General features: G+C 40.6%; 1 protein-coding gene and 1 non-coding gene across 2 annotated transcripts; one reads left to right on the top strand and one right to left on the bottom strand.

Moving 5' to 3' along the window:
• Window positions 1-14,295: 14,295 nt before the first annotated feature.
• On the top strand, window positions 14,296-14,403 carry LOC130948330 (small nucleolar RNA R71). The gene has a single exon (XR_009073014.1). It is a non-coding gene; the product is annotated as a small nucleolar RNA R71 (small nucleolar RNA).
• A 19,397-nt stretch (window positions 14,404-33,800) lies between these two features.
• LOC130980762 (uncharacterized) lies at window positions 33,801-35,069 on the bottom strand. The gene has a single exon (XM_057904413.1). The coding sequence runs from the start codon at window positions 35,067-35,069 to the stop codon at window positions 33,801-33,803; it is 1,269 nt and encodes a 422-aa protein (XP_057760396.1).
• Between the last annotated feature and the right edge of the window lie 37,020 nt (window positions 35,070-72,089).

Here is a 72,089-nt window from a genome sequence, read left to right as displayed (position 1 = left end):
TACGCGCGCGCGCCACCGAGGCGTCTTGTAATGCGCGCGGAGGCGTGATGTACGCGTGCACGCCCATGAAGATCATGGCTTAGCTGCTACTCAAGCCGACTCGTGGCTTGGCTCTTAGCTTCGGCTTCAAGTTGGTCTATCCACGTGGACGCGCCAAGTGCGCGCACGCGCCCATGCCAAGATTTCCAAGGCTTAATTCTCTTGCTCCCTTTCTTTGCTCCCATCCTCCTTCTCTCTTCCGGTCCATCCCTGCCCTATATTCTGGAACCACTTAACACACAAGTCACGGCATCGAATGGCATCAAGAGAAGATTAGAAATGTATCTATTTTAGTGCAAAATAAGCATGTTTTCATTTATGGGGCAAAACTAGGGAAGGAATGCAAAATCTTGTATTTTCATATAGAAAGTGTGTGGAATCATTGATAAAACCCCTGAAATCAGCACAAGATAAACCCTCAAAATGGGGTTTGTCAACCTCCCCACACTTAGATTCTAGCATGTCCTCATGCTTAGAGAATTGCAAAAGAAACACAGAAGACCGAGGGATTACAAAAGTATAAGACTCATGGAGTGCAACCTACTTATATGAATGCAACTATGACTTAGTGCTATCTCCTACTTGGTTAGGAACAAATCAACCTTCTCATGACATTTGCGAGCATACGGGGCACAATGGTGGTCAAGGTTTGGGACTTGCCAATTTTTTTAAGCATCAAACGCGGTGTATGCAACCTTGCATGAGGAATGCTCGTGAGAGCCGGGAATCAATGAATTGAGCATCGAACCCTCACCGGAAGTGTTTACACTCTAACCGCTCGGTGTTTGGGGTTGATTCACTCAGTTCTCCCCTAATCATGCTTTCCAAGATTTGTTTTCTTCTAACAATCAACAATTATTCAATGCATGCATACATATATCATGAGGTCTTTTCATAGGTTGTAATGGGGTTAGGGTTAAGGTAGGATGCATATTTGGTCAAGTGAGCTTAAAATTTGAATCTTTGATTAGCTTAAGCTTTCCCACCTAGCCTATGACATCCTATACAATTGAGTTCTAACCTAACTACCCATTTTTCACTTTTTCACATACTCATGCATTTTTCTTTCATTTCACAATGCTTATACATTGATTTTATTGAGTTATACTTTGCTTTGGGGCATTTTGTCCCCTTTTTTTTTTCTTCTTTTTTTTTCTTTTTTTTTCTTCTATATTTTTTTTTCTTTCTTTTCCATACTGTTTTTCTTTTTTTTTCTTTTTGTTTTTCTCATTTTTTTTATATACCAGAGCATCAATGCATAAGGTTTACAATTGATCAATACATGAGCATGTACCCATTTCCCAATATTTTAAATAAAAATACAAAAATGCCATTTTATTCCCCCAATGTCCCAAGGTTCCCACACTTGAATGATTCTCACACACTCTAGCCTAAGCCAATCAAAGATCCAAATAAAGGACATCCATTGTTTTTCGCTTTAAGGCTTGTAATGTGCTAAAATATGAATAAGTGGGTTAAGCGTAGGCTCAAATTGGCTAACAATGGAAGATAAAAGGTAAGGCTATTTGGGTAAGTGAGCTAATGAAATGATGGCCTCAATCATATAAATGCATGAATACACAAAATAGCGGACATAAAGAATCAAACAAATCAAGGATTACAATCATAGAAAGAGAATAATGCACACAAGAAGGGGAATAGGTGGTTATAAGATGTAACCACGCAATTAGGCTCAAAACTTACTAGCATGTGTTCTTAACTCAAAATCCATGTTCCAAAATATAATTCTTCATGCAAATTTGGCATCAAACTATTTAAAATTGGCAATGCCACGGTTGCCCCAAAGTATTGGTTTACTAAGAAAGAGTTTCATTGTTCCAACCAAGTGACTTATTATGCGAACGGTGCCAACTAAAACCTAATCATGCAGCCTATCCTAATTATAATGGGATGCAAGAAACAAGAATTTATTCGGGTGTTACCTACGGAGATCGGTCGGCCGACCTCCCCACACTTAAGACTTAGCACGGTCCTCCGTGCTATAGGTTAGGCGCAATGGGTGGTCGAGTCCCGAGTGTCCCTCATCTCCCATATCATCGGTATCCCCGCCTGAAGTTGCGGTGGATGTGGAGATATCTGGTTCCTCCATAGGTGGTGTGACTATGCTTAGAAGTCTCTTCATATGAGCATATCGGCGTTGGTTACGCCGCTCATAACGGTCCAATTTCTTGTGAAGGTCTTCAAGGCGTTGGGTGGCTGATTTTTGTGGTGTAGATGTTGTGGTAGTGTTGCGAGATGGTGTGGGTAGACCAATGTCCTTGGTGAATTCCGGAGGTTTGAGGCATCTCTTGGTCAAAATAACATCACCATCGACCGGAATTGAGGTTCTCCTATCTTTAGCCTCTCGGTTGACACCGGCTTTTGCAACTAATTCGGTCACCAAAGCGGGGAATGGTAGATTTCCTTTGGCATGAATGCGCCCCATGGATTGGCGGATGGCATGCGAAATGTCGACCGGTTTCTCGGTTAAGATGCACCATATCAATAGGGCAAGCTCGGCGGTAATGGATGACCCATGGGTGCTTGGGAGCACGTAGTGGGCTAGGATTTGGGCCCATGCCGTGGCTTCTTGAGTGAGGTGATGGACATCCAAACCCTTTGGTCTTTGCTTTATGGTTCCTCGAATCCAATATGCGTCGGGTAAAGCAATGACGCGGAGGATCGCGCCCCAATCGAATACACGGTCATCGCATGTAGCTAAGACCTCTTGGTAGGCGTCATATCCATCCGACGATTGCCCAATCCCAAGGACTTCCCTGATGGTTTCCACTGTGACTGACACTTGCTTTCGGCGCACAAATATTGATGTGAGAAGGGGTGAGTGGTAGTTGGAGTAGAATTCCACCACCCATGAGAGATTGGCATCCTTTGGTTGCCTCAAGAGGAACCTCCATTGCCTCCGGTCAATGTGTGGCATCATAATCGGATTAAGGTGAGCCGGGAGGACTAGAAGGGGCTCCGGGTGATAATTCCTTTCAATCATTCGTGAGTAAACAAGTTCGCAGTAGCGGTTGGGGAACTTGTTTGAATCCTTTGGAGGGTTGTCCTTCTCTAGAACATCAACGGGGCCCTTAGTCTTCTTCAAGAGTGGCCTAGCCGTTAAGTCTTGGTGCACTTTATTGGAAGTTGGCTTCTTGGGGGCTTTCCCTTTGTTCTTTTTGATGACCATCCTATGAGAACAAAGAAAGGGAAAACATCAAACCCAAATAAGTGGAAGTAAATGCGATTATGCAATGAAAGGTTATATGCCATAGAATATGGGTATCATTGTCACATGACAGCTGCAACATGTAACTAAGATAACATGAGAAGAGCAAGGCAAATCATTTTCATATGGTGCAAGGGTAATTTAAGCATGCAAGTAAGAAGCATGAGAAGCATATACCCTTAAGGACCACAAATGGAAAGCAAGTTAAGAAAATGTGAGTGAATGGATTGGAGAAAATGGGGATGTGCCCAAAAGTGATAAGTTGAGAGTCAATTTAGTCAAAGTGGGCTCAAAACTCAAGTATGCCTTTCGTCGAACACTTGGCGTGCATCCTTGTGTAGTGTGTGATTAGAAGATGGTGAAAGCAATGTAGCAATCCACAATCCAATATTAATGATTACAGTGCACAGTGATTGTAAGAAAAGCAGGCAACACAACTCATCTACTACTGCAAGTGAAGTTGAGACCCAAATGCCCATGAAGGGTTAAATGGAATCAGAGAAAAAAAACAAAAACATCCTAAAGAAGTAACTAAAATAAAAGAAGAAAGAAGGAAAGAAGCTAACTAAAAGAAGGTGAAACTAAATGAATAAGAATCAAAAGAGATGGTTGGAGTGAGAGGGTAGCTTAGTATAGTACCTTGTGAGATGGGGAAGAATATGGAAGAAGAGGTTGTAGAGTGGGTTGATGGAGAGTGGAGAGTTAATATGGGGCCATTGGTGGTAAGTGGTAGAAGATAGTGGAGAAGAGGGAATGGTGGAATGAGGATGAAGGGGTAAGTGTGCCCCTTTTCAAGTTGGATGTGTAGTAGAAGGTATGAGAAGAGGAAGGAAATGTGAAATGAGAGTGAAGGGGTGAGTGTGCCCCTTCTTAAGTTGGCACCGATCACCCGCGCGTGCGCGCACAGTGCGCGCTCGCGCAGGGAGGCGAGGTGGAATGGGGCGCGCGCGCGCACGTTGCGCGTGCGCGTCCATGCGCTTGGGCTGGCAGCACAAGAGTGGCATAGAGGTGGCATAACTCTCTGGACGCAGTACCAGAGGTTGGCTGCAAGGGTGTTGGCGCGCGCGCGCACAGTGCGCGTACGCGTCAACGTGGTTATGCCCCAGGCATGAGAAGGGCCTGGGGTGGGCCCAACTCTCTGTGGAGTGGCCCAGAGGGGAGTGCAGAATCAATGGGCGCGTGCGCGGCTAAGGTGCGCACGCGCACTTCGTGTTCGTAGTGCATGGACGCGTGCGCGCCAAGTGCGCGCACGCGTCAGAAGTGCTGGGCCGGTGGCTTAGTACGGGCCTAAGAGTGGCTTAACTCTCTGGAATATGTACCAGGAGTGTGAGAAGGCGATCGGTGCGGATGCGCATGCTGCGCTAGCGCGTCCATCTGCAGAATCTCTCAAGGGCGCGTACGCGTCATGTACGCGCACGCGCGAGTTTCCTGTGCTTCAGGCATGGTCTTGGCATGGTGTGGGCGCAACTCTCGGGTAAATGTATGGAGGGCTGTTTTTCTCAGTCCACGCGTCCGCGCACGGTGCGCGTCCGCGTGGATGATTGTCGAGTGCCTCAAGGGCGCGTACGCGCCAGGTGCGCGTGCGCGCAGAAAGGTGCCTTTTCCGAATTTGCATGTTTTTGCACCGCCTATAACATTTCAACCCCCCCATACAGCTACTTAAACACTATAGCATGGTATTTTACTTGATAAACTATCAATGAACTCAACAAATGAAGGAGAATCGAAATTGAAATCTAACTAACAAACATGAAGTCAAGTGGTTATGTACAAAGGAAGATCTTACCATGGTGGGGTGTCTCCCACCTAGCACTTTTGTTTAACGTCCTTAAGTTGGACTTTCAGTAGCTCAAAGTTCTTGTTCAAGAGTTGCATCCCTCAAGAGGAACACTTCAAATTCCTTAGAGTTCTTTCTTTGCTCACCATGATACAATTTGAGACGGTGCCCGTTTACCTTGAAAATGTCCGGGCTTGATGGGTGGCGCAAGTGGTAGACTCCATAAGGTTCTACCTTCTCCACTTGGTAGGGTCCATCCCACCTTGATCTAAGCTTTCCGGGTAGTAATCTCAACCTTGAATTGTAGAGAAGGACTAGTTCACCGGGTTGGAATTCTCTTCTCCTAATGTTCTTGTCATGAATGGCTTTCAACTTTTCTTTGTAAAGTCTAGAGTTCTCATAAGCTTCTAATCTCAAACATTCCAATTCCGCTAATTGAAGCTTTCTCTCTACTCCGGCCCTACCTAAGCTCATATTACATTCCTTTACGGCCCAATAAGCTTTGTGTTCAATCTCTACCGGTAAGTGACATGCTTTACCATATACAAGCTGAAAGGGGCTCATGCCAATAGGTGTCTTGTAAGCCGTTCGATAGGCCCACAGTGCATCGGAGAGTTTAGTGCTCCAATCCTTCCTATTTGGCTTCACAATCCTTTCCAACACATGTTTGATTTCCCGGTTAGAAACTTCGGCTTGGCCGTTTGTCTGAGGGTGGTAAGCCGTGGTGACTTTGTGTATGATGCCATATTTTCTCATGAGGCCGTCTATTTTTTTGTTGCAAAAGTGGGATCCTTGGTCACTTATGATTGCTCTTGGGGCGCCAAAGCGACAAATGATATTGTTCCTCACAAAGGAATAAACAACATTAGCATCATCCGTTCGGGTGGGGATTGCCTCCACCCATTTTGACACATAATCAACTGCTAACAAGATGTAGAGAAAGCCATTGGAATTTGGAAATGGTCCCATGAAGTCGATTCCCCATACGTCAAAGATTTCACAAAAAAGCATATTTTGTTGGGGAATTTCGTCCTTCTTGGAGATATCTCCAAACCGAATGCATTGCGGACAAGATTTGCAATAGAGAGAAGCATCTTTGAGAAGAGTTGGCCACCAAAATCCGCAATCAAGGACCTTTCTTGCCGTTCTTTGGGGGCCGTAGTGGCCACCTCCTTCGGAAGCATGGCAAGCGTCCAAGATTGCTTGGAATTCGGTTTGAGGTATGCACCGTCGCACTATTTGGTCCGCTCCACACCTCCACAAATATGGATCATCCCAAATATAGTATTTGGATTCGCTTTTCAGCTTATCCTTTTTGTGTTTGTTGAGATTGGGAGGGAAAGTGCGTGAAACCAAATAGTTTGCTATTGGGGCATACCAAGGAACTACTTCCGAGATTGCGTGTAAGGTATCTAAAGGGAAAGAGTCATTGATAGGAGTGGTGTCGCCTTTTGTGTGTTCGAGGCGACTTAAATGGTCCGCCACTAGGTTTTGAGAACCACTCCTATCTTTGATCTCCAAGTCAAATTCTTGTAACAAAAGAACCCAACGAATTAATCTCGGTTTCGATTCCTTTTTGGCCAACAAGTACTTTAGTGCCGCGTGATCCGAGTACACTACAACCTTGGAACCAAGAAGATAGGCTCGGAACTTGTCCAAAGCAAAAACAATAGCTAGGAATTCCTTTTCGGTGGTAGTGTAGTTGGATTGGGCTCCGTCTAGTGTTTTGGAAGCGTAAGCTATGACATAGGGAATCTTACCCTCGCGTTGTGCTAACGCGGCTCCTATCGCGTAATTCGAAGCATCACACATGATTTCAAATGGTTGAGTCCAATTTGGTCCTCGCACAATAGGGGCTTGTGTCAATGCTACTTTAAGTTTGTCATATGCTTCCATACATTCCTTGCTTAGCTCAAATTCCGTGTCCTTTTGTAGTAGGCGAGAAAGAGGTAAGGCCACCTTGCTAAAGTCTTTGATGAATCTCCGGTAGAATCCTGCATGTCCAAGAAAAGAACGGACTTCCCTCTCGGAGGAGGGGTAAGGTAAACTAGATATGACATTTATTTTTGCCGGATCTACGGAGATGCCTTCTTTTGAGACTATGTGTCCCAAAACAATACCTTGTTTGACCATGAAATGACATTTTTCAAAATTTAAGACAAGGTTTGTTTTGGTGCATCTCTCTAAGACTTTTTCAAGGTTACCTAAGCAATGCTCAAATGAATCACCGTACACACTAAAGTCGTCCATGAAAACTTCCATGGATTGCTCTAGAAAATCTGCAAATAAACTCATCATGCATCTTTGAAACGTTGCCGGTGCATTGCATAGGCCAAACGGCATACGCTTGTAAGCATACGTTCCAAAGGGGCAAGTAAATGTGGTTTTTTCGTGGTCCTCTAGAGCAATGTGTATTTGGAAGTAACCGGAGTAACCATCAAGAAAATAATAATATGATTTACCGGCTAATCGATCAAGCATCTGATCAATGAACGGTAGTGGAAAGTGATCCTTTCTTGTGGCCGCATTCAATCTTCGGTAGTCTATGCATACTCTCCAAGAATTTTGCACTCTTGTTGCTATAAGTTCACCACTTTCGTTCTTGATTGTTGTCACCCCGGATTTCTTGGGCACTACTTGGACCGGGCTTACCCATTCACTATCCGAGATAGGATAGATGATGTCCGCTTCAAGTAGCTTAGTGACTTCTTTCTTTACTACCTCAAGAATGGTTGGATTAAGTATCCTTTGAGGTTGTCGGACCGGTCTTGTTCCTTCCTCAAGAAATATGCGGTGCTCGCATACTTGTGGGCTTATTCCCACTAGATCCGCTAAACTCCATCCAATTGCCTTTTTGTTCTTCCTCAATACATCTAGCAATTTTTCTTCTTGTTGAAGAGTTAACTCTTATGCAATTATCACGGGGAGCTTTTGGGCTTCATCAAGGTATGAATACCTTAAGTGAGGTGGTAGTGGCTTCAATTCCATCTTTTTGTCATTCTTTGAAGTTTGAGTTTCCGGATGGTTTGTATGATGTGTGGTGTTTAGTTCGCTTGAACTTTCATTTGCTTCTTCAACCATGTACTTCTCATTTAACTTTGCAAGGTGCACTTCGGCAACCATGTTATCAATTGGGTCATACCGAAATAGAGAGTGATTCTCCGGTGGATGCTTCATTGCTTCTTCCAGGCTAAAAATCACAACTCTCCCATCTATTTCAAATGAGTAGGTCCCCGAGTAGGCATCTAGCTTGAATCTAGAAGTTCTCAAAAATGGTCTTCCAAGGAGGATAGATGATGCTCTCTCGGTTTCGCTTGATGGCATTTCAAGGACATAAAAGTCAATCGGAAACACCAATCCTTTTATATTCACCAATACGTCTTCCGCAACACCCATCACGGTTATTATGCTTTTATCCGCTAGGACAAATCTTGCCGTCGACCTTTTTAGTGGTGGCAACTTCAATACCCGGTAGACGGAGAGTGGCATGATGCTAACACATGCTCCTAGGTCACACATGCAATCTATAGATTGAACTCCATTAACGGTACAAGTGACCATACAAGGGCCCGGATCATCACACTTTTCGGGCAATGCTCCCATTAAAGCGGAAATAGAACTCCCCAATGGGATGGTTTCCAATTCAATAATCCTATCCTTGTTTATGCATAGATCTTTGAGAAATTTTGCATATTTAGGAACTTGATGGATAGCATCAAAGAGGGGGATGGTTACCTCAACTTTCTTGAACATTTCTACCATTTTGGGGTCGAGTTCCATGCGCTTTCTAGCTTTCTTTGCAAGTGTTAGAAATGGGAGTGGTTGAGCAATTTCTTCTTCCAATGTTCTCTTGGCCTTGGTTGTTTCCTTTGTTGGTTGGGCTTCATCCTCAACTATGACTTGTGGTGTCCCCTCTTCCACTATCTCTTCTATATCTATTTCCTCTTCCTCTTGGGTGGTTGTGATAGGATTTGAGTCCTTTTCTTCCTTCTCTTTTAGTTGTGTTCCGGATCTAAGGGTGATGGCATTGATGCCCCCCTTTGGATTTGGTTGGGGTTGAGAGGGAATGACACTTTGCATTGGGGGTTGAGAAGGAGGGTTTGATGGTGTATCCATGCGTGCAAGAAGAGCTTGTAGTGTAGAGGTGAGGCCGGTGAGACCGGAAGCAAGTGTGTTTTGTAGTTCCTTTTGGCCTTGGATAATGGTCCGGAGTGTTTCATCTTGGTTGGAGGGGGTGGTTGCATATGTGAGTTGGGGAGTTTGTGATTGATTGGGTGGTGGTCTTTGATGTGGTGGTTGGTATGTTTGGTAGTTTCTTTGTGGGTTTTGTTGGTTGTATGGTTGGTTTTGTGAGTTGTATGGCCGGTTTTGTGAGAAGTTTTGTGAGTTGTTGCCCCATCTTTGACCTCCTCCATTGTTGTTGTTATCCCTATTCCCTTGTTGATGATTTTCTCTCCAATTTTGATTATGGTATCCACTCCCTTGGTTGTAGCCTCCTCCTTGATAAGGGTGCCCTTGGTTTTGATTACCGCCTTGGTAGTACCCTTGATTGGGGCGGTCATAGAAATTATGGGTAGCCGCCAAGGTGTTATCTTCTTGAAGGCTTGGGCACTCATCCGTGTAGTGAGAGTAGCAAGAACAAATGCCACATACTTTTTGAGGGACCAATTGTTGGTTGTGTTGTTGAGGTGGTGGAGAGTGTTGTTGGTGTGATTGAGGTTGTTGTGATTGTTGTTGGTTCAATTGGAGATTCCTCAAGATGGATGTCATCTCATTCAAGGATTGAGTTAGAGCGGTGGTTTCACTACTAGTTGATACCTCATTCACGGTCCTTGGACGGTTGACTCTTCGCCTCATATGTTGATTGGATTCGGCTAAGTCAATGATAAGTTGCCATGCCTCCTCCGCTGTTTTATATTTGGACAAAGAACCATTGCTAGAGGTGTCCAAGAGAGTTCTATCTTGCTCTCGCATCCCTTGACATATGTATCCAAGCAATACTTGAGTATCGATCATGTGATTAGGGCATGCGTCTAGTAGCTTGCGAAACCGTTCCCAATACTTATAGAGTGGTTCCGTCTCACCTTGCACAATACAAGACATTTCCTTCCTTAGCCTATCCATCTTCTCTGGGGGCAAGAATTTATCCAAGAATCCTCTTCTAAGTAGGTCCCAATCGGAGGTGACTTCACTAGAGAGAGTGTAGAACCATTCTTTAGCCTTGTCCTCAAAAGAGAAAGGGAAAGCAAACAACCATATAACAACTTCATCGGATCCTTCCCGTCTAGTAGTTGAGCATATGCGATGGAAGTCCTTGAGATGTCGAATAGGGTCTTGTGCGGGAAGTCCGTGAAACTTAGGTAATAGGTTGATCAAAGCGGTCTTCAATTCAAAGTTTGCATTCAAGTTGGGGTGAGTTACATGAAGGGGTTGAAGGACATAATCCGGTGCACCCGCTTCCTTGATGGTAACTCTCCTCGGAGCATCCATGGTATTAGTACCTAAAACAAAAGAAGAATTGTTAGTGATATTGATGGGAGTATGACTAACGCCTTCTTTGAGTGACGGTTCAATGTTCACTTTCAGTAAGGTGGTTGAGGTGGTGAAAACCTCTTCACCTTTTCCAAACTTTAGCCGTCCCCGAGCTTGTCTAATATGAAACAAAGTTCATTCTATTTCCGGATCAAAAGGGACTAAGCTCGGATTCGGTTGTGAACGCGTCATGCAATGAAGGGGAAATGAAATTCATGGTAATGATGAGGGGTTAGTCACTTGAACAATTTACAATAAAATGCAACTATGTACATATATACACGCTTAATCCAAACAATAACATGGAACATTAAGCAAGTTCCCCGGCAACGGCGCCATTTTGATAAACAGAATTTAGCATGCCGAATTAGAATCCAAAGATGAATATGATCGTGAGTATAGTCTAATCGACACTTAAATTTCGTACCAAACAATCCTACAATCTATATCCGAGAGTACAAGTCTCCCGAGTCGTCCTCCCTTGGAATTGCCAAAGTGTGCATCTTATTGATTAGAAAGCTTTGTTGGATTTCTTTGAAAGTTTTAGCAAGGTAATATGAAACAAACAATCAATCATTAAAAGACTTGGCTTAGGGTTGGCATTAGAATTCCTATCCTTATAGTTTATTCAATGAGGATGACAATTAGGCCTTACCTTATTTAGTTATCCCCTAAGTATATAGGAAAGTCAAATGAAGATAATCAACTTGAGTCACAAGTCCTAGCTTCACCTCATGAGAATCTAGCTTTAGTGCACTCCAAGTCAATTAGCAATTCCTAATTTCAACCAACAATTGACACAACTATTCAACTTCTTCTAATGGTTCAATCCTATGCCAAGTGAGATATTTCTACTCCATAACTAGTGTTGACATTTCATCAAACATGTAATGAGCAAGAAAGGAAGTCATAGTGGAATGATAAGAAAAGTGGAATTAAAAGTATTGCAACACAAGGATCTAACAAGTATCAAAGAGCAACAATGAAAATCAAATTCTCAAAGTATTGATGAAATCCAAAATTACAAAGTTGAATTCTAGATCTATGAGAATTGATCAATTACAACTACTACTTGAAATTAGAGAAGAAAACCTATGACATGAGCAAAGTGGAGTGAGAATTGTAATGGATCTCACCAAAAAGTGATTGAAAATTCAGAAATTGGATGAAGATGAACCCTAGTGAAAAGCTTGGAATCTCTCTCTTCTTCTCCCAAAAGTGTAACTAACTATCCCCCAAAATATCTCCAATCTAGAAAATGAACTAAAAGTGTCCTTAACCCTTGCTCCTTTGGTCTTCTTAAGCTTTTCCCGCCAAGCATTTCCCAAAAGTGGAATTCTTAACAGCCTCCACGCCTAAGTCACGTGACTTCTTAAAAAAATCATATTCGCAAATCGGCGCGCACGCGCAAGGTAAGCGCGCGCGCCACCGAGGCGTCTTGTAATGCACGCGGAGGCGTGATGTACGCGTGCGCGCCCATGAAGATCATGGCTTAGCTGCTACTCAAGCCGGCTCGTGGCTTGGCTCTTGGCTTTGGCTTCAAGTTGGTCTATCCACGCGGACGCGCCAAGTGCGCGCACGCGCCCATGCCAAGATTTCCAAGGCTTAATTCTCTTGCTCCCTTTCTTCGCTCCCATCCTCCTTCTCTCTTCCGGTCCATCCCTGCCCTATATTCTGGAACCACTTAACACACAAGTCACGGCATCGAATGGCATCAAGAGAAGATTAGAAATGTATCTATTTTAGTGCAAAATAAGCATGTTTTCATTTATGGGGCAAAACTAGGGAAGGAATGCAAAATCTTGTATTTTCATATAGAAAGTGTGTGGAATCATTGATAAAACCCCTGAAATCAGCACAAGATAAACCCTCAAAATGGGGTTTGTCATGACTCCAGATGATCATGAACCTAATAAAACATAAAAGAATAATAAAATAAAAATAAAATTAGATAAATAAAAATTGGGTTGCCTCCCAATAAGCGCACCTTTAATGTCACTAGCTTGACAGTGGGCTCTCATGGAGCCTCACAGGTGATCAGGTCAATGTTGTAGACTCCCAACACCAAACTTAGAGTTTAAATGTCGGGGTTCAACACCAAACTTAGAGTTTGGTTGTGGCCTCCCAACACCAAACTTAGAGTTTGATTGTGGTGGCTTTGTTTGACTTTGTATTGAGAGAAGCTTTTCATGCTTCCTCTCCATGGTTATAAAAGAGTATCCTTGAGCTTTAAACACAAGGTAGTCACCATTCAATTGAAGGACTAGCTCTCCTCTGTCAACATCAATCACAGCTCCTGCTGTGGCTAGGAAGGGTCTTCCAAGGATGATGCATTCATCCTCCTCCTTCCTAGTGTCTAAGATTATAAAATCAGCATGGATGTAAAGGCCTTTAACCTTTACTAACACATCCTCTACTAATCCATAAGCTTGTCTTTCTGATCTGTCTGCCATCTCTAATGAGAATATGGCAGGCTATACCTCAATGATCTCCAGCTTCTCCATTACAGAGAGTGGCATAAGATTTATGCCTGACCCTAGGTCACACAGAGCCTTCTCAAAGGTCATGGTGCCCATGGTACATGGTATTAAGAATTTACCAGGATCTTGTCTCTTTTGAGGTAGAGTTTGCTGAACCCAAGTATCTAGTTCACTAATGAGCAATGGAGCTTCACCTTCCCAAGTCTCATTACCAAACAACTTGGCATTCAATTTCATGATGGCTCCTAGATATTGAGCAACTTGCTTTCCAGTTGCATCTTCATCCTCTTCAGAGGAAGAATAGTTTTCAGAGCTCATGAATGGCAGAAGGAGGTTTAATAGGATCTCTATGGTTTTTATATGAGCCTCAGATTCCTTTAGGTCCTCAATAGGGAACTCCTTCTTGCTTGAGAGACGTCCCATGAGGTCTTCCTCATTGGGATTCACATCCTCCCCTTCCTCTCTAGGTTCGGCCATTTTGATTATGTCAATGGCCTTGCACTCTCTTTTTGGATTCTCTTTAGTATTGCTTGGGAGAGTACTAGGAGGAGTTTCAGTGATTTTCTTACTCAGTTGGCCCACTTGTACCTCCATATTTCTAATGGAGGACCTTGTTTCACTCATGAAACTTAAAGTGGCCTTAGACAGATCAGAGACTATGTTTGCTAAGCTAGAGGGGCTCTGTTCAGAATTCTCTGTCTGTTGTTGAGAAGATGATGGAAAAGGCTTGCTATTGCTAAGCCTGTTTCTTCCACCATTATTAAAGCCTTGTTGAGGCCTTTGTTGATCCTTCCATGAGAAATTTGGATGATTTCTCCATGAGAAATTATAGGTGTTTCCATAGGATTCACCCATGTAATTTACCTCTGCCATTGCAGGGTTCTCATGATCATAAGCTTCTTCTTCAGAAGATGCTTCTTTAGTACCATTGGATGCATTTTGCCATCCATTCAGACTTTGAGAAATCATGTTGACTTGCTGAGTCAATATTTTGTTCTAAGCCAATATGGCATTCAGAGCATCAATCTCAAAAACTCCCTTCCTCTGAGGCGTCCTATTATTCACAGAATTCCTCTCAGAAGTATACATGAATTGATTATTTGCAACCATGTCAATAAGTTCTTGAGCTTCTGCAGGCGTTTTCTTTAGGTGAATGGATCCACCTGCAGAATGGTCCAATGACATCTTAGAAAATTCAGATAGACCAAATAGAATATATCCAGAATGGTCCACTCTAAAAGCATGTCAGAAGGACACCTTTTGGTCATCTGCTTGTATCTTTCCCAAGCTTCATAGAGGAATTCACTATCTTTCTGTTTAAAGGTCTGAACATCCACTCTAAGCTTGCTCAGTTTTTGAGGAGGAAAGAACTTTACCAAGAAGGCCGTGACCAGCTTATTCCAAGAGTCCAGGCTATCTTTAGGTTGTGAGTCCAACCATGTTCTAGCTCTGTCTCTTACAGCAAAAGGGAAAAGCATGAGCCTGTAGACTTCAGGATCTACACCATTAGTCTTAACAGTCTCACAGATCTTCAAGAACTCAGTTAAAAACTGGTAGGGATCTTCTGATGGAAGTCCATGGAACTTGCAGTTCTGTTGCAATAGAGCAACTAGTTGAGGTTTCAGCTCAAAATTGTTTGCTCCAATGGCAGGGATTGAAATGCTTCTTCCATTAAATTTGGAAGTAGGTGTAGTATAGTCACCAAGCATCCTCATTGCATTATTATTTTTGGCTGCCATCTTCTCTTCTTTTTCGAAAATTTTTGTAAGGTTGTCTCTGGATTGTTGTAATTTAGCTTCTCTTAGTTTCCTCTTCAGAGTCCTTTCAGGTTCAGGATCTGATTTAACAAGAATATTCTTGTCCTTGCTCTTGCTCATATGAAAAAGAAGGGAACAGAAAATAATAATAGGGATCCCCTTTACCACAGTAAAAATATTCTTTTATGTTAGTAGAAGAAGAAAAGAATAGAAGAAGGAAAAGAGTTAAGAATCCAAACACAAGGGGGAAGATAGTAGGTTTGAATTCTTGAGTAGAAGAGAAGTGTTAGTAGATAAATAAATAGAAGGAGATGAAAGAGGGAGAATTTCGAAAATTAATTTTGAAAAAGGGTTAGTGATTTTCGAAAATTAAGAGAAGAAATAAAATTAAAATTAAAATTTAAAACAATTAGTTAATTAAAAAGAATTTTGAAAAAGGAGTGAGGAATTTTCGAAAATTAGAGAGAGAAGAGTAGTTAGGTGGTTTTGAAAAAGATAAGAAATAGTAAAACAAACAAAAAATCAATTAGTTAGTTGAAAAAGATTTGAAATTCAATTTTTTGAAAAGATATGAGGTTAGAAAGGATTTTTGAAATCAATTTTGAAAAAGATATGATTTGAAAAAAAAAAAGATATTTTTAAAAGATATGATTGAAAATGATATTTTGAAAAAGATTTAATTTCAAAATTTAAAATTGATTACTTGACTAACAAGAAACTAAAAGATATGACTCTAGAATTTAAAGATTGAACCTTTCTTAACAAGCAAGTAACAAACTTCAAATTTTTGAATCAATCACATTAATTGTTAGTAAAGTTTTCGAAATTTTGAAATAAAGATAAGAAAAAGATTTTGAAAATCAAAGTTGAAAATTTTCAAAAATAAATAAAAAATGAAAAAATTTTTGATTTTTGAAAAAGTTTTGAAAAGATAAGATTTTTAAAATTGAAAATTTGACTTGACTTATAAGAAATAGCTAAGTTTTAAAAATTTTTTACTAAGTCAACTCAAATTTTCGAAAATTATGAGCAAAATAAGGAAAAGATATTTTTTTTTTTGAATTTTTAATGATGAGAGAGAAAAACACAAGAATGACCCAAAATATGAAAATTTTGGATCAAAACACTTAATGCATGTAAGAACACTTTGAATGCCAAGAGGAACATCAAGAACATATTTTTGAAAAAATTTTCAAGAAAAGAAAATATGCAAGACACCAAACTTAGAAATTTTTCATGTTTAGACACTATGAATGCAAAAATGCATATGAAAAACACCATACAACACAAAACAATAAAATATGAAGATCAAACAAGAAAATTCATCAAGAACAACTTGAAGATCATGAAAAATATAATGCATGAATTTTTGAAAAATGCAAGAAAAAGATGAACATGCAATTGACACCAAACTTAAACATGACACAAGACTTAAACAAGAAACAAAATATTTTTGGTTTTTATGATTTTATTGATTTTTTTGTATTTTATTTTAATTTTTTCGAAAACATATAGGAAAAATAAAATAAGAAATTCAAAAATTTTTAATAAGAATTCCAGGAATCTTTGCAATGTTAGCCTAAAACTCCGATCCAGGAATTAGACATGGCTTAATAGCCAGCCAAGCCTTTTGTGAAAGCTTCTGTCCAAAACACTAGACATGGCCAATGGCCAGCCAAGCTTTAGCATATAAATCAGACATACAACAGCTGATACTTCATTCAACTTCATATACTGATAAGGGGAAGCCTCAATCCAATTGAGTTAGACATGGCTTTTCAGCCAGCCAAGCTTCAACATGCTTCATGAAACACTAGAACTCATTCTTAAAAATTTAGAATAATTTTTTGAAAACAGAAGTAAAAAAAAATTTTGAAAGATTTTTGAAAAATTTTTGAAAATAAAACAAAAAGAAAATTACCTAATCTGAGCAACAAGATGAACCGTCAGTTGTCCAAACTCAAACATTCCCCGGCAACGGCGCCAAAAACTTAGTGAACGAAATTGTGATCTCTAATAATGGCATTCAACTTGGTATGCCCATCTACTAACTCAGAACTTTCTTCACAACTTCGCACAACTAACCAGCAAGTGCACTGGGTCATCCAAGTAATAAACCTTACGTGAGTAAGGGTCGATCCCACAGAGATTGTTGGTATGAAGCAAGCTATGGTCATCTTGTAATTCTCAGTTAGGCGAATAATAAATGGTTATGGAGTTTTCGAATAATAATAATAAATAAACAGAAAATAAAGATAGAAATACTTATGTAAATCATTGGTAAGAATTTCAGATAAGTATATGGAGATGCTGTGTTCCTTTTAGATCTCTGCAACATACTGCTTTCATACTTTCAATCTTTCTTACTCCTTTCCATGGCAAGCTGTATATATGGCATCACCGTTGTCAATGGCTACATCCCATTCGCTCAGTGAAAATGGTCCAAATGCTCTGTCACAGCACGACTAATCATCTGTCGGTTCTCGATCATGTCGGAATAGAATCTATTGATTCTTTTGCGTTTGTCATCACGCCCAACAATCGCGAGTTTGAAGCTCGTCACGGCCATTCAATCCTTGAATCCTACTCGAAATACCACAGACAAGGTTTAGACTTTCCGGATCCTCAAGAGTGGCCGCCAATAATTCTAGCTTATACCACGAAGATTCTGATTAGAAACCCAAGAGATACTCGCTCTTTCTAAGGTAGAACGGAAGTGGTTGTCAGTCACGCGTTCATAGGTGAGAATGATGATGAGTGTCACAGATCATCACATTCATCATGTTGAAGTGCAACGAATATCTTAGACAAGAATAAGCTGAATTGAATAGAAAATTGTAGTAATTGCATTAAAACTCGAGGTACAGCAGAGCTCCACACCCTTAATCTATGGTGTGCAGAAACTCCACCATTGAAAATACATAAGTGATGAAGGTCCAGGCATGGCCGAGAGGCCAGCCTCCAAAACGTGATCAAAGGATCCAAAATACAATCCAGAGATTATCCAAAGACGTCTAATACAATAGTAAAATGTCCTATTTATACTAGACTAGCTACTAGGGTTTACAGAATTAAGTAATTAATGCAGAAATCCACTTTCGGGGCCCACTTGGTATGTGCTTGGGCTGAGCTTGAGCTTTACACGTGCAGAGGCTTCTTTTGGAGTTAAACGCCAAGTTGTAACGTGTTTTTGGCGTTTGACTCCAGAATGCAGCATGGAACTGGCGTTGAGCGCCAGTTTGTGTCGTCTAATCTCGAATAAAGTATGAACTATTATATATTGCTGGAAAGATCTGGATGTCTTCCTTCCAACGCCATTGAGAGCGCACCATTTGGAGTTCTGTAGCTCCAGAAAATCCATTTCGAGTGCAAGGAGGTCAGAATCCAACAGCATCAGCAGTCCTTTGTCAGCCTTCTTATCAGAGTTTTGCTCAAGTCCCTCAATTTCAGCCAGAAAATACCTGAAATCACAAAAAAACACACAAACTCATAGTAAAGTCTAGAATTGTGAATTTAGTATAAATACCAATGAAAACATCCCTAAAAGTAGCTAGATCTTACTAAAAACTACCTAAAAACAATACCAAAAAGCGTATAAATTATCCGCTCATCAGATGGTTAGTGAGGTAAGGGTAAAATAGTCAAAAATGATTATTTTATTTACATTTTTATTATTTTACATATTTTCATAGCACATTTAAGATAATAAGAAAATACACAATATTTTTGGTACACATCTAAAATTCGTTCAAATTTGTGCTTATATTTTTCTTAACCTAAATATTCTTCTAACACATCCAAAATAATAAGATAACACACAAAATACTTTTAGTACACTGAAGCCTGATACACTTAACACACGGATCACGGCATCGAATGGTATAAAGGAGAATTAAAATATGTCATTAAAAGATCTCTAGGAAGCAAGTTTTCAACCATAGAACTAAACTAGGAAGGAATTGTAAAATCATGCAATTATATAAATAAGTGGGCAAGAATTTGATAAAAATCACTCAATTAAACACAATATAAACCATAAAATGGTGGTTTATCATACACATCCAAATTTTGTTCAAGTTTGTGCTTATATTTTCTCAACATAAATATTTGAGTAAAGTGGCAATTAGATCCTCAAAGATGTTGATCTTGGATGAATTAGTCCTTGAAAAAAAAGTGCCAATTAAGTCTTCCAAGATAGTAAACAGCGGACATGTATGTCCTTCTGTCAATAAATAGTGCGAAATAAAACGGAATTGTCCACGTATTTTGGTTTTTACAGTGGTGCATGTCTCGTTACTGTCATATCAGCAGGAAAACGATATAGTTTTGGACAGTAAAACATTTATTGTCTTTTGAGTTTTCATATACCTTTTATCAGCTGCTCTTTATTTATGACAAATTATATCAAAACAAGTGAAGTTTCGCTCTAAAAGTTGTTATCTACATGACTATCTTTAATAGATAGACACGTCAGAGTAATTAATAGTACATATATGCATCACCGTTAAGTTTTAGTCAATGCATTGATAGAAGGACATCATGTGTCCACCGTTTGCTATCCAGGAGGATCAAATTGGTAATTTTTTAGGGACTAATTAGTCTAAAGTCAAAATTTTCAAGGACATAATTATCACTTTACTCTTAATATTTTTTAATACATCTAAAATTACAAGATTGCTCATTAAATAATTTCGTAACACATCCGAAGCTCATCCAAAAATAATTGTGTTTATTATCCTTGTTAAATAATTAAAAACCGAACTTAGAAAAAAAAATTTGATTTTGATAGTATTATTTTAATTTTAATTTGGTTAGAATTAAATTTTGGTTTGTTATTTTTGTTTTATTAGGTTTAAATTTAAATTTAAATATTCTAACTTTAAGGAGAAATGATTTTGAAATTTAAATACATGAGAGAGAAGATTTGAGATATAATATCTAAAAATATTTATTATAATTATTTTATTAAATTTTAATAGATAATGACTGAATAAAGGATAAATTTTGATGGATATCTAGTTGTATCGATTTTGTAAAAATATTTTATTTTCAAAGCAAAATTTTCTAGAAAAAAATTAATTTTCTTATTTTAATTTTTTTTTTGAAAAAATCAATTCATTATGACAAATTGTAATTTTACTTGCAAAAGTTGACTTATACTGAATTCAATTAAAAAATGATAAAGGTTCAAGTCTAAAACTATTCCTAATATAGTTATTGTTTCGGTCTTTCATATTCAACTAAAGAGTCCAAGATGTTGACGCTTTGTAGGTCCAAATAAGCTTTGTTTCTTGAAGTGTGGGGAGTTACCCCACGTTAAAGTAGTGGCTGAGCTGTGGTTAGTCGCCGAGGTAATACTTGACGTGCCGTTACTTTCCATACAAGTCGGGTCAAACACAATTCATGGAGCCCATGCCCCAAACAGATTTAACGGTCTGACCCGTGTGCCTTTTGGTCATCTTTGAATAGATTCGCTGATCTTATGGGCTTTTGGTGGAGGTGGATAGTTTATTTGGACCCTTACTTGTCTTTGGACAAGGATATGAATAATGTCTCTGATGAGCAGATAATTTATACATTTGTTGGCATTATTTTTAGGTAGTTTTTAGTATATTTTAGTTACTTTTCATTATATTTTTATTAGTTTTTATCAAAAATTACATTTCTAGACTTTACTATGAGTTGGTGTATTTTTCTGTGATTTCAGGTATTTTTTGGCTGAAATTGAGGGATTTGAGCAAAAATCTGATTCAGAAGCTGAGAAAGGACTGCAGATGCTGTTGGATTTTGACCCTCCTGCACTCGAAGTGAATTTTCTGGAGCTACAGAAACCCAATTGGCGCGCTCTTAATTGCGTTGGAAAGTAAACATCTTGGGCTTTCTAGCAATATATAATAGTTCATACTTTGTCCGAGAATTGATGGCCCAAACTGGTGTTAAACGCCAGCCAGAGACCCATCTCTAGCTTAAAACGCTAGAACTGGCACACTTCTTGGCGTTAAACGCCCATTTTGGCACTGATGGTGGCGTTTAACTCCAATTTGAGGCATATGCACGTGGAAGCTTGAAAGCTGATGCAGGTGGAAACTGTCTCTCAACAAATTTCCTTCGGCAAGTGTACCGAATTTGTCGTCAAGTAAAAACTCATAATAGAGTGAGGTCGAATCCCACAGGGATTGATTGATCAAGCAACTTTAATTAGAAGAATGTTCTAGTTGAGCGAATTCAGAATTTGGATTGAGATTTGCAGAAAATAAAATGGCTGGAATGTAAATGACAGAAAAAGTAAATGCTAGAATTAAAGGGCTGAAAGTAAATGACTGAAAGTAAATTGCAGAATTGTAAATGGGAATGGGGTGTTTGCTCATGAAAGTAAAAGCAGAAATTAAAGAGAATGGGTGAGATCAGAATTGGGGAGTTCATTGGGCGCAGGAGATGTTGCAATTCTCCGGATCAAGTTCATTTTCATCTCTTCCTCAATCAATGCACTCATTGATCTCCTTGGCAATCTTAAGTGATTGAATTACAATTTCTTGCAATTCAATCTCTCAAATCTTGATCAATAGCCAATTCCTTGGTCAATTGCTCATGAGAAGAGATGAAGTGTGGTCACTGATTATACCACATGCATTTCCCAAATCAAGTGTTGAGAGGATTATAGTCACATATCCATCCAAACCCAATTTGGTCCAGCATGAGAAAGCATTTCTAGCTTGATCTCTTCATTCCTCTTTCAAGGCTCAGAAGAGATCCAAGTTTGAATAGCTTCTTTTCCAAGATAACTACCCAATGGGATGAAGATCGAAAGCTTTCAAGTAAAATCAAGAGAGAAGATAGAAGAAGAATAATGAAAACTAGTATTGATCCATCAAATTACAACAGAGCTCCCTAACCCAATGAAAGGGGTTTAGTTGTTCATAGCTCTAGAAAATGAAAACAAAGATGGAGAATACATCATGGAACTAGAGGAGCAGAGAAAGTAAAAATACAAAGAGTAGTTTTCCCAACTTTCTGAACTCCCAAATAATTTAAAGCTACTCCTATATATACTACTCTTCTCAGCTTCTAGTTGGCTCTTCAAGTCATGGGCCTTTGGATCTTGAGTTTGAAGCAGTTCTCTTCTTCATTTGGGCTTGGCTTTACTTGCAGAGAGAAAGTGTGAAGTGGGCAGAGACTTTAGCTCAGGACGTTAGGGGTATTAACGTTTAGTGAAAGTATGAGTTCGAGAACGTTAGTGACACTCAACATTGTCACTAACGTTCCAATGTACCCCTTTGCCTCACGTTAGAGCCCACGTTAACTAGGTTAACGTGGCTTTTAACGTGGCCTTGCCAACCTTCGAGAACGTTAGTGACACTTAACATTGTCACTAACGTTCCAATGTGCCCCTATGTCTCACGTTAGAGTCCCACGTTAACGAAGTTAACGTGGCTTCTAACGTGGCCATTCTTAGCCATCCCCAACGTTAGTGACAATGTTGAGTGTCACTAACATTGGCTCATCATTCACTCATCAACGTTAGCTTCCACGTTAACTAAGTTAACGTGGAAGTTAACGTGGCTCCTTGGGGGTTTTGTGGTTGCTTCCAACGTTAGTGACAATGTTGGGTGTCACTAACGTTGTCGACCACCCTTGCCTCTTATGTTAGCTCCCACGTTAACCAAGTTAACGTGGTACATTGCACCTTAGGCCAACGTTAGTGACAATGTTGAGTGTCACTAACGTTGGCTTCCTTTCCCCTTTTAACGTTAGAGGCCACGTTAACTAAGTTAACGTGGACTCTAACGTGGCCACTTGTGATCATTGGCCAACGTTAGTGATAATGTTAAGTGTCACTAACATTGGCTCAACGTCCCTTCTTCACGTTAGAGTTCACGTTAACTTAGTTAACGTGACTCTTAACGTGGGCAATGATGGCTTCGAGAGCGTTATTGGCAATCACTTTTCTCATTAACTTTGCAAGTTACCTCCCATTCCACGTTAGTGGTAACGTTAATTAGATTAACGTGACTGCTAAGTGGTTCTTCCTTGCTTCCTTTGGTCCTGAAATCAAGCAATAGAGTGCATCAAAGTTCTAATCCAAGTCATGGGTAATGCAATATACAATTTGTCACTAAACTCATGCAAGATCCTCATGAAATCATGTAAAATGCACAATGTATGCTTGAATCAATGTATAAGTGAATATCCACCCAAAACTAGCTTATTTCCTAAGGAAATGCATGAAACTATCCTAAAAACAGTAAAGAAAAGGTCAGTGAAACTGGCCAAGATGCCCTGGCATCACAACACCAAACTTAAAGCTTGCTTGTCCCTAAGCAAGTACTGGAACAAGAGAATGATGAATGGAATGCCAAGAGAAATGAGTCATTCTTGTGGAAGTCATGTCACTGATTTTATGGTGGTTTCATGCATAGCAACTTAGGTTCATTCCATTACTGGCTTTCAGACCTTTATCATGTCCTAAAAACACTGGTTTTGCTTACATCCCATGAGACTTTTATTGATCCTTTTATTGTTATTCCAGGGCTTTTTTGTGTTTTCCAAGCTAAGTGCTCTGTAAGGGGGCAACTCTTTAAGATAAGCTTTCAGCCAACACTCCCGAACCAGTTGGTCCAAGGTGCTAGGTGTTGAGACACCCCTAAGGACTTACTCCCTCAAGTCTCTCCCCCATACTTACACACCACAGGCATCTGGTTCATTTATTTTCCTTCTTGAGAACTTGGTGTCCAGCACCTCTTTGGGTTACTAAATGCTCTGTAGTGAGGGTTACTCTTGATAGTGGACTTTCAGCTGATAATCCCGAGTTAGTTAACCCAAGTTACCAAGTGATAAGGCACCCCTAAGAGCTTATTCATCCAAGTAAATCCCTCACATGCCTCAAGATTAAAACCATTGGTGCCTAGCTTTATTGCTTACTCTTTTTTCTTTTGTTTTTCACTTTAAGTGTTCTTTCTCTTTCTCTTATTAGGATCTTGTTATTTACTTAGTCTCATGGGTATATTCAAAGCAAAGTACTCAGGACAGATAGTTGTCTTTCCACCTTATGGTTGAACCAACTTAGCTAACTTATGATCACACCAAAAACTCAGAAAAATTACTCCATATCATGAACTCCACTCTGGTCTTTTGAAACATAAATATTCTCTTCTTCATTTGATTTAAAAGACAAGCATACAATAAGTAATGGTATGATGCAGTGACACTTAAACCATAAATCATAGACCTAAGCAATAAAACTTAAAATGCAGAATTGAAAAGGTTCAAACTAATCATGGAAGCATGTTCTATTTCATACAAGATCTTCCTTATTTCAAAATGGAAAAAGAGAGACCAAAGAAGGAGCTCCACCACCTTTTATTCTTGTGGCCGTCCATGCTCTTTTCATCATACGGGTGTTGCTCCATGGGTTCCTTTCCCTTCCTTCTTTTAGAACTTGAAGAGGCCATGAACGAGAGTTAATATGTGAAGGTGGTAAGGTTTTGGAGACTTTTGGTTGTTTAGGGTTTTATTGCAATGAAGAGAGTGAGGGGGAAATGTTTGTATTGTGAGAGGGAGTGTCTTGTGCCGAAATAAAGAGTTGTGAAGAGTGGGTTATGACATTGAAGGTGGGCACGGAATAAGGATTATTTATATATGGAAGTTGTGAGAGAATGGAGGGTGTGGATTGATAGAGGGGTTACTTGATGGACGGTTGGGGTTATTGGTGGACGAAATTGTATCTCTTTATAGAATATGATAATAGAATATGGTCCAAGATCAACTTCGTTCAACTGACCAGCAAGTGTACTGGGTCGTCCAAGTAATACCTTACGTGAGTAAGGGTCGAATCCACAGAGATTATTGGTTTGAAGCAATCAATGTTATTTTATTAATCTTAGTTAGGATGTCAACAAGGATTATTTGGATTAAAAGTGAAATTACTAGATTTCATTATAAAAATAAAAGAGGGAACAATGTTACTTTGAATTGCAGTACTGGGGAATATGTTGGAGTTTTGGAGATGCTTTGTCCTCTGACTTCAACTCTTCCTTGAAATCCTTTTCTCACACGCAGGTTCCTTCCATGGCAAGCTCTATGTAGGGTGTCACCGTTGTCAGTGGCTACTTCCCATCCTCGCAGTGAAAGCTATGCACGCACTCTGTCACAGTACGGCCAATCACCGGTTGGTTCCCGCTCCTACTGGAATAGAATCCCTCTTTTGCGTCTGTCACTAACGCCCAGCAGGTTAAAGTTTGAAGCACGTCACAGTCATTCAATCCCGGAATCCTACTCGGAATACCACAGACAAGGTTTAGACTTTCCGGATTCTCATGAATGCCGCCATCAATCCGGCTTATACCACGAAGATTCTGTTGGGGAACCTAAGAGATATTCATTCAATCTGATGTAGAACGGAGGTGGTTGTCAGGCACACGTTCATGGGTTGAGGAAGGTGATGAGTGTCACGGATCATCACCTTCTCCACAGTTAGGCGCGAATAAACATCTTAGATAAGAACAAGCGTGTTTGAATGGAAAACAAAGGAATTGTATTAAATCATCGAGACGCTGCAGAGCTCCTCACCCCCAACAATGGAGTTTAGAGACTCATGCCGTCACAAAGTATGTAATTCAGATCTGAAAATATCATGAGGTCCAAGATATGTCTGTAAAAGTTGTTTAAATAGTAAACTAGTAACCTAGGTTTACAGAAAGTGAATAAACTAAGATAATTGGTGTAGAAATCCACTTCTGGGGCCCACTTGGTGTGTGCTGGGGCTGAGACTAATGCTTTCCACGTGTGGAGGCCTTTCTTGGCGTCAAACTCCAGGTTTTGACGTGTTTTGGGCGTTCAACTCCGGATCATGACGTTTTTCTGGCGTTTAACTCCAGACAGCAGCATGTACTTGGCGTTCAACGCCAAGTTACGTCGTCTATCCTTGTGCAAAGTATGGACTATTATATATTGCTGGAAAGCCCTGGATGTCTACTTTCCAACGCCGTTGAGAGCGCGCCAATTGGACTCCTGTAGCTCCAGAAAATCCATTTCGAGTGCAGGGAGGTCAGGATCCAACAGCATCAGCAGTCCTTTTTCAGCCTAAGTCAGATTTTTGCTCAGCTCCCTCAATTTCAGCCAGAAAATACCTGAAATCACAGAAAAATACACAAACTCATAGTAAAGTCCAGAAATATGATTTTTGCCTAAAAACTAATATTATTTTATTAAAAACTAACTGAAACATGCTAAAATCTACATGAAATTACCCCCAAAAAGCGTACAAAATATCCGCTCATCACAACACCAAACTTAAACTGTTGCTTGTCCTCAAGCAACTAGATGAATAAAATAGGTTCTAACAGAAATTAATAAGTAATAATATTTTAGAGTTTTAACATGAAGCTCATATTCTTATTAGATGAGCGGGGCTTGTAGCTTTTTGTTTCTGAACAGTTTTGGCATCCCCCTGTATCTTTAAATTTTCAGAATAATTGGCATCCTTAGGAACTCAGAATTCAGATAGTATTATTGACTCTCCTAGTGTAGTATGTTGATTCTTGAACACAGTTATTTTATGAGTCTTGGCTGTGGCCCTAAGCACTTTGTCTTCCAGTATTACCACCGGATACATAAATGCCACAGACACATAACTGGGTGAACCTTTTCAGATTGTGACTTAGCTTTGCTAAAGTCCCCAGTTAGTGGTGTCCAGAGCTCTTAAGCACACTCTTTTGCTTTGGATCACGACTTTAACCACTCAGTCTCAAGCTTGTAACTTGGACTTGCATGCCACAAGCATATGGTTAGGGACAGCTTGGTTTAGCCGCTTAGGCCTGGATTTTATTTCCTTGGGCCCTCCTATCCATTGATGCTCAAAGCCTTGGATCCCTTTTTTATTCTTAGCTAGTGCTCATGGCTTGTTTTTTTTTTTTTTTTTTTTTGACTGCTTTTTCTTGCTTCAAGAATCAATTTCATGATTTTTCAGATCATCAATAATATTTTTCGTGTTCCTCATCCTTTCAGGAGCCAATATTCATCAAATTCAAAGTACAATTTATGCACTGTTCAAGCATTCATTCAGAGAATAGAAAGTATTGCCACCACATAGAATTAATTATAGTCTTTATTACTAAGAACTCATAAATATAGATTACTTCTTTATTCTAAAAAAATCTACTACTTTATTCATGCCTGATGATGATGAGAAAAATAAATTATAGCTTAATTGAAAATAAAATCAAAATAGATAAACCAATTACTACTAAATATCTCCTAAGGTGAATTTAAAAAAAATGCTATCACTAAATTAAAGCAGGAAAATTAAAGGGAAAGAAAATTGGAACTTAGCAACCTGTTGTTTTGAGGAGTAGGTGCTCCTTTTAAAATATGTGGTGCTTTTTCATGGATTAATCCTTTGGCGCTTTAGCTCCCTTAAGTTCACATCCTTGCTCTTCCTGTTCTCTTAGGTGCCATGATCTTAATGAGTTTTAGCTCAGTGATCATGGCAAATCACACCAAACTTAGAGGGTTGCTTGTCCTCAAGCAAAAGAAAGGAAAGGAGAGGAGAAGAAGGAAAGGCATTTTCACATAAAGATAAGATGAGTTAAAAGATATGAGAAGAAATTAAAAATATTTGAAAAAGAATTGGATTAGAAAAAGATATAATTTAAAAAAAGAAAAGATATGAATCAAAATTTAAAAGATAGAATTGAATTTTAATTTTGAAAAGGATTTTTAAAAGGAGTTAAAGATGTGTTGGAAACAAATTTGAAAAGATGATGGATTGAATTGGAAAACCATTTGTTCTTTTGGGTTAAGATAAATCTAAAAAAAAATTTGCAATCATTGGATTTTAGAAATTAGGATAAACTTTTGGAATTGAAAGTGATAATTTAAAATATGTTTATGCAAGAAATCATGAATTGAAACATAAAAATTTTGAAAAATTGCAAAGAAAAACGAAATTGTACCTCCTCCCACCATCCTGGCGTTAAACGCCCACATGGTGCATGGTTTGGGCGTTTAACGCCCACATGTTGCTTCTCCTGGGCGTTCAACGCCCATGTGATGCTTCTTCCTGGCGTTGAACGCCAGGAGGTCCTTCTTTACTGGGCGTTTTTCTAAACGCCCAGAATGCTAGCAGATTGGCGTTAAACGCCCAGAAGGTGCATCTTTCTGGCGTTTAACGCCCAGAAGATGCTTCTTCTTGGCGTTTAACGCCCAGAAGGCTACCCTTACTGGCGTTGAACGCCCAGTGGGTGCTTCTTTTGGGTGTTTAACGCCCAAAGTATTTCTTACTGGCTTTTTCATGCCAGTGAGCTTCCAAATTTCCCTGTAACTCTGTGACTTCAACCAATTGCTATTTCACCTTTTGAAGATACTTGGACTCAAACCTGTAAAGAAAATCAATACGAATAAAATTAAACTTTTGTGATTGGCTGGGTTGCCTCCCAGCAAGCGCTTCTTTAATGTATTTTAGCTGGACTGAGTTTTAATCAAGTCTCAGTTTTGAGCATTCTTGCTCAAAATTGCCTTCAAGATAATGTTTGACTCTTTATCCATTAACAATGAACTTTTTGTTAGAGTCATTATCCTGAAGCTCTATGTATCCATATGGTGACACGTTTGTAATGACATATGGACCTCTCCACCGGGATTTTAATTTCCCAGGGAATAATTTGAGCCTAGAATTGAATAGCGGAACTTTTTGCCCCGGATCAAAGACTCTGGATGACAATTTCTTATCATGCCATCTTTTCGCTTTCTCTTTGTAAATCTTTGCATTTTCGAAAGCATTGAGTCTAATTTCCTCTAGCTCTGATTCGAGACTCTCAGCCATATTGACCTCTCTTACCAGAGAGTCAATTATATCAACATTCATGCAGTCATTTGGGGTGTCTGGATGTTGCATGGCTTTAACAACATTCAGCTTGAACTCTTCCTCATTGACTCTCAAGGTTACTTCCCCTTTTTGGACATCAATGAGGGTTCGGCCAGTTGCTAGGAAAGGTCTTCCTAGAATGAGAGTTGCATTCTTGTGCTCCTCCATTTCCAGCACCACAAAGTCAGTAGGAAAGGCAAATGGCCCAACCTTGACTATCATGTCCTCAATCACGCCTGATGGGTATTTAATGGAGCCATCAGCAAGTTGAAGACATATCCTGGTTGGTCTGATTTCTTCAGTTAAACCAAGCTTTCTAATAGTAGATGCAGGCATTAGGTTGATACTTGCTCCAAGATCACATAAAGCTTGCTTGGTGCAAGTGCCCTCTAATGTGCATGGTATCATAAAGCTCCCAGGATCTTTAAGCTTCTCAGGTAAGCTTTTCAGAATGACTGCACTGCATTCTTCAGTGAGGTAAACTTTTTCAGTTTCCCTCCAATCCTTCTTATGACTTAAGATCTCTTTCATGAACTTAGCATAAGAGGGTATTTGCTCAAGTGCTTCTGCAAACGGAATCTTTATTTCAAGAGTCCTGAGGTAGTCTGCAAAGCGGGCAAATTGCTTATCCTGTTCCGCTTGGCGGAGTTTTTGAGGATAAGGCATTTTGGCTTTGTATTCCTCAACCTTAGTTGCTGCAGGTTTATTACCTACAGAAGTGGGTTGGGAAGCCTTTTTAGAAGGGTTGTTATCAGCACTTGTATGTGACTGATTCCCCACTGGTATTTGAATGCCAGTGGTGGGAGCTGGAGTGGCGTTAGACGCCCCCTCCTTGTTTGTTACTGGCGTTTGAACGCCAGCTTTGTCCCTTTCTGGGCTCGGACTGTCTTTAGGAGGATTCTGAGTATCCACTTGTTCATTTCTTGGTTTCCTGCTGCTTTGAAGTGAGGTATTTAATGTTTTCCCACTTCTTAATTGAACTGCTTTACATTCTTCTGTTATTTGTCTTGACAGTTGTTTTTCTGTCTGCTTTAATTGTACTTCCATGTTCCTGTTAGCCATTCTTATTTCCTGTAATATTTCCTTGAATTCGGCTAGCTGTTGAGTTAGAAAGTCCAATTGCTGATTGAATTCATTAGCCTGATCCACTGGACTGAGTTCTGCAGTTACTGTTTTAGTTTCTTCTTTCATGAAAGATTCATTGCTTAAGTACAGATGTTGATTTCTGGCAACTGTATCAATAAGCTCTTGAGCCTCTTCAATTGTTTTTCTCATATGTATAGATCCACCAGCTGAGTGGTCTAGAGAAATCTGAGCTTTTTCTGTAAGCCCATAGTAGAAGATGTCTAATTGCACCCATTCTGAAAACATTTCAGAGGGGCATTTTCTTAGCAACTCTCTGTATCTCTCCCAGGCATCATAAAGAGATTCATTATCTCCTTGTTTGAAGCCTTGGATGCTTAGCCTTAGCTGTGTCATCCGTTTGGGAGGGAAATAGTGATTCAGAAATTTTTCTGACAGCTGTTTCCATGTTTTTATGCTGTTCTTAGGCTGGTTATTTAACCACCTCTTAGCTTGATCTTTTACAGCAAATGGAAACAGTAACAGTCTGTAGACATCCTGATCTACTTTCTTATCATGTACTGTATCAGCAATTTGCAGAAATTGTGCCAGAAACTCTGTAGGTTCTTCATGTGGAAGACCGGAATACTGGCAGTTTTGCTGCACCATGATAATGAGCTGAGGATTCAGCTCAAAGCTACTAACTCCAATGGAAGGTATACAAATACTACTCCCATATGAAGCAGTGGTGGGGTTAGCATATGACCCCAAAGTCCTCTTGGACTGTTCATTCATATTGTCTTGTCCATTCATACTTACTTCCATAATGGAATACAAGAGATAATTTATATGTTGATATTATTTATTTTCTAGTAGTGGAATAAATAAAAATGGAATATATAAAAAAATATTTTGAAAATATTTTGTGAAAAATTTTTCGAAAAATTTGAAATTGAAATTTGAATTTTATAAAAAAAAATTTCGAAAAAGTAGTTTTAAAATTGGTTAGAAAATAAATTTTTTTGAATTTTGAATTTTATGATGAAAGAGAAAAACACACAAAAGACACAAGACTTAAAATTTTTAGATCTAATGCTCCTTATTTTTCGAAAATTTTTGGAGGGAAAACACCAAGGAACACCAAACTTAAAAATTTTAAGATCAAGACACAAGAAAAACTCAAGAACACTTTGAAGATTCACAAGAACACCAAGAACACAAGAAAGAACACCAAACTTAAAATTTTTAGACAACTTCAATAAAATTTTCGAAAATTATATTAAAATTAACAAGAAAACACCAAACTTAAAGTTTGGCACAAAATTAAATCAAGAAAAATTATTTTTGAAAAAGATTTTAAAAAGAAGATGCCCAATTGCCAAGAACATAAGCCAACGCTCTAGCCAACTGATTTAAAAATGTAACTATTTTAAAGATGTGTTATTTTATGGATAAAAGTATAATTTTTAAAAGTTAATGTTTTGAAAAAGCACAAGAAAAACAAGAAAAAGACACAAAACAAGAAAAATTCAAGATCAAACAAGAAAAATAAGCAAGAACAACTTGAAGATTAATGAAGAACAAAAAATCACAAGTCGAAAATTTTAAAGAGAAATATGAGATATGCAATTGACACCAAACTTAGAACAAGACACTAAAACTCACGAAAATTGGCAATTAATTAAGAGAAAAATAATAAATTTTGAAAAGAAATTTTTTTGAAAATAAACTATCCTATCAAGATTTAATGACTCTATAACAATAAAAAAATAAAAATAAAAATAAAAATAAATTATTCCTAATCTAAGAAATAAAATAAGCCTTCAATTGTCCAAACTCAATAATCCCCGGCAACGGCGCCAAAAACTTGGTGGACGAAATTGTATCTCTTTATAGAATATGATAATAGAATATGGTCCAAGATCAACTTCGTTCAACTGACCAGCAAGTGTACTGGGTCGTCCAAGTAATACCTTACGTGAGTAAGGGTCGAATCCACAGAGATTATTGGTTTGAAGCAATCAATGTTATTTTATTAATCTTAGTTAGGATGTCAACAAGGATTATTTGGATTAAAAGTGAAATTACTAGATTTCATTATAAAAATAAAAGAGGGAACAATGTTACTTTGAATTGCAGTACTGGGGAATATGTTGGAGTTTTGGAGATGCTTTGTCCTCTGACTTCAACTCTTCCTTGAAATCCTTTTCTCACACGCAGGTTCCTTCCATGGCAAGCTCTATGTAGGGTGTCACCGTTGTCAGTGGCTACTTCCCATCCTCGCAGTGAAAGCTATGCACGCACTCTGTCACAGTACGGCCAATCACCGGTTGGTTCCCGCTCCTACTGGAATAGAATCCCTCTTTTGCGTCTGTCACTAACGCCCAGCAGGTTAAAGTTTGAAGCACGTCACAGTCATTCAATCCCGGAATCCTACTCGGAATACCACAGACAAGGTTTAGACTTTCCGGATTCTCATGAATGCCGCCATCAATCCGGCTTATACCACGAAGATTCTGTTGGGGAACCTAAGAGATATTCATTCAATCTGATGTAGAACGGAGGTGGTTGTCAGGCACACGTTCATGGGTTGAGGAAGGTGATGAGTGTCACGGATCATCACCTTCTCCACAGTTAGGCGCGAATAAACATCTTAGATAAGAACAAGCGTGTTTGAATGGAAAACAAAGGAATTGTATTAAATCATCGAGACGCTGCAAAGCTCCTCACCCCCAACAATGGAGTTTAGAGACTCATGCCGTCACAAAGTATGTAATTCAGATCTGAAAATATCATGAGGTCCAAGATATGTCTGTAAAAGTTGTTTAAATAGTAAACTAGTAACCTAGGTTTACAGAAAGTGAATAAACTAAGATAATTGGTGTAGAAATCCACTTCTGGGGCCCACTTGGTGTGTGCTGGGGCTGAGACTAATGCTTTCCACGTGTGGAGGCCTTTCTTGGCGTCAAACTCCAGGTTTTGACGTGTTTTGGGCGTTCAACTCCAGATCATGACGTTTTTCTGGCGTTTAACTCCAGACAGCAGCATGTACTTGGCGTTCAACGCCAAGTTACGTCGTCTATCCTTGTGCAAAGTATGGACTATTATATATTGCTGGAAAGCCCTGGATGTCTACTTTCCAACGCCGTTGAGAGCGCGCCAATTGGACTCCTGTAGCTCCAGAAAATCCATTTCGAGTGCAGGGAGGTCAGGATCCAACAGCATCAGCAGTCCTTTTTCAGCCTAAGTCAGATTTTTGCTCAGCTCCCTCAATTTCAGCCAGAAAATACCTGAAATCACAGAAAAATACACAAACTCATAGTAAAGTCCAGAAATATGATTTTTGCCTAAAAACTAATATTATTTTATTAAAAACTAACTGAAACATGCTAAAATCTACATGAAATTACCCCCAAAAAGTGTACAAAATATCCGCTCATCAGTTATGCATGGATAAAAGACAAGGATCATCACTTTATGATGGAGATTGCTCGGTCTTTTAGGTGTCCCATTTTTCCAATGTTGCATGGCAACATTTTCCAATGTATTCCCTTTTTAGAACAAGTGTATAGTTCTCTTCATGAAGTGGCCGAACCTCCCCCATTTAATTGTCCAATCAATCCCCATCAATGCTCCTTTTCTTTTCCCTATAAAGACAAAATAAGAAAGGTGAGAATAATATCAAACCAAAGATAATTGAAACTTTATGGCAAAGAAAAGAAAAGATTAGATTGTTCATTTATGAACTCCAACTAACTAACTAACTGTGTGTCCTTATATGCACATTAGTGGCACCTTGGGGTGACACCAAACTTAGTTTAGAGCATTGTGATGAAAAGTTTTGTTCAAAGCTCCCAAGACTAGCATGCATCTTGGTTTGCTTTGAACACCAAACTTGTTCCTCACTATATACTGCACAATAAGGTTTTCACCAAGTGTTTGTCAAGTTTGGGTTGGAATTCATAAATGTTGACTTATTCACTATCTTCTAAAAGCATATAAAACATGGGTTGCCTCCCATGAAGCGCTTCTTTAGCGTTACTAGCTTGACGTTTCTCCCTCATCAGGGTGGTTGGTAGTGCTTGAAGTCCTCCCCTCTTGCTGTGGACTTGTATCCATTGGTTGTATCAATGATCTCTACATGTTCCAGGGAAAGAACTCTGTTGATTGTGAAGACCTTAGGTAACTGAGATGGTACAGTAGGGAGATTAGGGGGAATATCTGGGAAGTAAGCTGAGATCACTCTATCCCCTGGAGAAAAGTCTTCCGTAGGAATCTTTCTGTTCCTCCACCTCCTTGGTACCTTCTTCCTTGTGTCTTTTGATATTGCCTTGCTCTTGATGACTTCTTCCTCTAAGGGGGTTTTGATGTTGTCTTTACATCCCTCTAGAGGTTTAGGTTCCTCAAACTTTTCCTTGAGCTGTGGTGGTTGTTGTTTCCCTTGTTTATCAACCAAAGGGGTCTCCAGATAGGTTGGGTGTGCTTCAGTGCTTGCTTCCTCCTTCAACATCTCATTATGATCTTTGCTTGGTTCCTTGTGCTCTTGGTCTGCTTCTTGTGAGAATTTGAAGATATTAAAGCTGAGTCGTTCATCATGGATCCTCAATATTAGCTCCCCTTGCTCCACATCTATGAGTGCTCTGGCTGTAGCTAGGAAGGGTCTTCCCAATATGATTGAGTGAGTGTGACTCTCTTCCATGTCCAGGATGACAAAGTCTGTTGGGAGAAAGTATTTCCCAACCTTTAGCAACACATATTCTACCACTCCTAGTGCTTGCTTTTGAGTCTTGTCAGCCAGTCTGATGACCACATCTGTGGGCATTATCTCATTGATTTGCAGCCTCTTTACCAAGGATAATGGCAGTAAGTTGATGCTCGCCCCCAAATCACAGAGTGCTCTATCGAACATTGTTTCTCCTATGGCACAGGGGATGTGAAAACTCCCTGGGTCCATTCTTTTTGCAGGCAACTCAGGTTGAATAAGGGCACTACATTCCTTGTTCAACACTATAGTTTGGCCTCCTTTGAGTGAGCTTTTCCTGGGAAGAAGTTCCTTCATGTACTTGATGAATGCAGGCATTTGTTGGATGGCCTTGATGAATGATATGTTCACATGCAGAGATGCAAACAAGTCTAGGAACCTTGAGTATATTCTCTTCCCCACAGCACCATTGAACAGTTGGGGAAATGGTGCATAGAGCTTAAGCAACTCTTGTTGTGAGATTTCTGGTTCTTGGTGATCTCTATCCTCCTCCTCTGTTGAGTTGTCTTTAGGCTGTTGGGAGAGTTTGCTTTGCTTGTCTTCATCCTCTTGATCACTTGTAGTGACCATTTTGCAATCTTTCCATCTTACTTTCTTTGCTTCTCCTCTTGGGTTTTTCTCTGTATCACTTGGGAAGCCATTAGTAGGTTTGGGAATCTTCCCAGCTAAGCATCCCACTTGGAATTCCAGCTTCTTGATGGTCTCTCCCTGGTTCTTAATATTGGCTCGCACCTCCTCTTTGAACACCTTGTTTTCTTGAATCTCTTGGCATATTCCTTCAAGTAAGGTTTCAATCTTAGAGAGCTTGTCCTTAAATAATGGTGGATTGGGAGTAGAGGTGTTGTTTTGGTTTTGAGATGGGTGTGGAGAAGTGTTGTTGTGGGGATGTTGATATGTCCTCTGTGTGAATTGTTGATGAGCTGTATTGTTGTTGGAGTTGTAACGTCTCTGGTCTTGGCTTTGATCTTGCTGATTCCCCCATCCAAAGTTTGGGTGGTTCCTCCATCCAAAGTTGTAAGTTTTGGAGTATGGATCATGATTCTGTCTAGGTGAATTCCCAATGTAGTTGGCTTGCTCCCAGTCACCTTCTTCTCCTATGTTTACTCCTTCTTGAGTTGGTGATGAGGTGATGGCTGCTGCAACTTGGTTCTCTTCCACCTTCTTGGTAAGATCTGCTAGCTGCTTAGTGATCATCTTATTTTGGGCTAACAGTGCATCCATGTGGTTCAGCTCCATTACTCCTCTAGTGTTACTTCTTTCAGAGGCATAGAAGTAGTCATTCTCAGCAACTATTTCGATGACATCTATGGCTTCTTCAATGGTTTTCTTTTTGTTCAAAGAGCCTCCTGATGAATGATCCACAGCCTTCTTTGACTCATAGGAAAGACCTTCATAGAAGATGTGAAGTTGGACCCACTCATTAAACATCTCTGGTGGGCATCTCCTTGTTAGGTCTCTGAACCTTTCCCAAGCTTCATAAAGTGTCTCCCCATCTTGCTGTCTAAACGTCTGCACTTCAGTTCTCAGCCTATTGATCCTTTGAGGGGGTAAAATCTTGCCAAAAACTTATTCACCACCTCCTCCCAATTTGTCAGGCTTTCTTTTGGGAAGGATTCAAGCCATTTGAATACCTTGTCCCTGAGTGAAAAAGGGAATAGGAGAAGCCTATAGACATCCTGGTGGACTCCATTGGACTTCACTGTGTCACAAATCCTCAAGAAGGTGGTCAAGTGTTGATTCGGATCTTCTTGAGCACCTCCTCCAAATGAGCAATTATTCTGCACAAGAGTGATGAGCTGAGGTTTTAGCTCGAAATTGTTGGCATGTATGGTGGGCTTCTGAATGCTGCTCCCACAGTTGCCTGGGTTTGGATTGATGTAAGAGCCTAACACTCTTCTATCCTCTCCAGCATGATTTGCTCTACCTCCTCCCCCATGGTCATGAGCCTCTTCTTCATGTTGGTTTTCCATGTTGCCTTCCATGTTTAGTTCAAAGTGTTCCTCCTCCTCTTCAGCACCGATTGCACGTTTTGCTCTTGCTTCCCTCCTTAATCTAAGGAGGGTCCTCTCTGGTTCAAAATCGAAGGAAGTTGAAGCCTCGCTTCTTCTCCATGTCATACAACCAACAAGTACAAGCAAGTAACAATATGTGCAGATAGTATTACTGTCAGAATTACTGTTAGTTGTGAGTGATGCAATATATCAAATAGTTAGTGGGTTAGCAAACTGAATTGCAAATAACAAAGAAAAACGAAAAAAAAAATAGAGGGGGAAGGGAAGAAGTTAACTAAAACAGAAAGTAAATTACTGAAACAGAAAGTTAATTCAACAAAACAAAAATGCTCAATCTAGTGATCTTCCATCTAATCATTGTTGATGCACAATCAATCCCCAGCAACGGCGCCATAAACTTGATGCAGGTGGAAACTGTCTCTCAACAAATTTCCTTTGGCAAGTGTACCGAATTTATCGTCAAGTAAAAACTCACAATAGAGTGAAGTCGAATCCCACAGGGATTGATTGATCAAGCAACTTTAATTAGAAGAATGTTCTAGTTGAGCGAATTCAAAATTTGGGTTGAGATTTGCAGAAAATAAAATGGCTGGAATGTAAATGACAGAAAAAGTAAATGCTAGAATTAAAGGGCTGAAAGTAAATGACTGAAAGTAAATTGCAGAATTGTAAATGGGAATGGGGTGTTTGCTCATGAAAGTAAAAGCAAAAATTAAAGAGAATGGGTGAGATCAGAATTGGGGAGTTCATTGGGCGTAGGAGATGTTGCAATTCTCCGGATCAAGTTCATTTTCATCTCTTCCTCAATCAATGCACTCATTGATCTCCTTGGCAATCTTAAGTGATTGAATTACAATTTCTTGCAATTCAATCTCTCAAATCTTGATCAATAGCCAATTCCTTGGTCAATTGCTCATGAGAAGAGATGAAGTGTGGTCACTGATTATACCACATGCATTTCCCAAATCAAGTGTTGAGAGGATTATAGTCACATATCCATCCAAACCCAATTTGGTCCAGCATGAGAAAGCATTTCTAGCTTGATCTCTTCATTCCTCTTTCAAGGCTCAGAAGAGATCCAAGTTTGAATAGTTTCTTTTCCAAGATAACTACCCAATGGGATGAAGATCGAAAGCTTTCAAGTAAAATCAAGAGAGAAGATAGAAGAAGAATAATGAAAACTAGTATTGATCCATCAAATTACAACAGAGCTCCCTAACCCAATGAAAGGGGTTTAGTTGTTCATAGCTCTAGAAAATGAAAACAAAGATGGAGAATACATCATGGAACTAGAGGAGCAGAGAAAGTAAAAATACAAAGAGTAGTTTTCCCAACTTTCCGAACTCCCAAATAATTCAAAGCTACTCCTATATATACTACTCTTCTCAGCTTCTAGTTGGCTCTTCAAGTCATGGGCCTTTGAATCTTGAGTTTGAAGCAGTTCTCTTCTTCATTTGGGCTTGGCTTTACTTGCAGAGAGAAAGTGTGAAGTGGGCAGAGACTTTAGCTCAGGACGTTAGGGGTATTAACGTTTAGTGAAAGTATGAGTTCGAGAACATTAGTGACACTCAACATTGTCACTAACGTTCCAATATACCCCTTTGCCTCACGTTAGAGCCCACGTTAACTAGGTTAACGTGGCTTTTAACGTGGCCTTGCCAACCTTCGAGAACGTTAGTGACACTTAACATTGTCACTAACGTTCCAATGTGCCCCTATGTCTCACGTTAGAGTCCCACGTTAACGAAGTTAACGTGGCTTCTAACGTGGCCATTCTTAGCCATCCCCAACGTTAGTGACAATGTTGAGTGTCACTAACGTTGGCTCATCATTCACTCATCAACGTTAGCTTCGACGTTAACTTAGTTAACGTGGAAGTTAACGTGGCTCCTTGGGGGTTTTGTGGTTGCTTCCAACGTTAGTGACAATGTTGGGTGTCACTAACGTTGTCGACCACCCTTGCCTCTTACGTTAGCTCCCACGTTAACCAAGTTAACGTGGTACATTGCACCTTAGGTCAACGTTAGTGACAATGTTGAGTGTCACTAACGTTGGCTTCCTTTCCCCTTTTAACGTTAGAGGCCACGTTAACTAAGTTAACGTAGACTCTAACGTGGCCACTTATGATCATTGGCCAACGTTAGTGATAATGTTAAGTGTCACTAACGTTGGCTCAACGTCCCTTCTTCACGTTAGAGTTCACGTTAACTTAGTTAACGCGACTCTTAACGTGGGCAATGATGGCTTCGAGTGCGTTATTGGCAATCACTTTTCTCATTAACTTTGCAAGTTACCTCCCATTCCACGTTAGTGGTAACATTAATTAGATTAACGTGACTGCTAAGTGGTTCTTCCTTGCTTCCTTTGGTCCTGAAATCAAGCAATAGAGTGCATCAAAGTTCTAATCCAAGTCATGGGTAATGCAACATATAATTTGTCACTAAACTCATGCAAGATCCTCATGAAATCATGTAAAATGCACAATGTATGCTTGAATCAATGTATAATTGAATATCCACCCAAAACTAGCTTATTTCCTAAGGAAATGCATGAAACTATCCTAAAAATAGTAAAGAAAAGGTCAGTGAAACTGGCCAAGATGCCCTGGCATCAAAAGCTCATCCCAAACACTCACCAAGTGGGCCCCGGAAGTGGAATTCTGCACTATCTACACCTAGTTACTCATTTTCTGTAAACCTAAGTTACTAAGTTTAGTATAAAAACTACTTTTAGAGATTCATTTGGCAACTCATGATATTTTACATCTTATATTGTATCTTCTACGGCATGAGTCTCTAAACCCCATAGGTGGGGGTGAGGAGCTCTGCTGTGTCTCAATTGATTAATGCAATTACTATTGTTTTCTATTCAATCACGCTTGATTCTATTCTAAGATACTCACTCATACCTCAAAATAGAGAATATGATGATCCGTGACACTCATCATTATCCTCAACTTTATGAACGCGTGCCTGACAACCACTCCCGTTCTATCTGAGCTCAACGTAGTCATTGGGCGACAGCTTGAGTGCGTATCTCTTGGGTCTTTGATCCACGGACCGAGTCCATGAGATTAGAACCTTCGTGGTAGAGGCTAGAACCAATTGACAACATTCCTGAGATCTGGAAAGTCTAAACCTTGACTGTGGTATTCCGAGTAGGATCTGGAAAGGGATGACTGTGACGAGCTTCAAACTCATAAATGTTGGGCGCAATGACAGTGTGCAAAAGGATAGAGAGATCTTATTTTGACACAAGTGAGAATTGACAGATAATTAGCTGTGGGGTCGCTGTGCCTGGTATTTTTCATCCGAGACAAGAAATCCGACAGTTGATTAGCCGTGCAAAAACCGTACTTGGACCATTTTCACTGAGAGGATCATACAGCCTACCATGGAAGGAAGCCATGCGTGTTTGGAGAAGAAGACAATAGAAAAGCAGTGATTCAGACGACAGAGCATCTCTGAAACCTCAACATGTTCCTCATTACTGAATCACAAGTATCATTTATTTCATGTCATTTACTTTTCATAAACAAAAATCATTTTTATCATTAATCTCCTGACTAAGATTTACAAGATAACCATAGCTTGCTTCAAGCTGACAATCTCTATGGGATCGATCCTTACTCACGTAAGGTATTACTTGGAAGACCCAGTGCACTTGCTGGTTAATTGTGCGGAGTTGTGAAAAGTGTGATCACAATTTTGTACACCAAGTTTTTGGCGTCGTTGTCGGGGATTGTTCGAGTTTGGACAACTGATGGTTCATCTTGTTGCTTAGATTAGGAAAAATTTATCTTTTTGGTTTAGAGTCACTAAATTTGAGTCTTTTATTTTCTTTTCAAAAATCTTATTTTTCTTTATTAATCTTTAGTTTTCCTTCGAGTCTTCTGTTTGAGTTTAGTTTCATGTTTTAAGTTTGGTGTTAATTGCATGTTTTTATTTTCCTTTAAATTTTTCGAATTGTATGTTCTTTTTATTATTCATATTTTGAGTTTTATGTTCCTTGTTCTTTCTTGAGCTTCAAGATGTTCTTGTTTATTTTCCTTGTTTGATCTTTAGTTTTTCTTACTTTGTGTCTTTCCTTGTTTTTCTTGTGTATTTTTGAATTATTAGTGTCCAAAGTATAAAAATTTTCAAGTTTGGTGTCCTATGTGTTTTTATTTTCCTAAAGATTTCCAAAAATTGTTCTTGGTGTTCATCTTGATCTTCAAAGTGTTCTTGGTGTTCATCTTGACATTTAAAGCTTTGTTGTTTGTTTTCTTTGTTTTGATTTAAAAATTCTAAGTTTGGTGTCATTTTATTGTTTTTCTCTTTTCTCATTAAATTCAAAAAAATATATTTTTCTCTTTATTTTAATTGAATTTTCGAAATTTACATTAAAAAAATTTCAGATTTTTATTTTAAATTTTTTATCTTATCTTATCTTAGTTTTTCATTTCAAAATTCAAATCTTTTTAAAAAATCATATCTTTTTCAAAATCTTATCTTATCTTATTTCAAATTCAATTTTCAAATTTCAATTAAATTCCAAAATTCAAATTTCAAATTTCAAAATTTAAATTTAAAATTTTAAAAATCAACCCTTTTCAAAATTTAAATCTTTTTCAAATCTTTATCTTATATTATTGACTTTTTCAAAATTCAAAATTCAAAATTTAAAATTCAAATTTTAAATTTCAAATTTCAAATTTCAAATTTTAAAATTTAAAATTCAAAATTTAATTTTCAAATTTAAAATTTAAATTTCAAAACTTTTTAATTTAAAAACTTATCTTCTCTTAAAATTCCTTATCTTCTCTTACCTAACTTATCTTTTCTAATCTCAAATCTTAAAATAAAATCTTTTTCAAATTTTCTTAATTAATTACTTAATTTAGTTTTCTAATTTTTTTATTTATTTCCTTTTTTTTTCTTAATTTTCGAAACTTGCATCATTTTTTTATTTACTTTCTTTTAATTTCTTTAATTTCAAAAAAAGAAAAAAAGAATAAAATTTTTTATTTTACAATCCACATTATCTCCCTTTCTCCATCATGGACCTAAGTGAAAATGAACAGTCCAGAAGGACTCTGGGTCATATGCTAACCCCAATACTGCTTCATATGGGAATAGTATCTGTATACCCCTCATCAGAGCCAACAATTTTGAGCTAAACCCTCAGCTCATTATCATGGTGTAGCAAAATTGCCAGTATTCCAATCTTCTACAGGAAGAACCTACTGAGTTTCTGGCACAGTTCTTACAAATTGCTGACATAGTACGTGTTCATACCCTGGGTCGAGCTATCCGACCTGGGATGATTGAAGATAAAGCGACCGACCTCTTCAGGTCAGACTATCCGACCTCTTCCCAGAGAGCTCGGCCAAATCGACAAGAGAGCCTAGTAAAGGGCCCAAATGGAGGAACACGACCCAAATCCTAAGACGGCCTAAGCCTATAGAGATAAGGGCGGTTCCGCTGAAGATACGCTGACCTCAACCCTAAAGATAAAGATAAGATAAGATAACTAACTTATCTTATCCAACAAAGGTCACGTCTCAACACTATAAATACACTGGAGCACCCAGGTATAACTCAGACTCTGATTCTACTCAATACCTGCTTAATACCCTTGCTAACTTAAGCATCGGAGTCCCTTGCAGGTACCCCCCACCCTCCGGGGATGAAGGATCAGCACTGTCACCCAGTCCAACAAGTTGGACACAACAGCTCCGACCAGCACAGAAGATCTCGTCCGAGATCGACCTACAGTTTCAGGTAACCCTCGGAACATTGGCGCCGTTGCCGGGGACTTGGAAGTCATCCCACCACCATGGCGGATGACCACGACTCAGATTTGGAGGATCGAACACCGCACAAGAACACGGATGCTACGCTACAAGACACACCGGAAATTAATATAAACAAAGGTTCGCCAAATGCAGGGACCATAGAAACACTTCTAGATCGCTTAAAGCAGCTGGAAAAAGAAACCCTGCAACAACGAGAAATCGGAAGGGAATTGGAAGAAAAGCTACAGCAATTGGAAGCCAATCTCAAATCAAAAGCTCCCCGCGCTAATCCAGAAGAAAATTCACACAAAGAGCAAGACCCCTTCACCAGAGAAATTATGAAAACCAAAATTCCGAAAGACTTCAAACTCCCAGATATGGCTCTATACGATGGCACCACGGATCCCAACCACCATCTCAGTAACTTCAGAAGCAGAATGTACCTCACCAATGCCCCAGATGTTGTTCGCTGTAAAGCCTTCCCAACAACTCTGACAAAAACAGCTATGCGGTGGTTCGACAACTTACCACCAAAATCCATCTCAAGTTTCGACGACCTAGCTAAAAAATTCCTAGCAGGATTTTCCATTCAAAAGGATAAAGCTAAGCACGCCCCCAGCTTATTAGGAATCCAACAAGGAGATCGGGAGAGCCTTCGCAACTACATGGAAAGGTTCAACAAAACATGCATGGACATACAAAGTTTACCCACGGAAGCCGCAATCATGGGACTCATCAACGGTCTGCGAGAGGGACCTTTCAGCCAATCTATATCGAAAAAGTACCCGACCACCCTCGACGAAGTACAGGAGAGAGCTGAAAAATACATCAACATGAAAGAAAACACTCGTTTAGGGGAATCCTCGAAATTGGGAGCCTCCTACCGTGACAGAGACAAGGAATCCAAAAGGAAAGATGACAAACAAGGGGAGAAAATTAAGAAGTACCATAACTACACTCCTCTTAGGGCATCCTTGGTTGAAATATACAAAGAAGTCTGCCACACGGAAAAAATTCCCCCAGCACGGCCACTGAAAGGCAAAAAGGGAGGAGGAAACCGAAAGGAGTATTGTGAATATCATCGGGTCCGAGGACACTCCACCAACGAATGCTTCGACTTGAAAAACATCTTTGAAAAATTGGTGAGAGAAGGAAAACTAGATCGATTCCTGGCTACCCGAGATGATGAGCAAAGAAAGAGATGACGAGATGATGACGCCGAACGAATAGAACGATCACCTCGGACGCCAGAAAGACATGTCCATATGATACATGGCGGCTTCGCGGCAGGAGGAATCTCCAAATCCTCCCGTAAAAGATACCTCAAAGAAGTATACCACGTCGAAGGAGAGGAAGGAGCACTCAACATACCAGCGATAACATTCACTAAAGAATACGCGACCGGCATCATCACAGGACACGACGATCCCATGGTAATCACCATCATATTGGCAAACGCCAACCTACATCGGACGCTGATAGATCAGGGGAGCTCTGCCGACATCTTATTCAAAACAGCCTTTGATAAACTCGGCTTAGAAGAAAAAGAACTTAAAGCATATCCAAACAGCTTGTTTGGGCTAGGAGACACTCCGATTCGACCACTAGGATACATATCACTACATACAACCTTTGGAAAGGGAGACCAATCCAGGACCCTCAAAATAGACTACATTGTAGTAGACGTAAGCTCGGCCTACAACGTTCTCATAGGTCGGACTACGCTCAATCAACTCGGCGCAATAGTCTCAACCCCACACCTATGCATGAAATTCCCAACTCCAAAAGGCATAGCTACGATAAAAGCAGATCAGAGGATGGCGCGTCGCTGCTACAACGAGAGCCTCAACCTTAGGGGCAAAGGAGAAGAGTTCCACACAATCGAACTGGGTAGAGTTCAACGACGAGAGGAATTCCGCCCTCAACCAGAAGGTGGAATAGAAAAAATTCAGATCGGGGACACCTCGGAAAAAACAACTAATATCGGCACAATCCTAAAAGGAGATTTAAAAGAGCTGCTAATACAATTCTTGCGAGAAAACGCCGACTTGTTTGCATGGAAAGCTGCGGACATGCCAGGCATAGACCCTCAGCTGATGTGTCACAAGTTGGTAGTTTATCCCGGATCTCGACCAATACAACAAAGACAAAGAAAGCTCGGGCCAGAGCGATCCCAAGCTGTGGATGAGCAAGTGCAGGCACTATTGGAAGCTGGATTTATAAGGGAAGTCAAATACCCACTATGGCTAGCCAACGTTGTTCTGGTGAAAAAATCAAATGGAAAGTGGCGAATGTGCACCGACTACACAGATCTCAACAAAGCTTGCCCAAAAGATCCATATCCACTCCCGAGTATTGACGCCCTGGTAGACGCTTCCTCTGGATATAAATATCTCTCGTTTATGGATGCGTATTCAAGATACAACCAAATCCCCATGTACCCACCAGACCAAGAAAAAACCTCGTTCTTAACGCCAAAGGCGAACTACTGCTACATCATGATGCCTTTCGGCCTTAAGAACGCAGGAGCCACCTATCAAAGATTAATGAACAAAGTATTCTCGGATCACATCGGGAAAATCATGGAAGTTTATGTCGACGACATGCTAATCAAAACGAAAAGTGAACAAACACTGTTGACCGACCTGGCCCAAGTGTTCGATACCATCAGGAAGTATGATATGCGACTTAATCCAGCTAAATGCACCTTCGCGGTAGAAGCAGGCAAATTCTTAGGCTTCATGCTCACACAAAGAGGAGTTGAAGCAAATCCAGATAAATGCCAGGCCATACTGAACATGAAAAGCCCAACCTGCGTGAAAGAGGTACAGCAACTCAACGGGAGGTTGGCCGCCCTATCCCGATTCCTAGCAGGAGCCGCAATAAGATCTCTCCCCTTCTATGCTACTTTAAGAAAAGGAAAACAGTTTGAATGGACTACAGAATGCGAACAAGCGTTCCAAGACTTTAAGAAGTTCTTAGGACAGCCAACTATCCTATCCCGACCTCAAGAAGGAGAACCACTCATACTATATCTTGCAGTAGGGGATAAAGCAGTAGCATCAGCGCTGGCCCAAGAAAGCGAAAACGGGCAACAACCCATTTACTTTATTAGCAAAGCACTACAGGGATCCGAGCTGAATTATCAGAAAATAGAAAAATTTGCCTACACTCTCGTCTTAACATCTCGGCGACTCCGCCCCTACTTCCAGGCTCACACCATTAAAGTTCGAACTAATCAGCCCTTAAAAGGAATACTACAAAAAACAGATTTAGCAGGCAAAATTCTACAATGGGCAGTCGAGCTGTCAGAATTCGACCTCCAATATGAAGCTCGAACCACCATCAAATCACAATACCTAGCCGATTTTATCGCTGAGTTCACAGATGCCCTAGAGGCCCCCATAGAGTGGAATCTGTATGTGGATGGGTCTTCAAACAAAACGGGAAGTGGCGTAGGAGTAATAATAGAAAGCAACCAGGGAACCCAGGTCGAGCTCTCCCTCAAGTTCGGATTCCCGGCCTCAAACAACCAGGCAGAATAGGAAGCATTGCTAGCTGGCCTGAAATTGGCTGGAGAAGTGGGAGCTCGAAAACTCAACATCTATGGTGATTCGCAAGTGGTCACATCACAGATAACCGGGAGTTACCAAGCCAAAGATCCCGTCATGAAAAGATACCTGGATAAAACCAAGCAACAGCTCGAACAATTGGAAGAATACAAGATCTGCCACATACCTCGTGAGCAAAATGCTCGAGCCGACGCACTCTCAAAGCTAGCCAGCACCAAACCAGGAGGCAATAATAGAAGCCTCATCCAGGAAATGCTACAGAACCCATCAATCTCGGAAGAAGAAAAAGTCCTAACCATAATGGGCCAAGACCAAGGCTGGATGATTCCCATAATCGACTACCTCAAGTCAGGGGTGCTCCCCACAGAAGAAAAGGAGGCTAAAAAGCTAAAAAGAGAGGCACAGTACTACACCATCATAAACAACACCCTGTATAAAAGAGGGATCTCGGTACCATTACTAAAATGCGTACCTACTTCCCACACAAGGGAAGTATTAGAAGAGGTACACAGCGACATGTGCGGTAATCATCTCGGAGCACGGGCTCTTGCCAAAAAAATACTCCGGGCAGGATTTTACTGGCCAACTTTACAAAAAGAATCTACAGAATTCGTAAAGACATGTCCACCATGTCAGAAATATGCCAACTTCCACATTGCCCCACCAGAAGAACTCATCAGCGTGACCGCACCTTGGCCTTTTGGGAAGTGGGGACTCGACCTTCTCGGCCCCTTTCCCCAGGGATCGGGACAAGTTAAATTCCTCATAGTAGGGGTAGATTACTTCACAAAGTGGATCGAGGCAGAACCCTTAGCCAACGCCACTGCCCAGAGAAGCCGGAAGTTCTTATACAGAAACATTGTCACAAGATTTGGGGTCCCACATTCAATAACCACAGACAATGGCACCCAATTCATAGATGCGGGCTTCAGGAAACTAGTAGCCGACTTGAATATAAAGCATCAGTTTACCTCTGTCGAACACCCTCAAGCCAACGGACAGGCCGAAGCCGCCAATAAAGTCATATTAGCAGGGTTAAAATGAAGACTACAAAATGCAAAGGGAGCTTGGGCAGAGGAGCTTCCACAAGTCCTATGGGCATATCGAACGACGCCACATTCTACCACAAAGGAATTCCCATTCTGGTTAACATACGGAACGGAGGCAATGATTCCAGTAGAAATTGAGGAAGGATCGCACAGGGCAGTCCATTATAATGAGGGAGCAAACTCCCAACTTCAGAGGGAAGAACTCGACCTACTTCCTGAGATCCAGGAAAGAGCTCAAATTAGGGAAGAAGCACTAAAACGTCGAATGGCTTCCAGATACAACCAAAGGGTAGTGCCAAGGAGTTTCACTGAGAACAATCTCATCTTGATCCAAAATGATATAGGAACAACTCAACCCGGAGAGGGAAAGCTGGCAGCCAATTGGAAAGGACCATACCGGGTTATAAAGGTACTCGGGAAGGGCTACTACAGAGTGTCCGAACTTGACGGACAGGAGCTGCCAAGGTCATGGCACGCCTGCAACCTAAGAAGGTACTACAGTTAGAAAGGGGAAAGGATCTCACCAGTGGATGCACTCTTTTTCCTGAAAAGGTTTTTTAATGAGGCACCAGGTCGAGACCTAGACCATACCCAACTTAAGAGGATGAAAAAATTCCCACATGTACATATTTGCGTTTTTCTTTGAATAAAATTTATCTAGGTATTCTACAAGATTTCAAGACGCATTATTCTGAAGTATTCATCGTCCGATTATAAAGCTACAGGTCGGCAAAAAGTGAAAAAAAATTCACTGCACGACCACGATAAAGACAAATCGTTTGATAAAGGTGAAAACGCGATTCACCCAAAGGACGAGCTCGATATGCCAACCACTTCCTACAAATCGGCAAAGATGAACACAGAATAATGTAAGAAGTTATCGAAAGCAATCTAGAAAAGAACCTGACGAGGTCTTACGGATAGCTAATATAATAACTTAATAAGGCTAGCCGACATCCAAAAGTCGGACCAAGTCAAACAAAGTTATCAGCAAATCCCTGGAAAGAGGTCTGGCCAACCCTATTAAAGAGGAATCGCTATAACTTAGAAGAGATCGACCTAACGAAGTCGGTCTCCTACAAAGATAAGTTATAAAAGTAATCCCTGAAAGAGACCTGACAAAGGTCCAAGAAAGAGGATTACAAAAATAACTTAGAAAAGATCGACCTAACGAAGTCGGTCTCCTACAAAGATAAGTTATAAAAGTAATCCCTGAAAGAGACCTGACAAAGGTCCAAGAAAGAGGATCACAAAAATAACTTAGAAGAGATCGACCTGACGAAGTCGGTTTCCTACAAAGATAAGTTATAAAGTAATCCCTGAAAGAGACCTAACAGAGGTCCAAGAAAGAGGATGACAAAAATAACTCATAAAGGGACCAACGCGAAGAAGCTGGCTATAAAGCACTAAAATACAAAGCAATGGCGAAAAAACTAGGAAACACGTCGGACCCACGCAACCACAGTCTCAAAGGATCCAAGCTACAAGCAATGAGTGCAAAGCAATCCAAAGAGGCCAAGAAACAAAATGCAAAAATCCGAAAAGGGATGTTACGACAAAGAAAGCATAAATGCGAAGCTTCAAAAAGCCACCATAATCAACCTCAGAAAGCGGCTTTTTGTTTTTCAAAATAAAGTTACCAGGCAGGAAACTTAAAAATGTCAAACGAGAAATAGAAAAATAAAGAGTTCAAAAAGCCCACACATTGGGCCATCTACACAAAAAGTTATAAAAAGTTTCCATAAAACGCCCACAAATCGGGCCAACTACAAATCAACAGAAGTTTTCTCGGCAGCATCGGGAGATTTCTCGGTGGCATCAGAATCAGGAGAAGGAGGGCAAGCTTGAATAGGCACAGCGTCAACAGCACCATCATTCCGGTTCAGGATTTGGCAATCCGGATCAGCTGTAACAGGAGAAACCGAGGAGGTTGACACTTTGAGAGAAGGAACTGGAGGAGGGTCAGCATCATCATCATCTTGGTCGGCATCAGGGGCAACAACGCGAAACTGCTCCATCAGATTCTCGGAGGCAACAGTTACGCTACCCACAAGATGACCCTGAAGCTCACCATAATCAGCCCGAGCAGTCTCCAACTCACTCCGAAGGCGCATGATTTCCCTATAAGCTGAGACATAGCTGTCCTTATGCTTCAGGGCCATGTCTTCAGCCAGCCTCAAAGAAGCAGCAAGGGCGATAGAACTAGCTTTTTCACCCTCCAGCTCCTTCTCCACCTTTGCCAACTTCACCTCCAACTCCTCCTTCAGGCCCTTGATCCGATTAAACTCCGACTTAGCCTCCTCCATAAAAGACTTGGTGGCATGAATCGGAATCCCCTGAACTGTCCTGAAATTAGCCGCACTCATATGAGCCATCTTCACACTATTCTTGGCCATAAAATACAGGTGCTGAAGGAGAGACACATCGTCCATGGAAAGTCCACCATAGGGAGCAATTTGCTAATCAATAAATTCAACGGCATCAAAGTCGGGGGCATCCAGATTGAAGGGTTCAATGGTTTTTTGCTTTTTGTTAGGAGGGGGACCAGAAGCTGCAGTAGATGATTGGGGAGGATCAACTAGGCGGACCCGAGGAACAGGAATTGCTTTCCTCGGTCCAGGGGAACTCGTTACAGGAGGCTTCAAAGGAATCTGAGAAGATCCCTCTCCGGCCGCCTTGGCCGAGATGTTCAGAGCAGCAGTGGCCTTCTTCGCCTTTTTAAAGGCCTTCAAAGAATCAGTATTTTTCGACATCTCTGCAAACATAGCAACAGCCAAGAGTTACAAATGTAATGTAGAGAAAGGAAAAACAAGTATAAAAGCAAAGCCAAACAAAATACCCAGAACAGTTCGAACCAAGGAAGGATCATTCAAAAATCTCTTCGTATCAAGATGAGGTGGTTTCCCCCAAAGATCCTCGAGGACAACCACAAAAGCGCGTTCAACGTCATCTAGCATCTCCCAAATGTAGCGAGATACTCGTACAACTTTTTGCCACTCTAGGGGGAAGGAGGGCTTGTCGTTTTCATCAAGAAAAAAGGGGCGGACCCCCTCCACATCTCGAACTTTGAAAAAGTAGTTCTTAAAGTCCTTAAAAGAATCATCATACATAGCAAACACTTTGTGCCCCTGGGTAGACCGAAAAGAAACCCAAGAAGCTTTCTTTTTTGAGGAACCACCAGGCTTGGCGGAAACAAACAAATAAAGGAACAAAGTCTGGGAAGGAGTTACATCTAGTTCACGGCAGAGAAGTTGAAAAATCTTAATAAAACCCCAGGAATTGGGGTGAAGCTGGGAAGGAGCAATATTACACGACCACAGCAGGTTGGTCTCAAAGGCGGTAAAAGGAAAAGAAACGTTCAACTGACTGAAAAAGTACTCGTAAGCATAAAAGAAGGGACGCTCTCCCTCGACAGAAGTCGGAAAGTAAACTCTCTCGTCAGAGTCAGGGGCAACAAGTTCATAATCCTCCTCACGAGCATTGTTACCACAAATCCTATGGCGCTTCCTCAGTTCAGGACAGAACTCGGCATCCACAACAGAAACACACAACAGGACAAGGGAGTCCAGCCAGTCGGACATCCCCTCGGGAACTCTAGAAGACATCTCTACGATGTTATTGTGAGAAGACATAGGGCCAACTAATCCTACAAGGAAGAAAAGAAGACGGGGTTACTAAAAACATCTCGGAGAAGGTAGAAAGCAAACTTAAATATCATACAGACGAGGCATGCAGAAAAGGAAAACCCCAAGACTCAAACCAAAAGTCTTGGGGCATCCTTTGGAGGCAGCAACAACAAAGCAAGGCCTCTGGGAAAAACCTAGACCCCAACGTCTCTCGAAAACAAGGAAACAAGGCCTAAAGCAGCAAGCATTTCGTCCAGCAAGATAAAAAATGCAAAAGTCATTAAAGCAACTATCTTTCTACAGTCTACCAGCAAAAGCACTGTCAATGTCAACAATGCCAAACAGAACAACACCAAAGATACAACCTTTTCCAGAATTAGGCAAAAAACACCATCAAAAGTACAAACAGGAAAGGCAACGACAAGCGAAAACCCTAAAAGGCATTAAGCAAAAAGCGATCATACAGAAAATGAAAGAAGCTCCAGAGCACACAGCGATAAACAGGCACGACAAATGCAAAAAGATTCAAGTTTTTCAAACAAGCATGCAAGCAAAACCAAAACTTTATCATAAACCGAAGGTCAAAAAGTAAAAGAAGTAAGGAAACAGAAAGTAGAAACCAAACCTGGAAAGTTCTGAAGAAAATGGAATGCTGGGGCAGGAAAACGTCTCTCAAAGGAAGCACCAACGGAGTACTAAAACAAAACGGTGCAGAGGAAGAGTAAGGCAAAACAAGAGCAAACACAGAGGAAAAGTAAAAAACGGGAGAAGAGAGAAATGCGAAGAAGTTACGAAATGCTGAAGAAGAAAAACCGTTTTTGGGTTTTCAAAATCAAAATAAAAGGGCCTAGGAGAAACGGGTCAATTAATGTTAAAATAAAGGCATTAAACCCTCGCACGTTTCCAAAGCGCCGATATAAAAGCGCGCGCTTTTAGAAGAAAACGTTCTACATTCAAACACTTCTACAAGGGGAATCGACAAAAATGCTTGAGCTCGGCCTCAAGAAGGACCGAAGTCTAGGACTCGACCTCAAGAAAGAAGACCGAGCTCAAGTAGGGGCACTGTTCATACCCTGGGTCGAGCTATCCGACCTGGGATGATTGAAGATAAAGCAACCGACCTCTTCAGGTCAGACTATCCGACAAGAGAGCCCAGTAAAGGGCCAAATCGACAAGAGAGCCCAGTAAAGGGCCCAAATGGAGGAACACGACCCAAATCCTAAGACGGCCTAAGCCTATAGAGATAAGGGCGGTTCCGCTGAAGATACGCTGACCTCAACCCTAAAGATAAAGATAAGATAAGATAACTAACTTATCTTATCCAACAAAGGTCATGTCTCAACACTATAAATACATTGGAGCACCCAGGTATAACTCAGACTCTGATTCTACTCAATACCTGCTTAATACCCTTGCTAACTTAAGCATCGGAGTCCCTTGCAGGTACCCCCCACCCTCCGGGGACGAAGGATCAGCACTGTCACCCAGTCCAACAAGTTGGACACAACAGCTCCGACCAGCACAGAAGATCTCGTCCGAGATCGACCTACAGTTTCAGGTAACCCTCGGAACAGTACGTGATAAGGATGTCTACAAATTATTATTGTTTCCATTTGCTGTAAAAGATCAAGCTAAGAGGTGGTTAAATAACCAACCCATAGCAAGCATAAGAACATGGAAATAGTTATCAGACAAATTTCTGAATCAATATTTCCCTCCAAAAAAGATGACACATCTAAGGCTGGATATCCAAGGCTTTAAACAAGAGGATAATAAATCTCTTTATAATGCCTGGGAGAGGTACAGAGAGATGCTAAAGAAATGCCCCTCTGAAATGTTTTCCGAATGGGTGCAGTTAGACATCTTCTACTACGGGCTTACAGAAAAGGCCCAAATGTCTCTAGACCACTCAGTTGGTGGATCTATACACATGAGAAAGACAATTGAAGAGGCTCAAGAGCTCATTGATACCGTTGCTAGAAATCAGCATCTGTACTTAAGTAATGAGTCCTCCATGAAAGACGAGGCTAAAGCAGTATCCACTAAACTTAGTCCTCCATAACAAGTTGCTAAACTTAATCAGCAATTGCTTTTTATAACAAAACAGTTAGCAGAATTCAAAGAGATGCTACAAGACACTAAAAATGCTCACAATAATATGGAAGCACAATTGGATCAGACAAGATAGCAGTTATCTAAACAGATAACAGAAGAGTGCCAAGCTATTCATTTAAGGAGTGGGAAGACATTGAATGTCTTAACTAAAGGCAGCAGAAAGCCAACAAAGGAACAACTGACGGAGGATGACCCAGCCACTGCCCAAAATCCCTCTGAGGATAGTAAGCACCCAGAGAGGAATGATTCTGGCGTTCAAACGCCAGAAAAGGGTGAAAAGTTGGCATTAAACGCCAAGTGGATGGCCAATTCTGGTGTTCAAACGCCAATGGGGGATCAGACACCTGCAAGTGCTGATAACAACCCCCTTAGGCAGGCTTCTCCATTCACTTCTGTAGGAAGTAAACCTGCAGCAACTAAGGTTGAAGAATATAAAGCCAAGATGCCTTATCCTCAGAAACTCTGCCAAGAGAAACATGAGAGACAATTTGCCCGCTTTGCAGACTATCTCAGGACTCTTGAAATAAAATTCTGTTTGCAGCTGCACTTGAGCAAATACCCTCTTATGCTAAGTTCATGAAAGAGATCTTAAGTCATAAGAAGGATTGGAGAGAAACTGAAAAAGTTTTCCTCACTGAAGAATGCAGTGCAGTCATTCTGAAAAGCTTACCAGAGAAGCTTAAAGATCCCGGAAGCTTTATGATACCATGCACATTAGAGGATGCTTGTACCAAGACAGCTCTATGTGATCTTGGGGCAAGTATCAACCTAATACCTGCATCCACTATTAAAAAGCTTGGTTTAACTGATGAAGTTAAACCAACCCGGATATGCCTCCAACTTGCTAATGGCTCCATTAAGATTCCATCAGGCGTAATTGAGGACATGATTGTCAAAGTTGGGCCATTTTCCTTTCCCACTGACTTTGTGGTACTGAAAATGGAGGAGCACAAAAGTGCAACTCTCATTCTAGGAAGACCTTTTCTAACGACTGGATGAACCCTCTTTGATGTCCAAAAAGGGGAGGTGACTTTGAGAGTCAATGAGCATGAGTTTAAGTTGAATGCTGTCAAAGCTATGCAGCATCCAGACACCTCAAAAGACCGCATGGGCATTGATATTATTGACTCTTTGGTGGAAGAGGTCAATATGACTGAGAGTCTCGAATCAGAGCTAGAGGACATTTTTAAAGATGTTCAGCCTGATCTGGAGGAACCAGAGAAAACAAAAGAACCTCTGAAGACTCCTCAAGAAGAGGAGAAGCCTCCTAAACCTGAGCTCAAACCACTACCACCATCCCTGAAATATGTATTTCTGGGAGAAGATGACACTTTTTCGATAATTATAAGCTCTGTTTTAGAGCCACATGAAGAGAAAGCATTAATTCAGGTGCTAAGAACACACAAGACAGCTCTTGGGTGGTCCATAAGTGATCTTAGGGGCATTAGCCTAGCCAGATGCATGCACAAGATCCTATTGGAGGATGATGCTAAGCCAGTTGTTCAACTACAGAGGCGGCTGAATCCAGCCATGAAGGAGGTGGTGCAGAAAGAGGTCACTAAGTTACTAGAGGCTGGGATTATTTATCCTATTTCTGATAGCCCCTGGGTGAGCCCTGTCCAAGTTGTCCCCAAGAAGGGAGGCATGACAGTGGTTCATAATGAAAAGAATGAAGTGGTTCCTACAAGAACAGTTACAAGGTGGCATATGTTTATTGACTATAGAAGGCTCAATACAGCCACCAGAAAGGATCATTTTCCTTTACCATTCATAAACCAGATGCTAGAGAGACTAGCAGGCCATGAATACTACTGCTTTTTGTATGGCTATTCAGGTTACAACCAAATTGCAGTAGATCCTCAAGACTAAGAGAAAACAGCATTCACATGTCCATCTGGAGTATTTGCCTATAGAATGATGCCATTTGGTCTGTGCAATGCATTTGCAACCTTTCAGAGGTGCATGCTCTCTATCTTCTCTGATATGGTAGAGAAATTTATAGAAGTCTTCATGGATGACTTCTCAGTATTTGGAGACTCATTCAGCTCCTGTCTTGACCATCTAGCACTTGTTTTGAGGAGGTGCCAAGAGACTAACCTGATTTTAAACTGGGAGAAATGTCACTTTATGGTAACTAAAGGAATTGCCCTTGGGCACAAAATTTCGAACAAGGGAATAGAGGTGGATCAAGCTAAGGTAGAGGTAATTAAAAAATTACCACCACCTGCCAATGTTAAGGCAATCAGAAGCTTTCTGGGGCATGCAGGATTCTATAGGAGGTTTATAAAGAATTTTTCAAAAATTTCGAAACCTCTTAGCAATCTGCTAGCTGCTGATACACCATTTGTCTTTGACACAGAGTGTCTGCAGGCGTTTGAGACTCTAAAAGCTAAACTGGTCACAGCACCAGTCATTTCTGCACTAGACTAGACATTACCATTTGAACTAATGTGTGATGCCAGTGACCATGCCATTGGTGCAGTATTGGGACAGAGGCATGACAAGCTTCTGCATGTCATTTATTATGCTAGCCGTGTTTTAAATGACGCGTAGAAGAATTACACAACCACAGAAAATGAGTTACTTGCAGTGGTTTATGCCATTGACAAGTTCAGATCTTATTTAGTAAGATCTAAAGTGATTGTGTACACTAACCATGCTGCTCTAAAATATCTCCTCACAAAGTAGGATTCAAAACCCAGATTCATAAGATGGGTGTTGCTTCTGCAAGAGTTTGATATAGAAATAAGAGACAGAAAAGGGACAGAGAACCAAGTAGCTGATCACCTGTCCCGGATAGAACCAGTAGCAGGAGCGTCCCTCCCTCCTACTGAGATCTCTGAAACCTTTCTGGATGAGCAACTCTTTGCCATTCAGGAAGTACCGTGATTTGCAGATATTGCAAACTATAAAGTTGAGATTCATACCCAAAGAGTACAGTAAGCAGCAAACGAAAAAATTGGTTTTTGATGCAAAGTACTACATGTGGGATGAACCATATCTCTTTAAGAGATGTGCAGATGGAATAATTCGTAGATGTGTGCCTAGAGAAGAGGCACAGAAGATCCTATGGCATTGCCATGGATCACAATATAGAGGACATTTTGAAAGTGAGCGAATAGCCACAAAGGTTATCCAATGTGGCTTCTACTGGCCTACTCTTTATAGAGACTCCCGAGAGTTTGTACGTAACTGTGACAGTTGCCAGAGAGCTGGTAATCTGCCTCACGGTTATGCCATGCCTCAGCAAGGGATCTTAGAGATTGAGTTGTTTGATGTATGGGGGATTGACTTCATAGGGCCTTTCCCACCATCATATTCAAACACTTATATTCTGGTGGCAGTAGACTATGTATCTAAATGGGTAGAGACAATTACAACACCCACTAATGATACTAAGACAGTGATGAAGTTCCTCTAAAAGCATATTTTCAGCAGGTTCGGTGTCCCTAGGGTACTGATCAGTGATGGAGGCACTTATTTCTGCAATAAATAGCTTGACTCTACTCTGATCCAATATAGAATTAACCACAAAGTGGCAACTCCATATTATCCACAGACAAATGGACAGGCTGAAGTCTCAAATAGAGAACTAAAATGAATCCTATAACAAACTGTAAGTACCCGTAGAAGGGATTGGGCAAGAAGTCTAGATGATGCTTTGTGGGCATATAGAACCGCATTCAAGACTCCTATAGGGACCTCTCCATACCAGCTGGTGTATGGAAAAGCCTGTCATCTGCCAGTGGAACTGGAACACAAGGCCTATTGGGCAACCAGGTTCCTAAACCTTGATGCTAAGGTAGCTGGAGAGAAAAGATTACTCTAGTTGAATGAGCTGGAGGAGTTCAGACTCAATGATTTCGGAAATGCTAAAATCTACAAGGAGAAAGCAAAAAGATGGCATGACAGAAAGCTGTCATCTAGAGTCTTTGAGCCAGGACAGAAGGTTCTGCTGTTTAACTCTAGGCTCAGATTGTTTCTTGGGAAATTGAAATCCCGGTGGAAGGGACCATATGTGATTACAAGTGTGTCACCATATGGATATGTAGAGCTTCAGGATATTAACTCTGACAAAAAATTCATTATTAATGGACAGAGAGTCAAACATTATCTTGAAGGCAATGTTGAGCAAGAGTGCTTGTTCCGAGGGTTACCTGTAACTATAGGTCGATCTCGGTCGAGATCTTCTGTGCTGGTCGGAACCGATGTGTCTGGCAGGTGTATAGCAGCCGGAGCTGGTGTGTCCGACTTGTGGAACTGAGAATGCTGTTGATCCTTCGTCCCCAGAGGGTGGGGGGTACCTGCAAGGGACTCCAATGCTTAAGTTAGCAAGAGTATTAAGCAGGTATTGAGTAGAATCAGAGTATGAGTTATACCTGGGTGCTCCAGTGTATTTATAATGGTGAGATGTGGCCTTCTGTGGATAAGATAAGTTAGTTATCTTATCTTATCTTTAAGTGAGGTCATCTTATCGTTTAAGGGAACCGCCCTTCTCTCTGTAGGCTTGGGCCGCTTTAGGATTTTGGGGCGTGTTCCTCTATTTTGGGCCCTTCTTTGGGCTTTCCTGGGGACTTGACCGAGCTCTTTGTGAAGAGGTCGGGTTGTCCTGACCTGAAGAGGTCGGTCGCTTTGTCTGTCGAACATCCCGGGTCGGACACCTCGACCCAGGGTATGAACAGTGCCCCTGCTTGAGCTCGGTCTTCTTTTTGAGGTCGAGTCCTTGACTTCGGTCCTTTTTTGGTGAAGCCGAACTCAAGCATTTTGTAGATTCCTTCGTAGCAGCTTTTGAATGTAGAACGTTTCCTCTAAAAAGCGCGTGCTTTTATATCGGCGCTTTGGGAACGTGCGAGGGTTTAATGCTTTCCTTAATTTTAGCATTAATTGCCCCGTTTCCCTTTGGCTCTTTATTTCGATTTTGAAAGCCCAGAAACGGTTTCTCTCCTTTCGCCCTTTTCATAACTTCTTTTCTCCGTTCTCTCCGCTCTTCTATTTTTGCGGCGTCGTTTGGCATTTCTGGAGCTTCTGTTTTTGCCTGGAGTTTCGCGTTTCTCCCTGCGACATTGCTCTTTTGTTCGCATTCTTTTCTTTGCTTGTGAGGAGGCATTCCCAGATTCCGTCTTCCATTTTCAGTTTTCTTTGAAGCTTGCTGCTTTTTCCAGGTTAGTACTAGCTTTCCTGCTTCTTTCGTAGCTTTGTTTTTAGTTTTTTGGTGAAGTTTTGATTTTGCATGTTTGGAAGTTTGAATCTTTTTCGAGGTCCTGTATTTGCTTGTCACTGTACATGCTTTTCCTATCTTTCTTTTATGCATTCTTTTTGGCTTTTTCGTCGAGGCTTTTCTAGGGTTCTGTTGCTTCTGACAGAAAATCTGCATCTTGTTCCTTGCTTTTGGAGGTTTTGCTTTTTGCCTGATCTTTGAAAAAAGGTTGCATCTTTAATGGTCTCTGCTTGGCATGTTTGATGTTTGGGAATGTTTTTTGCTTGGCCGGCTTGTAATGATTTGCTGTGTTTTTCTTTGGTGAAAAGCGTTTGTTGTTTTGAATCCTTTTTGAGAAATGCTAGGATGTAAGCTGTAGAGTATTTCTGGGAACCTTGCTTTGCTACTGCCTCCAAAGGATGCCCCAGGACTTTTGGTTTGAGTCTTGGGGTTTTCCTTTTGGCTGTTTCATCTACTGACCGAGTTGTTTTCTCCCTTTGTCCGAGATGTTTGTAGTAATTAACCCTTATCTTCTTTTCTTACTTTGTAGGATTAGTTGGCCTCATGTCTTCTCGCAATAACATTGTAGAGATGTCTTCCAGAGTTCCCGAGGGGATGTCTGATTGGCTGGACTCCCTTGTTTTGTTGTGTGTTTCTGTTGTGGATGCTGAATTTTGCACAGAGCTGAGGAAGCGCAATAGGATTTGTGGTAACAATGCCCATGAGGAGGATTACGAGCTTGTTGCCCCTGATTCTGACGAGAGAGTGTGCTTTCCGACTTCTTTTGAGGGAGAACGCCCCTTCTTTTATGCTTATGAATACTTTTTCAGTCAGTTGAACGTTTCTTTTCCTTTTACTGCTTTTGGTCGTGTAATATTGCTCCATCCCAGCTTCACCCCAATTCTTGAGGTTTTATTAAAATTTTCCAACTTCTCTGTCGTGAACTAGATGTAACACCTTCCCAGACTCTTTTTCTTTACTTGTTTGTTTTTGCCAAACCTGGCGGTACTTCAAAAAAGAAAGCTTCTTGGGTTTCTTTCCGGTCCGCCCAGGGCCATAAAGTGTTTGCAATGTATGATGAGTCTTTTAAGGACTTCAAGAACTACTTTTTTAAAGTTCGAGCTGTGGAGGGGGCCCGCCCCTTTTTTCTTGATGAGAATGACGAGACTGCTTTTCCTCTAGAGTGGCAAAAGAATGTAAGAGTGCCACGTTTCACATGGGAAATGCTTAGTGAGGTTGAACGGGCTTTTGTAGTTGTTCTTGAAGATTTATGGGGGAAGCCTCCCCATCTGGATACGAAGAGATTTCTGAACGATCCGTCTTTGGTTCGTCCTGCTTTGGGTATTTGTTTGTCTATTGGCCCGACTTGTTTCTATATTTATTTCCTTTTTTGTTCCTCTTTTGTAACTCTTTGTCGTGGTTGTTTTTGTGTTTGCAGAGATGTCTAAGAACAATGACTCCATGAAGGCCTTAAAAAAGGCGAAGAAGGCAACTGCTGCTTTAAACATTTCGGCCAAAGTGGTCGGCGAGGGATCTTCCCAAGCTCCAGTTAAACCTCCTATTCCGAGTTCTCCCGGGCCGAGGAAAGTAATTCCTATTCCTCGGGTCCGTCTGGTCGATCCTCCACAATCTTCTACAGCAGCTCCTGGTGCCCCTCCTAGCAAGAAGCAAAAAACATCCGAGCCTTTTAACTTGGATGCCCCGGACTTTGATGCCATTGAGTTTGTTGACCAGCAAATTGCCCCCTATGGTGGGCTTTCCATGGACGACGTGTCTCTTCTAAAGCATTTGTATTTTATCACCCAAAATAGTGTGAAGATGGCCCATATGGGTGCGGCTATTTTTCAAACAATTCAGGGGATTCCGGTTCATGCTACCAAATCTTTTATGGAGGAGGCCAAATCATAATTTGATCGAATCAAGGGGCTGAAGGAGGAGTTGGAGGTGAAGTTGGCCAAGGTGGAGAAGGAACTGGAGGGTGAAAAAGCCAACTCTATTGCCCTTGCTGCTTCTTTGAAGCTGGCCGAAGACATGGCATTGAAACATAAGGATAGCTATGTCTCGGCTTATAGGGAATTGATGCGTCTTCGGGAGGATTTGTAAACAGCTCGGGTTAATTATGGTGAGCTTCAGGATCACCTTGTGGGTAGCGTAATTGCTGCCTCCGAGAATCTGATGGAGTAGTTCCGGGTTGTAGCTCCCGATGCCGACTTGACTCTCATCAGTTTGGACAATGTTGCGAGAGATGGTAAGATTGTCCCTGATGACCAGGATGATGATGAGACTGATCCTCCTCCAGTGCCTTCTCTTAAGGTGTCGACCTCTTCGGTTCCTCCTTTTCCATCTGATTCGGACTGTCAGGTCCTGAACCGGGATGATGGAACTGTAGATGCTGTGCCCCTGCAGACTCGCCCTCCTTCTCCCCATACTGATGCTGCTGGGAAGGCCCCTGATCTTAGTTGATCTTTTTTCTTGGATATTTGTGTATATGGCCCGTTTTGTGGGTTTTTTTGAACTGTTTATTATTTTGTTTGATTACTGACACTTTTCAGTTGCCTTCTTGGCAACTTTTACAAAAACAATAGTAGCTTTCTGAGGTTGGCTTTTGGTGACCCCTTGAAGCTTTATCGTATTATGCATGATATCTGTTGGAATTTTACTGTCTGGCCCCTTTTAGGTTGCTTTCGTGCTTGTCGCTTGTAGTTTGGATCCTTTTGAGGCCGTGTATGTGGGGGGGTCCAGCTTGTTTCTCGGTTTCCTTGCTCTTGTTTGTATTTTTAGTGCTTCGTAACCGATTTCTTTATGTTGGTCCCCTTCTAAGCTATTTTTGTAATCCCCGTTTTTGGACCTTTGTCCGGTCTCTTCTTACGGGATTACTTTTATAACTTATCTTGTAGGAGACCGACTTCGTTAGATCGATCTCTTCTAAGTTGTTTTTTGTAATCCTCTTTCTTGGACCTTTGTTAGGTCTCTTTCAGGGATTACTTTTACAACTTGTTTTGTAGGAGACCGACTTCGTTAGATCGATCTCTTCTAAGTTGTTTTTGTAATCCTCTTTCTTGGACCTTTCTTAGGTCTCTTTCAGGGATTACTTTTTACAACTCGTTTTGTAGGAGACCGACTTCGTTAGATCGATCTCTTCTAAGTTGTTTTTGTAATCCTCTTTCTTGGACCTTTGTTAGGTCTCTTTCAGGGATTACTTTTACAACTTGTTTTGTAGGAGACCGACTTTGTTAGGTCGATCTCTTCTAAGTTATAGCAATTCCTCTTTAATAGGGCTGGCCAGACCTCTTTCCAGGGATTTGCTGATAACTTGGGATGACTTGGTCAGATTTTTTGGTATCGACCAGTCTTTTTAAGTTATTATATAGCAATCCATAGGACCTCGTCAGGCTCCTTTTTTGGGATCACTTTCGATAACTTCTTGCATTATTCTGTGTTCATTTTTGCCGATTTGTAGATGGTGACTTTATCCCGGGATGATCGGTCTTTAGATGAATCGCGTTTTCACCTTTGTTGATCGAGCATTCCTATCGAGATCATACAGTGAATTTTTTCTTCACTTTCTGTCGATCTGTTGCTTTATAATCGGATGATGAAAGCTTCAGATTAATGCGTCTTGGGAATTTGTAGAATATCTGAAATGTATTTTATTTAAAGGAAATATATATATATATATATATATATATATATATATATATATATATATATATATATATATACGTAGGCAGGAGTTTCTGTATCCTTAAGTCTCAATCTTGACGCCTCATTAAAAAACCTTTTTCTGGAAAAAGAGTGCGTCTTGAGATCTTTATACCTTTTCTAGCTATAGTACCTTCTTAGGTTATAGGCATGCCATGATCTGGGGAATTCTCGTCCCTCGAATTCGGACAGTCTGTAGTAGCCCTTTCCGAGTACTTCTGTGATTCGGTAGGGTCCTTTCCAGTTAGCTGCCAACTTTCCTTCTCCGGGTCGAGTTGTTCCGATATCATTTCGGATTAGGACGAAATCGTCTTTCGTGAAGTCTCTTGGCACCACTTTTTGATTATACCTGGAAGCCATTCGCCGTTTTAGTGCTTCTTCTCTGATCCGAGCTCTTTCTTGGATTTCTGGAAGCAGGTCGAGCTCTTCTCTTTGGAGTTGAGAATTGGCTTGTTCATTATAGTGGACTACTCGGGGAGATCCTTCCTCGACTTCTATTGGAATCATTGCCTCCACTCCGTATGCTAATCGGAATGGTGATTCGTTTGTAGTAGAATGGGGGTTGTTCGATACGCCCATAGGACTTGTGGGAGTTCCTCGGCCCAAGCACCCTTTGCTTCTTGTAGCCTCCGCTTTAGTCCGGCCAATATAACTTTGTTGGCCGCTTCGGCTTGTCCATTGGCTTGGGGATGTTTGATGGAGGTGAACTGGTATTTTATGTTTAAGTCGGCCACCAGTTTTCTGAATCCTGCATCTGTAAATTGGGTACCATTGTTTGTGGTAATGGAGTATGGTACCCCGAACCTTGTAATAATGTTCCTATACAGGAATTTTTGGCTTCTCTGAGCAGTGGCATTGGCTAAGGGTTCTGCCTTGATCCATTTTGTGAAATAGTCAACTCCTACTATGAGGAATTTTACTTGTCCCGATCCCTGTGGGAAAGGTCCGAGAAGGTCAAGTCCCCATTTCGCCAATGGCCAGGGTGAGGTTACGCTGATGAGTTTTTCTGGTGGGGCGATGTGAAAGTTGGCATGCTTCTGGCATGGTGGGCATGTCCCGACAAACTCTGTAGCCTCCTTTTGTAGAGTTGGCCAATAGAATCCTGCCCTGAGTACCTTTTTGGTGAGGGCTTGGGCTCCGAGATGATTACCACAAATGCCACTGTGCACTTCCTCCAATACTTCCTTTGTATTAGAAGTTGGTACGCATTTTAACAAAGGTGTTGAGATCCCTCTTTTGTATAGTGTGTTGTTTATGATAGTGTAGTATTGTGCCTCCCTTTTCAATCTCTTTGCCTCCTTTTTATCTGCAGGGAGTGCTTCTGTTTTGAGGTAGTTGATTATGGGGGTCATCCATCCTTGATCCCGACCTATTATGGCTAGGACTTCTTCTTCCGATATTGACGGGTTCTGTAGTATCTCCTGGATGAGACTTCTGTTGTTGCCCCCTTGTTTGGTGCTGGCTAATTTTGAAAGTGCATCAGCTTGGGCATTTTGCTCACGGGGAATGTGGTAGATCCTGTATTCTCCGAGTTGTCCGAGCTATTCTTTGGTTTTATCCAAATATTTTTTCATGGTCGGATCTTTAGCTTGGCAGCTTCCTGTTATTTGCGAGGTAACAACTTGTGAGTCGCTATAGATGTTGAGTTTCTGAGCTCCAACCTCCCTGGCCAGCTTTAAACCAGCTAATAACGCTTCGTATTCCGCCTGATTGTTCGAGGCCGGAAATCCGAATTTAAGGGAGAGCTCAAGTTGAGTTCCTTGGTTGCTTTGGATTATTACACCCGCACCACTTCCTGTTTTATTCGAGGATCCGTCGACGTATATGTTCCATTCTATGGGGATTTTCGGGATATCTGTGAATTCTGCGATGAAGTCGGCCAGGTATTGTGATTTGATGGCTGTCCGTGCCTCATATTGGAGGTCGAACTCGGACAACTCGATTGCCCATTGTAGGATTCTTCCTGCCAGATCCGTTTTCTGTAATATCCCTTTTATGGGCTGGTTGGTCCGAACTTTGATGGTATATGCCTGGAAGTATGGGCGAAGTCGCCGAGAAGTGAGTATCAGAGCGTATGCAATTTTTTCTATTTTCTGGTAGTTCAGCTCTGACCCCTGTAGTGCTTTACTAATGAAGTAGACGGGTTGTTGTCCCCTTTTGTCTTCTCGAATCAGCGCTGAGGCTATTGCCCGACTTCCTACTACGAGGTATAGTATGAGTGGTTCTCCCTCTTGTGGTCGAGATAGGATAGGTGGTTGCCCCAAGAATTCTTTGAAGTTTTTGAAAGCTTGTTCACATTCCGCTGTCCATTCGAAGTTCTTTCCCTTCTTCAAGGTAGCGTAGAAAGGGAGGGATCTTATTGCTGATCCTGCTAGGAGTCTGGACAAGGCTACCAACCTCCCATTGAGCTGTTGTACCTCTTTGACGCAGGTTGGGCTCTTCATGTTGAGTATGGCCTGGCATTTATCTGGATTTGCCTCGATTCCCCTTTGTGTGAGCATGAATTCTAAAAACTTACCTGCTTCCACTGCGAAGGTGCATTTAACCGGGTTGAGTCGCATGCCGTGCTTCCTTATGGTATCGAATACTTGAATCAAATCGGTTAGCAATGTCTCTTCGCTTTGTGTCTTTATCAACATGTCATCCACGTAGACCTCCATGATTTTTCTGATGTGGTCTGAGAAGACTTTATTCATTAGTCTTTGATAAGTGGCTCCTGCGTTTTTTAGGCCGAAAGGCATCACGATGTAGCAATAATTTGCCTTAGGTGTAAGAAACGAGGTCTTTTCTTGGTCTGGCGGATACATTGGTATCTGGTTGTACCCCGAGTATGCGTCCATGAATGAGAGATACTTGTATCCTGATGAAGCATCTACTAGAGCGTGAATGCTTGGGAGTGGGTAAGGATCTTTTGGGCAGGCTTTGTTGAGGTCGGTGTAGTCGGTGCACATTCGCCACTTTCCATTTGATTTTTTCACCAAAACGACGTTTGCTAACCATAGTGGATATTTGACTTCCCTTATGAACCCTGCCTCTAGTAGTGCTTGCACTTGTTCTTCTACAGCCTGAGATCGTTCTGGCCCAAGTTTTCTTCGTTTTTGTTGTATCGGTCGGAAGCTTGGGTAGACTGCCAACTTGTGGCTCATTAGTTCAGGATCTATGCCCGGCATGTCGGCAGATTTCCATGCGAAGAGATCAACATTATCTCGCAGAAATTGTATTAATGATTCTTTTGCATCTCCTTTCAGGATCGTGCCAATATTAGTTGTTTTATCTGAGGTGTCTCCAATCTGGACTCTTTCTACTTCTCCTCCGGGTTGTGGTCGGAACTCTTCTCGTCTCTGAGCTCCACCGAGTTTGATTGTGTGGAACTCTCTTGCTTCGCCTCGGAGGTTTAGACTTTCGTTGTAACAACGACGCGCCATCTTTTGATCTGCTTTTATTGTAGCTATCCCTTCTGCAGTTGGAAATTTCATACATAGATGTGGAGTTGAAAATATTGCGCCGAGCTGATTTAACGTTGTCCGACCTATCAGGCATTGTAGGCTGAGCTTACGTCAACTACGATGTAGTCTATCTTGAGTGTTTTAGATTGGTTCCCCTTCCCGAAGGTTGTATGCAGCGACACGTATCCTAGTGGTTGAACTGGGACGTCTCCCAGTCCGAACAAGCTGTTTGGATATGCTCTTAGCTCTTTCTCTTCTAGGCCGAGTTTGTCGAAGGCAGTTTTGAATAAGATATCGGCGGAGCTTCCCTGGTCGATTAGTGTACGGTGGAGGTTGGTGTTTGCTAATATGATCGTAATGACCATGGGGTCATCGTGTCCCGAGATGATACCGGATGCATCTTCTTTGGTAAACGTGATTGCCGGGATGTCTGGCGTCTCCTTCTGTCCCTCGACATGGTATACCTCTTTGAGGTGTCGCTTGCGGGATGATTTGGAGATTCCTCCCCCAGCAAATTCGCCGTGTATCACGTGGACATGTCTTTCCGGTGTGCGAGGTGATCGTTCAGATCGTCCGACATCCTCATCCCTCCTTCTTTTCCTTGGTTCTTCGTCCCGGTTGGCCAAGAACCGATCTAGCTTTCCTTCTCGTACTAATTTTTCTATGATGTTTTGCAAGTCGAAACATTCGTTGGTGGAATGCCCTCGAAGTCGGTGATATTCACAGTACTCATTCCGATTTCCCCCTCCTCTTTTGCCTTTGAGTGGCCGAGCTGGGGGGATTTTTTCCGTATGGCAGACTTTTCTGTAAACGTCTACCAAGGATACCCTAAGAGGGGTGTAGTTGTGATATTTTTTGATTTTTTCTCTGGAGCGATCTTCCTTTTTCTTGGATTCTTTATCTCGGTAGGCAGAACCGGACCTTGAGGCTTCGCCCAGCCGAGAATTTTCCTCACTGTTGATGTACTTCTGCGCTCGTTCTTGTACTTCATCTAGGGATGTCGGGTATCTTTTTGATATAGATTGGCTGAATGGTCCTTCTCGTAGGCCATTTGTGAGGCCCATGATGGCAGCTTCTGTCGGTAGATTTTGTATGTCCATGCATGTTTTGTTGAATCTCTTCATGTAGTTGCGAAGACTTTCTCGATCTCCTTGCTTGATCCCGAGCAGACTGGGTGCGTGTTTGGCTTTGTCCTTTTGTATGGAGAATCGGGCCAGGAACTTTTTGGCCAAGTCGTCGAAACTTGAGATGGATTTTGGAGGCAAGTTGTCGAACCATTTAATGGCTGTCTTGGTGAGAGTTGTTGGAAAGGCTTTGCAGCGAACTGCATCTGAGGCATCAGTGAGGTACAGTCTACTTCTGAAGTTGCTGAGATGGTGGTTTGGGTCTGAGGTGCCGTCATACAGCGTCATATCCGGAAGTTTGAAATCCTTTGGGATTTTGGTCTTCATAATTTCTCTGGTGAATGGATCTCGGTCTTTCTGAGGGCTGTCTTCTGTGGATGGCCGAGTAGCTTTGGTTTTGAGACCAGCTTCAAGTTTTATAAGTTTGTCTTTTAATTCTCGGCGCCGCCTTATCTCCCGACGTAGATCTTCTTCTTTTTCACGTTGATGTTGGGCTTCTTTCTCAAGTTGCTCCAATCGATTTTGAAGTGCTTCTATTGCTCCCGGATTTGATGGATTTTTGTCTCCGTTGGGTTCCGGCGTATCTTTGAGTATAGTATCTACATTTTTATGCGGCGTTCGATCTTCCAATCCTGAGTCGTGGTCGTTGTAATGGTCATCTGCCATGTTGATGGGATGACTTCCAGGTTCCCCGGCAACAGCGCCAATGTTCCGAGGGTTACCTGTAACTATAGGTCGATCTCGGTCGAGATCTTCTGTGCTGGTCAAAACCGATGTGTCTGGCTGGTGTATAGCAGCCGGAGCTGGTGTGTCTGACTTGTGGAACTGAGAATCCTGTTGATCCTTCGTCCCCGGAGGGTAGGGGTACCTGCAAGGGACTCCGATGCTTAAGTTAGCAAGAGTATTAAGCAGGTATTGAGTAGAATCAGAGTATGAGTTATACCTGGGTGCTCCAGTGTATTTATAATGGTGAGATGTGGCCTTCTGTGGATAAGATAAGTTAGTTATCTTATCTTATCTTTAAGTGAGGTCATCTTATCTTTTAAGGGAACCGCCCTTCTCTCTGTAGGCTTGGGCCGCTTTAGGATTTTGGGGCGTGTTCCTCTATTTTGGGCCCTTCTTTGGGCTTTCCTGGGGACTTGACCGAGCTCTTTGTGAAGAAGTCGGGTTGTCCTGACCTGAAGTGGTCGGTCGCTTTGTCTGTCGAACATCCCGGGTCGGACACCTCGACCCAGGGTATGAACAATGCTCAAAACTGAGACTAAATTAAAAGCTCAGTAAAAGTCCAGCTAAAGACAGTAAAGAAGCGCTTATTGGGAGGCAACCCAATCTTATTTATTTATGTTAATTACTTTTTCATTTCATTTTCCATTGTTAGTTTATGTTTTCTTTAGGTTGATGATCATGTGGAGTCACAACAACAGCTGGAGAATTAAAGCGGAATAAAAAAGATCATAAAAAATAGCACACCCTAAAGGACAGGCTTACTGGCATTTAAACGCCAGTAAGGATAGCAAAATGGGCGTTTAATGCCCATGCAGGCAGCATTCTGGGCGTTTAGAAAAATGCCCAGTAAAGAAGGATTCCTGGTGTTTAACGCTAGCCAGGGTATCTGGCTGGGCGTTAAACGCCCAAAGAGGCAGTCAAGTGGGCGTTAGACGCCAGAATGGATAGCATTCTGGGCATTTAACACCAGGATGACACAAGGGAGGTAATTTTATTTCCAATTCGATTTTTTTTCAATTTTTTCATGTTTTACTTCATAATTTTTTGCATCAAACATATTTTAAACGTTCATCTTTCAATTTCTATTTTCAAAAATTAATAATCTTTCTAATTCTTTTAATTCTTTTCCAATTCTTTTCAAATCATTCCAAAACGTTTTCAAAACTTACATATCTTTTCAAATTCTTTTCAACTCTTTTTAATTTTTCTTGCATACATTAATAAGTTTTCAAAATTAATTGCATCATTCTTCTTCTACCCCCTTCTATCTTATTTTGCTCGAGGACAAGCAAAGCTTTTAAGTTTGGTGTGGAAAAGCTCAGCTTTTTGCTTTCCATAACCATTAATGGCACCTAAGGCCGGAGAAATCTCTAGGAAGAGGAGCAACAAAGGCAAGGAAGAGATATAGAGGAGCTCAAGAACTCCATTGGTTCTTCAAGAGGAAGAAGAAGCCACCATCACTAAGGTGGACCCGTTCTTTAATCTCCTTGTTTATTTTCTTTTCTGTTTTCAGTTTTTATGCTATGCTTTGACTATGTTTGTGTCTTCATTACATGATCATTAGTGTTTAGTGTCTATGTCTTAAAGCTATGAATGTTTCATGAATCTTTCACCTTTCTTAAATGACAAATGTTTTCTGAAAAAGAAAAAGAAGTACATGGATTTTGATTCTATCTTGAAAATAGTTTAATTATTTTGATGTGGTGGTAATACTTTTTGTTTTCTGAATGAATGCTTGAACAATGCATATTTTTGATAGTGAAGTTTATTAATGTTAAAATTGTTGGCTCTTGAAAGAATAATGAAAAATGAGAAAATGTTATTGATAATCTAAAAAATCATAAAATTGATTCTTGAAGCAAGAAAAAGTAGTGAAAAACACAAAGCTTGCGAAAAAAAAAGGGGCAAAAAATAAAGAAAAAGAAAGAAAAAGAAAAAGCAAACAGAAAAAGCCAATAGCTCTTTAAACCTAAAGGCAAGAGCAAAAAGCCAATAACCCTTTAAACTAAAAGGCAAGGATAAAAAGGATCCAAGGCTTTGAGCATTAATGGATAGGAGGGCCCAAAGGAATAAAATCCTTGCCTAAGTGGCTAAATCAAGCTGTCCCTAACCATGTGCTTGTGTCATGAAGGTCCAAGTGAAAAGCTTGAGACTGAGTGGTTAAAGTCGTGATCCAAAGAAAAAAGAGTGTGCTTAAGAACTCTGGGAACCTCTAACTGGGGACTCTAGCAAAGCTAAGTCACAATCTGAAAAGGTTCACCCAGTTATGTGTCTGTGGCATTTATGTATCCAGTGGTAATACTGGAAAACAAGATGCTTAGGGTTACGGCCAAGACTCATAAAGTAGCTGTGTTCAAGAATCAACATACTAAACTAGGAGAATCAATAACACTATCTGAATTCTGAGTTCCTATGGATGCCAATCATTCTAAACTTCAAAGAATAAAGTGAGATGCCAAAACTGTTCAGAAGCAAAAAGCTACTAGTCCCGCTCATCGAATTAGAACTAAGCTTCATTGATATTTTGAAATTTATTGTATATTCTCCTCTTTTTATCCTATTTTGTTTTTGGTTGCTTGGGTACAAGCAACAATTTAAGATTGGTATTGTGAAGAGCGGTGATGAGCAGATATTTTATACGCTTTTTGGGGGTAATTTCATGTAGATTTTAGTATGTTTTAATTAGTTTTTAATAGAATTTTATTAGTTTTTAAGCAAAAATCACATTTCTGGACTTTACTATGAGTTTGTGTATTTTTCTATGATTTCAGGTATTTTTTGGCTGAAATTGAGGGAGCTGAGCAAAAAACTGATTTAGGCTGAAAAAAGGACTGCTGATGCTGTTGGATTCTGACCTCTCTGCACTCGGAATGGATTTTTTGGAGCTACAGAAGTCCAATTGGCGCGCTCTTAATTGGGTTGGAAAGTAGACATCCAGAGCTTTCCAGAAATATATAATAGTCCATACTTTGCGTGAAGATAGATGACGTAAACTGGCGTTCCACGCCAGCTCTATGTTGCATTTTGGCGTCCAACGCCAGAAACAGGTTATAAGTTGGAGTTCAACGCCAAAAACACGTTACAACCTGGCGTTCAACTCCAGAAATAGCCCAGGCCCGTGAGAAGCTTTAGTCTCAGCCCCAGCACACACCAAGTGGGCCCCAGAAGTGGATTTCTGCACCAATTATCTTAGGTTACTCATTCTTTGTAAACCTAGGTTACTAGTTTAGTATTTAAACAACTTTTAGAGATTTATTTTGTACCTCATGACATTTTCAGATCTGAATTATATACTCTTTGACGGCATGAGTCTCTAAACTCCATTGTTGGGGGTGAGGAGCTCTGCGGCGTCTCGATGAATTAATGCAATTACTTCTGTTTTCCATTCAAACACGCTTGTTCTTATCTAAGATGTTCATTCGCGCTTAATTATGGAGAAGGTGATGATCCGTGACACTCATCACCTTCCTCAACCCATGAACGTGTGTCTGACAACCACCTTCGTTCTACATCAGATTGAATGAATATCTCTTAGATTCCTTAATCAGAATCTTCGTGGTATAAGCTGGATTGATGGTAGTATTCATGAGAATCCGGAAAGTCTAAACCTTGTCTGTGGTATTCCGAGTAGGATTCTGGGATTGGATGACTGTGACGAGCTTCAAACTCGCGAGTGTTGGGTGTGATGACAAGCGCAAAAGAATCAATGGATTCTATTCCGACATGATCGAGAACCAACAGTTGATTAGCCGTGCTGTGACAGAGCATTTGGACCATTTTCACTGAGAGGATGGGAAGTAGCCATTGACAACGGTGACACCCTACATATAGCTTGCCATGGAAGGAGCCTTGCGTGTGGGAAGAGGATTACAAGAGAAAAGCTGAAATAAAGCAGACAAAGCATCTCCAAAACTCCAACATATTCTCCATTATTAAAGTAACAATTATTTATTTTATGCTCTTTTTACTTAATACGAAACTAAAGAACCCTATTGGTATCCTGACTAAGAATAATAAAATAACCATAGCTTGCTTCAAGCCAACAATCTCCGTGGGATTCGACCCTTACTCACGTAAGGTATTACTTGGACGACCCAGTGCACTTGCTGGTTAGTTGTGCGAAGCTGTGTTAAATAGTCCATTAATATTGGCATACACAATTTCGTGCACCAAGTTTTTGGCGCCGTTGCCAGGGATTGTTCGAGTTTGAACAACTAAAGGTTTATTTTGTTGCTTAGATTAGGAATAATTTATTTTTGTTGCTATAGAGTCATTAAATTCTGAGTCCTTTATTCCCTTTTCAAAAATTTTTCAAAAATATTATTTTTCTTTATCAAATTTTAATTTTTTTCGTGAGTTTAGTGTCTTGTTCTAAGTGTGGTGTCAATTGCATATCTTGTATTTTCCTTTAAATTTTCGAATTAGTGTTCTTTGTTTTTCCTTGATCTTCAAATTGTTCTTGTCAATTTTTCTTGTTTGATCTTTGGTTTGTCTTGTTCTGTGTCTTTTCTTGTTTTTCTTGTGCTTTTTCAAAACATTAGTTTTCAAAAAAATTTATTCTTATCTATAAAAGTAATACATCTTTAAAACACGTTACATTTATAGCTCAGTTGGCTAGAGCGTTGGCTTATGTTCTTGGCAATTGGGTATCTTCTTTTTAAAATCTTTTTCAAAAATAATTTTTCTTTGATTGAATCTTGTGCCAAACTTTAAGTTTGGTGTTTTGTTGTTAATCTTTTTATAATTTTCGAAAATTTTATTGAAGCTTTCTAAAAATTTTAAGTTTGGTGTTCTTTCTTTTGTTCTTGGTGTTCTTGTGGATCTTCAAAGTGTTCTTGAGTCTTTCTTGTGTTTTGATCTTAAAATTTTTAAGTTTGGTGTTCCTTGGTGTTTTCCCTCCAAAATTTTTGAAAACAAGGAGCATTAGATTTAAAAATTTATTTTTAAATCTTGTATCTTTTATGTATTTTTCTCTTTCATCATAAAATTCAAAATTCAAAAAAATATATATATCTTTTCTAACTATTTTTAAGCTACTTTTTCGAAAAATTTTTTAAAAATTCAGATTTCAATTTCAAAATTTCTCAAATCTTATCCTTTTAAGATTTAAAAATTTTTTTTATCTTTTTCAAAACAAATCTATATCTTTTCCTTCTTAAAATCTTTTCAGCTCATAAATATCTTTTTCAAATCTTCACAATATCTTTTTCAAAACAAATTTATCTTTTTCAAATATCTTTTATAT

Source organism: Arachis stenosperma, chromosome 1 (assembly GCF_014773155.1).
Source record: "Arachis stenosperma cultivar V10309 chromosome 1, arast.V10309.gnm1.PFL2, whole genome shotgun sequence".
Classification (NCBI taxonomy): domain Eukaryota; kingdom Viridiplantae; phylum Streptophyta; class Magnoliopsida; order Fabales; family Fabaceae; genus Arachis; species Arachis stenosperma.
This window is presented reverse-complemented; position numbering and strand designations above follow the sequence as displayed.

Excerpts from the sequence above, each read along its gene's own strand:
- LOC130980762 (XM_057904413.1), bottom strand. The coding sequence starts at position 35,069 with ATGGTCACTACAAGTGATCAAGAGGATGAAGACAAGCAAAGCAAACTC.